Raw genomic sequence first — 72,089 nt, forward strand, 5'->3', positions numbered from 1 at the left:
ATGTCAATTGCCAATTTTTACCTTTTAAAGAGAATTGGTGGATCCTTTACTCTCTTCTTAGATGATCAGTCTTGGTTTTACCCACTGAGATTGAAAATTATTTTAGTTGTCCTATACATGCCATTCTCTAATTGCAATACGATTTTTAAAATCCTCTTGACACACTTGGAAAATAGGGAGAGCAGATATTAGGACTACTTGATACAGAAGAAGAATGAGGACAAATTGAATAAATTGAATCATTATTCCAAAGATTAAAGTGTCATCATCAGAAAAACTTCACATTATTCTAAATGCTAATCCATACAAAATGATTAGAAAGTGTTTTCCATTTTATTTTTAATCAGTACATTCTGTTGTCCATTTTGGACACAGAAACAAACTGGGCTTCCTTCCACAGAAAACCACAGTGGTGATTAACATCCTGTGTTGGAAAGTAATTATAGCACACAGAGACTTTCCATACTTACAAGTCTAAACTTTCAATGCCAATAATTAACTAATTGATAACTGCAATAGATCTTTTCCCCCATTCTTTTACTTGACTTCTCTCTCAACTTGAAGCCTTTGACATTTCCTCTCTAAAACTATTTCTTTGACTTTTATGACACAATTCTCCCTTGGTTTTCTCACCATTTTTTCTCAGTATTTTATTTCACTGTTTTCACCTAAAAGTTATTGTTCATAGATTCTGTCTTTCCCTTCTCATTCCCAGATATTCACATTCTCTCTCACTGTTCTATCATGTTGATGACTCCAGAACCAATGCTTATGATTTGATATCTATCTTGAATTTCAAATCTGCCTTGGATGATCTAGCATAAAATCACCATTTCTGAATGTGAACTCATTTTATTTTTCCCTTCCAAACATGTATGTTCTCCAATGTTTGTTATTGTCTATAGTAGAGTCACTATCAATTCAATCTTCAGACCAGAAACCTGTAGTCTTCTGGTTTCTATTGTTAGCCTTTTCAGTTATTCTTTCTCCCTCGAGATATGTGCCTTTCTCACAGAGCACTTCCTTCCTTCAATTTCCAGTGAATGACAACTAGCAATGCTTAAAAATGTCTGCCAAGTTGTACTGAATGACTGAAACTCTTAATATTAGTGTTTTATGTAATATTTCCTCATGCTACTCTAACGTTTCAATGGTCTATAAAACATTCTCCTGTTTCACAGATTTTTTTTCATTTTTTTAAAATGTAATTTTCCAGACTGCTTTTTTAGCTTTTTACCTTTATAATAAATGAAGCTTCCAGTTATAGCACAACACTAAACTAAATTCACAGCTGGAACATTGCTTACCAAAATGTATAACCTACTTTGGACAATTCACCTAAATTCTACATAAATATCTTCATTAAAATATAACCAGATAATTGGAAGACCTTTTGAAATAAAGAAAAGATAGAACTTAATTAGAAAGAAAAATATTTATATTGTACCATAATAACAATAATAAATTACATGATTACAGCTCATTTCCGTGTTCTCAACCTAATAGTTCTTGTATTAAAATGTGGGTGAAGTTTCAAACAAATATTTCAAACTTAGTAAGTTTGTCAAAATTTAGACAATAAATAAGTTTAGAATTATTTGTACTTACGCTAAATACTTATTCTTTCTCTTTTCTGAATAATTAGATGGAGGGTAATTTAGTTTTCATTAATCTGTGTATACTTAAAAAGTTCAACCTGATATCTACCCATTTGTCCCTATCCAGAGAACTAATTTAACAAAATTTGATCACATCTCTATTACCATAGCAAACTCAACCACATGTGAGATAATATTGCACCAACTCTTTTCTACTCTATTTACTGAGTGTAAGCTTTGTAGTCTTTAGGGAAGGGCTGTCTTTTTCCTTGTTCCATTTTTTTCCCAAGTAGAAGCATGTGATTTTTTGATGACATTGAATTAGGTGGAGTTAAACTATTAAAACGGACCCACCTCTTGGAAATTTACTATTTTTTTTTCTTTCCTCTACTTTGAGTTGTAATGAGAAAGTGATTCTGGCTATGTGTTTCAGCTCAGCTGATATAAAGTTTTGTTTGGGGGAGCTCTCTCTATGTCTAGCATGAGGTGAGGCATGAGAATCAGTAGAGCTAGCCAGCCCATTTGGCCACCACATAAAGCTTTATTCTCCAAGGAGGTTATCAAAAATGATGATTGACAGTTTATCATCATTTGTCGGTCCCTCATGGCTTATTTAACACTTGGCTAAAAACATAGAAAGGGGAAAACTATACCATGTATAGAATTTCTATGATTCTAACAATATCTCATTGATACGATGGAATACTGAGAAGGAGAAAAAAAAGAAATGGAGAGCGTTCTCCTTGGCTTTTTCCCAATGCCCAGGTGGTCATTAAAAAGGATTCACAATAGCTTTGATGATGGCAGTTTACTTTCAAAAAAATATTCTTTGTACAAGTTAGAGAGTCATTTATATAAGCATAAAATATAAGCTTTTCCCTACCTAATATTTTATACAGCAATTTTTTTGTCCATTTATAAACTCTAAGTAAACCTTGTTTTCCTTCTCTTTCTACAAGCTCAAATCTAATGGGAGTAAAAGGTTATAATGACATTTAGCATTTCTAAAATCTCTCTCCAACATTCCTCCATAAACAATTATCATTGATGTTTCTATGGATAACTGTATATTAAAAGGAACAGTCCATGATTACAGTGAAATACCAGTATTTTATACAATACCAGCCTCTCTTATGAAACTTTATTTTTGTAAATGCTTTTTCAAGGAAACTTTATTATTACATGACCCATGTAGTTCATTCAATATGATAATTATATTGACTATACAATAAAACTAAGCACCCAAAGAGAGAACAGAAAGCTTTATTGTTAAACTTATTATATCATCATTAATCATTCTCATATCTTGGAATGTACTTGATTACATGCAGCCATATAATAAAATGGTTAAGAGAGAGGATTTTGAAGTTAGCCTGCCTGCATAGCAATCCAAGTTCTAAACATTTCTAGCTGTGTGACATTGATTGATCTGTTTAACTTCCTTAATTCTCAGATGTTTAATCTATAAATTGGAAAGAATTGCATTACTTATGGAGTTATTGTTAAAAAAAAGCAACTAGACAATACAAGTTGAAATCAGACACAAAATAAGTACTTAGCAAACATTTGCTATTATTTTAAATATCAGGTTGGAGGATAAGGGATCATAAATTATTAATTTTTACTAGGTTAAAAGTGATTCCACAGAAATGCATCTTAAGCTAGAAACAAAAACAATAACAACAAAATTAGAGCACTTGCAAATTAATGTCCACACATTATTTTGACAAGCCACAAACTAAATTATCATTCAGTGCTGCCAAGTTAAGCCAAGTAACTACATCATTTGGATTCTAGGCAGGCAGACAGGTATACAGGTACACCAGGGACATCAGTTGCTAATTATCCAACTATAGTAGAATTTTAAATATCAAACCGGTTTAAAAAATAATATTCTAATTTATGGAACAGTCATCGATGTTTAAGATAGGAGAAAATTGAAATAGTATTTTGGTGTCCTAAAGGGACTGAGGAACAAGGTTTCATAAAAAGTGGTATGGAGTAGTAGCAAAGAAAACTTGATAAGAGTCACAACATGATGGCTCCTGAGAAGTGAAAGTGAGGTTGCACTTCACAGAAAAAATCAGAATAAAACTTATGTGACTGCTGTGCTAGAAACCAATCTGAACCTCCATTCATAAGGTTTTCACATCCATAGAAATGTGTCAATGCATGTTTTATAACACCTAAATAATTGAATTGAAATGTGCTTGGCACTATTTTTCAATTTTTTAAAATTATATTTACATTAAAACTGTACATTTGCTAGATAATCCATACCCGATATAAGTGTACTTTACTTAAAAAGTGATTGACATTTCTACAGCGGGGTTCAAGGTTATGTAACTATTGCATATGTAACAAATCTATTGCAGTTTTGATATGGAGCAGCTGGTAGAGTTCACTGGAAGGAATTTTCTTTATTTGGATGAAATGGGAAAATAGACAAGAATTGTTTCAACACACCATTATATCTACCTATAACAACCATTTTCATTACTCTATTTGAACAAAAAAAATTAAACTGATTATTGGAAATACAATCACCTGTTTTTGCATGTAATAATTCTAGAGATTAAAAATTTTTTAAGTTTCCCCCAAATATTAAAATTAATTATACCAAGTAGAGCTATGGTGTCAGTTGGACTATTTAGGGAAGAATCATGCATATAGGACTTGAGTGATCTAGATTGACATTGACCAAATTAATCAAATTATTTCTAGACTACCATTTACATAATTTGTGGATAAACCATATATAATATATAAAAACAGAAGTCCAGGCTGATATAAGTTTGGAACCCATTTATATTCACTCTTGAATGTGACTATATGTGAATTAGTTTAAAGTACCTGAACTTGGAAGAATCTGAGCTGAATTTGACTCTTTTCTGTCAACTTCCAGCTTCATCCTTGAAGGAGCTGTTTTCCTTTCTGAATCATTATTTTCAAAGAAATAATGATATGTATAATAGCAATGTTTGCTGAGAACTCACTATCTGCCAGACTCTGTTAAAAGCACATTTTTAGTACATGTTCTGTCATTTATATAGTGCCCCCAAACTCCCATAAACAGTGGGAGAACTACAGAAATGTCCATATCTGGCCCATTAAAGGAATCAGAAAACTGAACAGCAGACCAATTACATATTTAGATAGAAAGAAAATGGGAGCTGAAATCAGACAATTAAGTATTCAATGGAATCTGAATAGTTTTCTTTAATGCCTGTGAGGCCCATGGAAAAATACTGAATTCTCAGAATTAATAAGATAAAAGCAATAAAATGAAGGAAGGAAACACCATTACAAAATAGATTTTGTTCAGTTATTCTTTTTTTCCCCATGTTATTTATTTTTTATTTATTTTTATTAACATCTTTATTGGAATATAATTGCTTTATGATGGTGTGTTAGTTTCTGCTGTATAACAAAGTGAATCAGCTGTACATATACATATATCCCCATATCTCCTCCCTCTTGGGTCTCCCTCCCATCCTCCCTATCCCACTCCTCTAGGTGGTCAAAAGCACCGAGCTGATCTCCCTGTGCTATGTGGGAGCTATTATTCCCATTAGCTATCATTCTTATATTTAGTAGTGTCTATATGTCCATGCCACTCTCTCACTTTGTCCCAACTTCCCCTTCCCCTTCCCTGTGTCCTCAAGTCCATTCTCTACAAGGTCTGCATCTTTATTCTCGTCCTGCCCCTAGGTTCTTCATAACTACTTTTTTTTTTTTTTAGATTCCATATATGTGTTAACATACAGTATTTGTTTTTCTCTTTCTCACTTACTTCACTGTATGACAGACTCTAGGTCCATCCACCTCACTACAAATAATTCAATTTCATTTCCATTTATGGCTGAGTAATATTCCATTGTATTTATGTGCCACATCTTCTTTGTCCATTCATCTGTCAATGGACACTTAGGTTGCTTCCATGTCCTGGCTATTGTAAACAGAGCTGCAATGAACATTGTACTGCATTACCCTTTTTGAATTATGTTTTTTTCAGGGGATATGCTCAGTAGTGGGATTGCTGGGTCGTATGGTAGTTCTATTTTTATTTTTTTTAAGGAACGTCCATACTGTTCTCCATAGTGGCTGTATCAATTTACATTCCCACCAACAGTACAAGAGGGTTCCTTTTTCTCCACACCCTGTCCAGCATTTACTGTTTGTAGATTTTTTTATGATGGACATTCTGACTGGTGTGAGGTGATATCTTATTGTAGTTTTGATTTGCATTTCTCTAATGATTACTCACTTATTCTTATTAGTTTTAATTATTTATGATAATATTTCATAATATACCAATTAATGTCCTATAGTATAATGTATAAAATTGACAGAATATAAGACTTCTAAGTTACACAAGACTACTGTCTTTTAAGAAAAGAGTGGGATTTTTTACTTTCTTGAGAGAGAGAATTTTTGGCTTGGAGATTAGTGAAATTAAAATAACTGAGTTCAAGAACATTTTAATTAAAATATTACATGCATTCATTAATTTACTTAAATATTTTTTATGTAAAGAACTAACCAGATATAATATAAACATAGTGATATGGGAGTTAATTTACAGTAGATAAAAAGGAAAGTCATCAGAAAATAGTACATCAGGAATTATTACAGAGAAACTGTATAGGCAAACAGATCCAAGAAAATTAAGATTATAAGATTTTTTGTCTTTATATATTGCCTTTTATTTTCAGCTAGCTTGAGAGAATAAAAACTAAAATTTTACACAAATTTACCTGAAACAGAAGGTGTACTCCTAGCCAATGTAATACATACAATGCCAAATGTAAACATTTATTTTTTTTCCCTCCTTGGTTCTCTTTAAATTGCATTATGAATGGTATCAAGTCTTATATCTCTGTTAAAAATATCTTTATCGTAAAATATTTATGAGATTGAATATGGAAAATCAGCCAGTGAATGGGTGATTTAAATAGACAATTTTTGGAAGATACAGGTTAAGTAGGTTAGAAGTGAAAGAGAATTCTTGAATGGAGGGTAGGTGATGGAGAATAATGATCACAAACATAGTGTATCAAACTACTCAATGTGCTAAGTAACAAAATATATAGATAATATAAACTAGGAAAGAATGTCAGATAATCTGAATGCTAAAAAGGTAGCATGCTTTGTAGAAAGCTTTGCAGTAGAAATGTAAGCTAAGATAAAATAAAATAAAATAAAATGTTGCATTAGCTCCTAGCCCATTCTTTTGGGGCTTCTAGGAAAATAATTAGCCTTTCCAGAGCTGTAGGAAAAGTAATACTCTGGAGGGGAGTTACATGTATTACAAGTGTAAAAAAATGGTACTGTGAAGGTAAAGGAAAGGGATTTATTCAGAGAGCTAATTTCACAAATTCACAATGAATTGAAGGTTCCAGATGGCATAGTGCAACAGAATGAGAATTAGAGAAGTAGTGCAAGGAAAGCATAGGTAAAAGCAAATGCATAGCTTATAAGAGGATGCTAAACAAAGGACTTCCATTTTAAGTTGTAGCCTAAGATGGCAGGAGTGATGTGGCCTAAAATTGGAAGTGTACATTTTGAACAGAAGAAAGTTCAGGTCATCTTATAAAGGCCCCTTGAGTATAACAGTCATTGGTCTGATGAGCATTTGGCAGCATTTTCTCAGAAGGAGAAGCAGCACCAGAAGAAGAGGAAATATGAATGATTGCCTGTTAAAAGGTTCTCCGAGTGTTAAATGAAACAACAAAAATGTAAATGCTTTGTGGATTAGAACAAAAATGAGTTATTTCCAGAAGGAAGCATGGGTGGAAAGAGCAGGAATTCTGTAGTCAGACAGTGAGGGCTGTGGGTACTCAACCAACACACACCATTACAACACATGCAATCTCAGGAAGGTTACTTAATATCTCTGAAGTTCAGTTACTTTAGTCCTAAAATGTGAACAAAAATTCATGTGTTTCTGAGACAATAAATGAGCTAACAATGACAGAGCACAGTAGGTTCTCTCTGTGTGAATCCTGCACTTTGTGCTGTAGTACATTTTATGTTCCTTGTGGTACTCCCATATGTTCCTTCCCTCACCTTTTTACCTGGTTAGCATGATCAACTACTACTCTGTATCTTTTTTGTCTATAACAGTCTTAAAAAAAACACTTTAAAAATTCTTTTGAGGATAGTTTTATTTTATTCTATTTTATTTTATTTTTTACTGAAGTGTAGTTGAGTTACAATATTCAGGTGAATATCAGTTTGTGATTCAATATTTTTACAGATTATACTCCTTTAAAAGTTATTACAAAATAATGCCAATATTTCCCTGTGCTATGCAATATATTCTTTTTGCTTATCTATTTATACATCATAGTTTATATCTCTTGATACCATACCCCTATTTTCCTCCTTCCCCTCTACCTTCTCCACACTGGTAACCACAAGTTTGTTTTCTATATCTGTGCTTCTGTTTCTATTTTGCTATATACATTCATTTGTTTTATTTTTTAGATTCCACAGGTAAGTGATATATACAGTAGTTGTCTTCCTCTGCCTGACTTATTTTAGTAAGCATAATACTGTCTAGGTCCAACCACATTGTTGTAAATGGCAAAATTTCATTCTTTTTATGGCTGAGTAATATCCCATTATATATTTTTATGTGTCCATTCATCTGTTGGTGGACATTTGGGTTGCTTCCATATGCTGGCTATTGTAAATAGTGCCACTGTGAACATTTGGGTGCATGTATTTTTTCAAAATAGTGTTTTTGTTTTTCCAAATATATACCCAGGAGTGGAAGAGATGAATCATATGATTATTCTAATCTTTTTTTTTTTTCATTTTTTTAAGGAACCTCTACACAGTTTTCCATAGTGGCTGCACCAATTTACATTCCCACCAACAGTGTACTGGAGTTTCTTTAACTTCACATCCTCACCACATATGTTATGTGTGGCCTTTTTGATGATAGCCATTCTCACAGGTGTGAGGTTTTGTGGTTTTGCTTTGCATTTCCCTGATGATTAGCAATGTTGAGCATCTTTTCATGTTGTCCATCTATATGTCTTCTTTGGAAAAATGTCTATTCTAGTCTTCTGCCCATTTTTTAAACTGGGTTGTTTGTTCTTTTGTTATTGAGCTGTATGATCTATTTATATATTTTGGATATTAACCCCTTATCAGTCATTTCATTTGTAAATATTTTCTCCCTTTCAGTAGGCTGCCTTTTCATTTTGACAATGGTTTCCTTTGCAGGGCAAAAGCTTTTAAGTTTAATTAGGTCCTCTTTGTTTAGTTTTGTTTTTGTTCACTTTACCTTAGGAGACATATTCAAAAGAATTTTGCTGCAATTTATATCAAACAGCATTCTCCGTCTGCTTTCTTCTGGGAGTTTTATGGTTTCTGATTTCAGATTTAGGTCTTAATCCATTTTGAGTTTATTTTTATATATGGTGTGATAAAATGTTCAAATTTCATTCTTTTACATGCAGCTGTCCAGTTTTCCCAATATCACTTGTTGAAGAGACTATCTTTTATCCATTGTACATTTTTGCCTCCTTTGTCATAGATTAATTGATCGTAAGTGTGTGGGTTTACTTCTGGGCTCTCTATTCTTTTCCATTGATTGACGTGTCTGTTTTTGTGCCAGTACCACGCTTTTTTTTTTATTATTGTAGCTTTGCGGTATAGTCTGAAGTCTGAGAGGGTGATACCTCCAGCTTTGTTCTTTTTTTCTCAAGATTGTTTCAGCAATTTTGGTTTTTCTGTTGTTCTATATGAAGTTTAGAATTATTCTAGTTCTGTGAAAAATGTCATGGGTATTTTGATAGAGATTGCATTAAATCTGTAGATTGCTTTGGGTGGTATGGCCATTTTAACAATATTAATTCTTTCAATCCTACTCTGTATCCTTCAAAACAAAATTCAAGTGTGACCTCTTGGTGAACAGATTCTACATCCCCTCTTTGAACTATCATAAATCTTGTCCTGAAGGCTATTTTAGGATATATCACACTCTCTTGCAATTAGTTGTTTACAAGTATGTCTCACACTAAATGGTAAAATTTTTGAGGATTCTGAAATATGCCACACATATCTGAAATTTTCAGTTCCTAACAAAATGATCTCAGAAATTGTATATGCTTAAAATGTTTATTAAGTAAGTCAAGTGAATCATATATTCAACAAGTCTTTATCTAATTTTAACTAGAGGCACCTGGTAGACTTCTAGAGAATACAATAAATCTGACACAACTAATTCAGTACATGTTGAATGATCCGACAATTATGTTATGCCATGAGAAAAAGTCAAACTGAATAGTGTTAAAACTATTGTTACTTGTTCTAATAAACATTTTTAAACCATATCATGGCCAAATTAATTGGCTATAAACTTTCAAGGAAAGAAGACAACCAAAAACTCATTAGTTTTGTGATTAAGAGTAAACATTCACTATTACTTAGCCAATTATGGTACCCATTTAAACTGTCACTTTTAAGGCAAGAAAAATACATTTTTGTACAAAATCGTGTATATATTATTGTTAGAAGATTGGAAAATAACAAATTTGCATTGTTGTGACTAATTAAAATGAATAAATCAATTAACCTGGAAAAGAGTGAACATCACAATTGAGTGAAATAATAAGTATGTAACAATTGATCCAGCAACACAATTTATATTTAGAAAAATTTCTAGTTTCATCAAAAGAAAAGAATAAATTCACTAAGAGTTACATTTTATTTATTCAATGGTGTGTCAGAATCCTGATGATTTGGGATATTTAATTGCACTGGTACACTTACAAAAAGCATGTGCAACTGAGCAAATGACAAGAGGCCTTTGTTTATTTTAGGTTATTTTAGTACGATGCTTGTAGATGTTGTATGATGAGTTGTATTTAAGTATAAGATTTTGGATGAACTTTTTGTGCCTCCTGAGGCTCTATCTCTGCCCAACCTGTAATGAAAAGGGAACAGTTTCAAATATCTATATTTTAAGCCCACAATGTTTGACTCAGTGATAAATTAAAGAAAATTGATGAATGAATAACTCTGAAATTGGTTTGAGGAACAAAGCTTTCTCAGCAAGAAGCAAGAAATGTAGTGATCTTTTACCTTATAAAATCAGTCCCATTATATGAATGTGGTCTTGCTGTTCTAGCACTGTAATAAAATGTTTTCCTTGGAATTTCCAGACAATCATGAAATTTGTGTGAAGAAAAATTGTTCTAGATTTCTCTACAATATCCACAATCAAATTAATCATATTTAATAAAATGAGCCAACACATGATTTGTAGGTGAGGGAAAACAATCAACCATCATCATGATAATCATTCATGCTTTCTCCTGGAAAACATTTGTTTTTCATTATCATTGATAATATGATGTTGAACTTTCTTTCTGAGATGTCTTTCCCAGATAGCGTATCTTCTGCTGTTATTTTCTCTAGCTATAATAGTGCAGTGTAGTTGTTCAGGAAAACTTTCAAAAATCTCATACAATGTGATGTTTTATTTTAAATTATAGAAAATATAATTTTATAAAAATCAAAAGTTCAACACATAAAGGGATGTAATAATCTCTGGAGTTGCATTTGCAGTAGAAAACAGTAGATGCAATGTTACTGTTCAGCAAATATTCCATGTGATCCTCCATGTCATAACCTTCATTTTTGTTCAGCTGGAATCAGGTTTCTAATTTGGGACAAACAGACAGAGTGCAAATGTGTCACTGTCTGGCAGGGACAGGTTACAAAATGTGATATATTTTCCATTCTTCTTGTTTATTGCTTACACAAGGTATGTTGAGACTGGGCAGTAAAAAACAAAGAAAGCCTCAGCCGTCTAAATCACTGAATGGAGATCTCCCATCAGATCACATCTGACATTTTCTTCAGGGAGAAGAAATTCTTTATGTTTTAAGTCAATTTTTTTTTTTATTGTTGTCATTGTGGTATCTCAGTTTACCCTACCAATTCATCTAGGGATAGCCAAGGTGAATAGGAATAATGAAAGATGAGGTCATTTACCAAATAATTCGTGGAGTTGTTTCATGGAAGTTTGTCTTAGAATTTAAATCCCATGCTAGATTTCTCTGTTCTCAAAGATATCATAAAAGTAGGAGGAGACGTGTGGCTGTATTTGTGATCTTGGAGATACAAATGATGCAAGAGAGCTAATTGTTGAAAAGTGGTTACAGGGAATTTGACAAAGGATAAAAAAGGAGGAGCATTAAAGAGCTTGGATTTTAAAACAAAGAAACACCTTTTTAGTCTGTGCACAAATTAAAAGAAGGGATAGTTGAAGATATATACATACTGTAGTATTAGGCCCAAAATTTCAAGTGTTGTCTTGAAATCCTTGAGCCTCAACGGGCCCCCGAGGCCTAATCATGGGTTCCCATATTCTTTCCAGATGTATCCCCCATCCAGTGGGATGGGCTCCTCACCAGGCTAGCTCCCCTATCAACTTGAATAGATGCACCTCACCCAGTCCTCACTCTGATGGACTTTACCTCCTTGTTATTCCAACAAGACAATCACATCCCCTTTACAGAAATCAGGGGATACCCCACCACCTTGTTACTACAAAGCCTGCCTCCCAGATCCCCCACTGGTTCACTCTGATCCTGAGTGCAACCCCATTGTGGCAGTGTGTGCTGTTCAATGTTCTCCTCCCCCTGGGCTATGGATATGTCACCAATAAACTGTGATCAATCCCATTTGTCCAGTGGAAGGTGTTGTGTGTTTGGACATCTCCTACCACGTAGGGTGGGAAATTCCTCCTATACCAACATGATGCATAAAAAATGATCAGAACACACACACACACACAAACACACACATACATATTGGATCAAGCTTATATAGAATTTAACCAACATCTTTAGCAAGTGAAAGGTAAAAAAAACCCTAGGGATTCAACAGGAAAAAAAATTAACAGGAAAAAATAAAAAGGAAGAAATGTATGCTAGAGGAAACATGACCAAGTGTTAAATAAATATAAACAAACTGGGAAAAAAATGCCTAGCATCTTTCAGAAAGATGGGGAAATGGCTCACTTCAGTAAGTATAAAATTATTTTGGTAAAAATAAAGTTTCATGGTATTCTCAAGCAATAGTCAGCAGTAATCCAAAAATGAGAGACAAAATGAATGGTGAGATCTATTCATAATTGGATAGTATTGAAATAGTTATAATAGGAGGACATTCAAAAATAAAAACAAAAAACTCTTAAACTTACATTAAGCATGTGGTAACAAACATTCTGGAATATGACATCTATCAGGACCATAAGATAACAAACAGAAAAAATTATATTTTTGTTGTAGATTGAGAATACAGTGAGGGAGCCCTTATCATTTACTAGGTAGTCTACAACCTGCCTTGTATGTTTAAAAAGATAAACACTACCTCTCTATACATTTTGCATAGTTTTTATGCAATCCTAAACATATGTTTTTACATGATATCCAATGTAAGTTTTCTCAAACTAATTAGTTCCATGGACTTTCTGATAAATACAATTCCAAATGGTAATAGAGTTGAGTATACTTACACAAGTAAGACTAAATGATACTGAAGTTGGAAAAGATGCAAAGTTATGATGCTTATGATCCATAAATAATATAAGGAAGAAAAAATACTTATTTTTAAATGTGAGGGTAATGTTATAATGAATCATGACAGCTTTCATATGCGTTTCTACAGGAGATTAAATCAATACCAATCATTTTATCCAGTTGATTGTTTGAGGTTCTAAATACAACTCCCTGTCTAGGAAATAGATTAAATTAATCTTCAAGTAAATTCTGTAGTTGCTATATTTGTGTAAGCATACTCAAGTCATTGTAAGGTTATAAGTTAAATACTTATTCAACTCTTCTCTGTTCTATTAACAAAGGAATTATAAATAAACAATGTTGATTTATAAGCAATATTAAAAAGCAAGCTTATGTTATATCTCTGTATGACAATTAGTGAATTAATTAATTCAAACTTTTGGTTTATATGTATTTATATGGTGATAAAAGAATGGTAAAACCTAAAAAGTAGAATAAGTAGGAGGCATATTTAAATCAGATGATGGACTGGCGTGTTACCACTGATGTCTCTGTAATATTCCTATATTCAAATATCTAAAATATCTAACAATTAAACTCACTTCAGAATGGCAGGAGTCATCTTAAGTCAGAAAACTAGGAAGTAGAATTACACTAGGATGTAGATGTCCCATGGGAACTTATGATAATACTCTTAAGTGGTTGAGTATATAGACTCTTTCATAAATTTCAGGTATCCTGGTAATATTCTAAAATTGCATGGTACATTTTACAGCTCTATTTGGAACAGTTCCAGTGTCCATAAGATGCTTGTGAACAATGTTCAAGTGCTCGTATGGACAGGAAGGTATTATAATGGTGTGTTACCAGCTCTTACAGGAGTTTCTGGACGTATTTATAAAGAGCCTTCAGTTCCTGTGGTGTCATTTACCTAATAACCTTTGGTTTAAGTGAAGAAAAGTTAAAATAAATGCTAATACAAAGAAGGCTAGACTACTTATACAGAGCCCCTTGCTCCACTTCTGGGCAAGCTGATACAAAAGACCACAAACCCTTCCTTTGGTGTCAGCAAACCTACAAACCCAAGCCCGTGTACGAGACCCTCACCAGCCCCACCTCCCAAATGAAATGAAACCCAAGCCAGTCTTCCCTCTCTGCTCTCAAACTATTTTCAAACCCACTTGGAAGTCTGTCTGCTCTACTTTCTCCAGAAACCCTCATTTTGTGAGTAATATGCTTTTCCACACTCTCTTTGTATACATGTGATATCATTAGTCTTGACACTCAAGCAACATTTTTGGTGGTGGGGTCGATTCTAACTCTGTAGAATGACTACACAATGAATGAATAATAAATGAAGAAATTTCATACTAAGAAAATTGTACTAACCAATAAAATTCATTATGACACTACTCATTCTATGTTTTCAATACTGTTTTTGTCACTTATTTCTCCAAAACAAAGCCAGACAAACTTGTTTATAGATTTGATTCTGCTTAGGATATGGAAATTTCAAGAATATCATGCCCAGCCCAAAGATAAGAAAAAAACTGGATAGTCTGCCCCAAGGAACAGGGCAAAATTATCCATTGCTTCTGGGTGAAGGGTAAAAGTTAAAATATTTTTTCCCTGGAGGAAAGCTAAGAAAATCTCTTGAACCCAGGATACTGAATCAATACAAAGAGATAGACAACATAACTCTACAACTGGTAATTGTAACCATCAATTTTCCTGCATTGTCAAAGAATGCTCTATGCATAATTTCTAATTTTTGTTATTTATTGAAGGTTTTATCAATATTTATGATCCAATATAATGGTATATTTCTTTTCTCAAGATTCATATATCACTGTATTTTAATAATGTCAATGTTATTATGTATGTCCTTTAGATTTTATTCTTTTTAACCTCTTTATCAAGGATCATGATCAGTGTATTTAAATATATTAATAATGTGTTTCTCTTTCTCTTTGCACAAATGTCTTGTTTTTCCATGAAATCTAATGCTTTATAGTGTGTTGCATAGATATCCTTGACTATTTCACCTCATTGCAAATTCTTCCTCTGATATTTTTTAAAGTGCCATTTTAAAATGTATTTAATATTTTTGTCTAATCAACAAAATAATGATGTTTTTTTTGGTTTTCTGGTTTTCTCTTTTACATTTGCCTGCTATACTTTCCCCAATCTTTGTTTTCAATATTTTCTGAAGTACCTTAAGAGAGTCTTGTAATGAGAGATGATTTACATTTTGCTTTGAGATATAATATGAAACCTAACTTTAAATAGGTAAGATCCGACCACATATATTCTTTGATAGACATTGTTTTACTGTGTTGTATAGGCTTATTATAATTTCCCCTTTGAAATCTTTAAACATTTTCAGAAATTTATTTTCTTGTGTTTATGTTATGTTTACGTTTATTCTGGTTGCCTGTTGGGTTTGTACTATTTGTTGTTCTAGTAGTAAACTTCTAAAACCTAATTTTACATGTTACCTTTCAATCCTCTATTTCTTTAAACAGTATCCATCAACTCCCACATGAGCACAGGTGCAATTAGTATATTTCCTCTTTCCTTTCTATTCTTTTCCTATGCAAAAATAAAAATTTAGCTGGTTATAGCTACTCTCTTATCTTTTACTTTAATTTTCTTCAGCAGAGTTGATATACACTATAAGGAAATTACCTTTACTCCTACTAATTTAATTGCAGAAATCATCATACTTGTATTATCTCATACTTTCACTCTCTTTCTCCTCTAGATCCTTTATAGTGAGTAGTTTATCCTCTTATTTAAATTCTTACTCAATACTATAAATTGATTTAGGGTAACCTCCACTCTCTTTGCCATAGTGTTCCTCTTAACAAGTTAGTTGCTTGAAGTTTGAACTTTAGATATTTCTTCAAGAACTCATAAGAACACTAAAACCTCAACTATTGCATGTCAAAAATGAATATCTATTACCTTTTAAATGAATGATAGTTTGAATATGTACCCAGTTTTGGGATCACTTTCTTTCCTTAAGGGCTCTGTGGCTTTTATGGCATTGCTATGAAAAAAAATCTAGGGTTAGCATAAACTCGTTTCATTATATCCTGACTTCATCTTCATAGTAGTTCAAGGTATTTTTTCATAATCTTTAAATTCCAAGAGTTTTTAAGGCAGTGTATTTGTGACAATTATTTAGTTTCAAATTTTCACTCTCCCAAACCCTCATGCTTCCAATCTTTTCTGAAGCACTTTAAGAGGAGCCAGATAGAATCAGTTCCTAGTGACTAACAAAGCGACATTTGATCACCAATTAGCTTTGTAAATGCAATGGTTTGTACTGCATCAAATGTTAAACTTATAATGATGCTAAAAACAAGCAAAGTTACTCCTTGATCATTTTTGTAATATACAAGGAAACCAATTTATTATTTGAAAAACTGACAAATGATTGGAAAGAATGAGCCATTTCTATTGCCTCTCCTATAGGAACTTTACCTAAGAGTAGCACAGTAGTTGAAGAGAGAGAGTTCCTCTTCATAGAAATACCTCAACTCCTAAATGAAGAAAGAATTTTGTACCATATAATGAATTAATAAATCTAAGCAATGATCATCTAAGATTTCTAAGAACACACACACAAAAATAAAGCATTTTCATATCTTCTGATGGAAATATATAGCACCTTCTATGAAGTAGATATCCCGAAATTTTAAGCACAGTACTCATTCTTCTGATTTAAATGCTAATTTTTAAGAAATACATCAAAAGAAAAGTATATTAAACCATAGGGTAGCAAATCCAAATCGTGAGAAACATTATAAGAAAAAATTATTTGGTTTTTCAACAAAAACAACAAAAATTGCAAGGGAAAATAAAGGAAGGGAGTGCAAAGGATTAAAATAGACTTTGAGACATAACTAATTCTAACATACAGAACAAAAGTAAAACTTTTATAGAGCAATTTGAGTAATATGAATTTTGGTGATATTAAGATATTGTTTTATTGCTAATTTGGGATGTGGGCAACAATAGCATTTGAATCATGTTTAAAAAGTAGAGTCCTTGTCATTTATAAATATATTGCAGCCAATTTATTGATAAAATTTTATAGTTTTTGAAATTTGCTTCACAATAATAAAAGGGGCTTGGGCTAGTGGTAGAGGGAAAAGAGTATTGTTTATGAGTTTGAAATTTTTGAAGTTTTGTAAAGGGTAGATAGGTTTATTTTACTATTCCTTTTTTCCTTTGTACATGTGTTAAATTTTTTTTCTGAAAAAGGCAAAAAACAACATTTCTCATTAACAAATTTGTTCCTTTGTTTGAGAGTCAGAAGGCAAAACGAAGAAAAAATGTTCTATATATTTTCAAGCAAACAATTTTTGGATCCACATCTATAACTTTGATTATAATTATGTGTTACAGATTAGAACATGAAGTGAATTTAAATGAAAGAAATAAGCAAAGTCAATATCTAGCATAGCATATTAAATGACTGTTTTGTTACTGCTAAGTGCTCAAGTGTGCCTGATATTATTTAGACATCTTACTGAAAAAGCTTCAGGGTAATTGATGAGGGTAATCTATATATGTCATAAACATTTACTTATAATACCAATTATAAGAAAAGATAAAAGAAAAGATAAAAGAGTATTAAAATATTTTAAGAAAAAGAAAGGATTTTAACAAGAAATCATTCATGATACTAATCCTCACACATTGTATATTTTATTTTCTCACTTAATTTCCACCAGATAAAAAAAATTTGCCTTTCTAGGATGCCTTTCTGGTAAAAATAAGTGATTCAAAAAATTCTTCTGACTAATTCTTATAGTTTTTCTTATGATTTTTGAATACATTTAAATTTGTCTTTAATATATATGTATATACAATTATATCCTTTGATATATGCTTTCTGTGTCTTATAATAAATAACAAAATAAACAACTGCTTATTTATCAAACCATGTCATGGTATTGAAAGGACAAGAGATATTCCCAAAAGTCTGCTTTAGAGAACAGAAACAAAATATCAGAAATATTAACAAATAAGGGCCAAATTATTCCTGTATATAGCCAATAATTCTTTGCAGAGCATATAATTTAACAAAAATAACATGTATTTTCTAATTCCCGGTGGACACTATATTAATCTGAAAATTATTTTGCCCCTAGCTAGTCCACTAAAGTGTTTATGGAAGCTAAGATGATATTAAAATAATTTCATTGTGGACTTCTTATGTAAGAAAACTCATCATGATTAAATTGCATTAAAAGACCTTAGTAGTGGTGACACGCCTCTTAGATAGCCTCATCCACCAGAGGGCAGACAGCAGAAGCAAGAAGAATGACAATCCTGCAGCCTGTGGAACAAAAACCACATTCATGGAAAAATAGACAAGCTGAAAGGCAGAGGGCTATGTACCAGATGAAGGAACAAGATAAAACCACAGAAAAACAACTAAATTAAGTGAAGATAGGCAACCACCCAGAAAAAAAATTCAGAATAATGACAGTGAAGATGTTTCAGGACCTCGGAAAAAGAATAGAGGCAAAGATCGAGAAGATGCAAGAAATGTTTAACAAAGACCTAGAAGAATTAAAGAACAAACAAACAGAGATGAACAATAAAATAACTGAAATGAAAAATACACTAGAAGGAATCAATAGCAGAATAACTGAGGCAGAAGAATGGATAAGTGACCGGGAAGACAGAATGGTGGAATTCACTGCCATGGAACGGAATAAAGAAAAACGAATGAAAAGAAATGAAGACAGCATAAGAGAGCTCTGGGAAAACATTAAGTGCACCAACATTTCGATTACAGGGGTCCCAGAAGGAGAAGAGAGAGAGAAAGGATGAAAGATAATATTTGAAGAGATTACAGTTGAAAATTTCCCTAACATGGAAAAGGAAATAGCCACCCAAATCCAGGAAGCGCAGAAAGTCCCATACAGGATAAATGCAAGGAGAAACACACTGAGATGTATAGTAAACAAAATGGAAAAGGTTAAAGACAAAGAAAAATTATTGAAAGCAGCAAGGGAAAAATGACAAATAACATACAAGGGAACTCCCATATGGTTAACAGCTGATTTCTCAGCAGAAACTCTACAAGCCACAAGGGAGTGGCATGATATACTTAAAGTGATGAAGGGGAAGAACCTACAACCAAGATTACTCAACCCAGCAAGGATTTCATTCAGATTCGATGGAGAAATCAAAACCTATACAGACAAACAAGAGCTAAGATAATTCAGCACCACCAAACCAGCTCTACAACAAATGCTAAAGGAACTTCTCTAAGTGAGAAACATAAGAGAAGAAAAGGAACTACAAAAACAAACCCAAAACAATTAAGAAAATGGTAAGAGGAATATACATGTCTATAATTACCTTAAACATGAAAGGATTAAATACTCTGACCAAAGACACAGGCTCGCAGAAAGGATACAAAGATAAGACCCATATATATGCTGTCTACAAGAGATCCACTTCAGACCTAGGGACACATACAGACTGAAAGTGAAAGGATGGAAAAAGATATTCCATGAAAATGGAAGTCAAAAGAAAGCTGAAGTAGGAATATTCATATCAGATAAAATAGACTTTAAAATAAAGAACGTTACAAGACACAAGGAAGGACATTACATAATGATCAAGGGATCAATCCAAGAAGAAGATATAATAATTATACATATATATGCACCCAAAATAGAAACACCTCAAAACATAAGACAACTGTTAACAGATATAAAACAGGAACTTGTAAGTAACACAGTAACAGTGGGAGACTTTAACACCTCACTTACACCAATGGACAGATCATCCAAACAGAAAATTAATAAGGAAACACAAGCTTTAAATAAACCAGATAGAATTAATTGATATTTATTGGACATTCCATTCAAAAACAGCAGATAAACACTTTCTTCTCGAGTGCACTTGGAACATTCTCCAGGATATATCATATCTTGTGTCACATATCAAACCTCAGTAAATTAGAGAAAATTGAAATCATATCAAACATCTTTTCTGACCACAACACTATGAGAATAGAAATCAATTACAAGGAAAAAAATGTAAAATATACAAACACATGGAGGCTAAACAATATGTTACTAAGTAACCAAGAGATCACTGAAGAAATTAAAGAGGAAATAAAAAAAATACCTAGAGACAAATGACAATGAAAACACACCAATCCAAAACCTATGGGATGCAGCAAAAGCAGTTCTAAGAGGGAAGTTTAGAGTTATACAAGCCTACCTCAAGAAACAAGAAAAAACTCAAATAAACAATCTAATCTTACACCTAAAAGAACTATAGAAAGAAGAGCAAACAAAACCCAAAGTTAGCAGAAGGAAAGACATCATAAAGATCAGAACAGAAATAAATGAAATAGAAACAAAGAAAACAATAACAAAGATCAATAAAACCAATAGCTAGTTCTTTGAGAAGATCAACAAAATTGATAAACCATTAGCCAGACTCATCAAGAAAAACAGGGAGAGGACTCAAATCAATAAAATTAGAAATGAAAAAGAAGCTACAACAGACACCACAGAAATACAAAGCATCCTAAGAGACTACTACAAGCAACTGTATGCCAATAAAATGGACAACCTGGAAGAAATGGACAAATTCATAGAAAGTTATAACCTTCCAAGACTGAACCAGGAAGAAATAGAAAATATGAACAGACCAATCACAAGTAAAGAAATTGAAACTGTGATGAAAAATCTTCCAACAAACAAAAGTCCAGGACCAGAAGCCTTCACAGGTGAATTCTATCAAACATTTAAGGAAGACCTAACATCCATACTTCTCAAACTCTTCCAAAAATTGCAGAGTAAGGAAAACTCCCAAACTCATTCTACGTGGTCACCATCACCCTGATACCAAAACCAGACAAAGATACTACAAAAAAAGAAAATTACAGACCAATATCACTGATGAATATAGATGCAAAAATCCTCAACAAAATACTAGCAAACAGAATCCAACAGCACAATTAAAGAATCATACACCATGATCAAGTGGGATTTACCCCAAGGATGCAAGGATTCTTCAATATATGCAACTCAATCAATGTGATACACCATATTAACAAATTGAAGAAAAAAAGCCATATGATCATCTCAATACATGCAGGAAAAGCTTTTGACAAAATTTAAAACCCATTTATGATAAAAAAAACTCTCCAGAAAGTGGGCATAGAGGGAAGCTACTTCAACCTAATAAAGGCCATATACAAAAAACCCACAGCAAATATCATTCTCAATGGTGAAAAACTGAAAGCATTTCCTGTAATATCAGGAAAGAGACAAGGATATCCACTCTCACCACTATTACTCAACACAGTTTTGGAAGTCCTAGCCACAGCAATCAGAGAAGAAAAAGAAATAAAAGGAATAAAAATTGGAAAAGAAGAAGTAAAATTGTCACCATTTGCAGATGACATGATACTATACATAGAGAATCCTAAAGATGACACCAGAAAACTACAAGAGCTAATCAATGAATTTGGTAAAGTTGCAGGATACCAATTAACGCACAGAAATCTCTTTACTTTCCCAATATTTTTATCCTTTGGGAAGAACAGAAAACAAGCCTGCAGACCACAATCCTACAATAAGCAAGCCCTCAGGCACCATGTGAGAGAAATAAAAGACCACAAAGGACAGAGTAGGAGTGGCTGCACAGACCCTGGGTTATTGGTTTCCTTTTATGAAATATTCTGGGCCTACTGCCTTGACACACAGTTCCTACTCAAAATTACAGCTAATTTGGGGGAGGCATTGTCTCAGTTTAGAACTTATACCTGTCTTTATCTTAGATCTTAAACAGAGATATTTATAAATAAAGAAAAACATTTATATAAACTTCTACTGTATAACCTTCATTAGTACTTATGTAATTTGTGTTCCTCAAGAAGCAGAATTTATCTAGAACTTTTCCAGAAACAACACCTGAGGGATAAAAAAAGGAAGCAAAATTGGGCAGAGAGAAAAGTTGGGCTGCAATGGAGTCACAGTGTCTCTAGTGACCCTCTGGAATCTGTGAACCTAGGGTAGCCCTTCAGATTTATCCTCAGTTGGTAAAGGGGCCAAGTCTATATACACATATAGACCAGTATTTTAAGCAGGCTGACCTAAGAAGATAAAATGACCTTAGAAAGTGGATCTGTGTCGTCAAAGGAAACTTCCAGAGGACTGCTGCTGAAGGCTTATAGCCAGAACCATTCCTACTGGCTGGGGGGGGGGCGGATATTCCTTCAGTTCTGAGAGGGCATCTGAGTTTAGCAAAGTACCATTTTCTACAATGAAAATTAATATCCATAAACACATTGTTCACTTATGCCTAACTGAAGGTGAAATTGTTATAAGGTAGAATAGGTTACAAAGGAGTGTGCTGTACAATATATGTGGGTGGGCTGGGGAGTATAGAGTAAATGAGAAAAACATTGGATTGATTTAAATCCATTTCTTTTTTTTAACATCTTTATTGGAGTATAATTGCTTTACAATGCTGTGTTAGTTTCTGCTTTATAACAAAGTGAATCAGTTATACATATACATATGTTCCCATATCTCTTCCCTCTTGCGTCTCCCTCCCTCCCTCCCACCCTCCCTATCCCACTCATCTAGGTGGTCACAAATCCATTTCTAATCCACGAGACTTTGAAATTAACATCTAATTCTATCAGGAAATGAAGGTAATTCTCAAAAGGTTTGAAAATAAATGTAAAGATTTAAAGAGTCAAGAAACTTCCACATTCCTGATTCTATGAGCAGATGGAATGTTTAAGTATAAGATGTAATAAAGATAGCCATCAGTTATTTGGAGCACATAATTTAAGTTGTTTTGATGCAAGTGCAGTGGTAGGTATTTTATATATATTAATATTAATGTATTAAGGTAATTTACATATAATTATTTACATATATTAATGTTTTGCAGCTTTCTTAAAGCTACAAAACAATTTTTAATAAATAAACTTGAAAAGAAAACCTTTCATGCATAAAAGAGGTAGAAAAGCAGCTGCCTGTCCAAAGAAATAAAAAGAGACCCAGATCCTGGCAAATCAGTCTTCTCTCTCTTCAACCCATCTATGAAGGTATTTCTGGGTTTCCCCAGAGTTCCAAGAAAAGTCCTATTAAATCTCTCTAAAATATATTAAAAATTCATTAAACGTGGTTCTGTGAAGAACACCATTGTCCCCCTTAACATATTAAAAAAAAAAAATCTTCCACTGCCTCCCTTTTAAATCCTTCACATCCTGAAATCCATTTTCTATAACTCAGGTAAGGGAGTCTTTTTAAAAACATAAATTATATATTATGATTTTTTCACCTGGTTTGACTAATTAATATATCCATGACTTATAGAACAAGGTTTAGCATATAATAAATCCTCAATAAATATTTGTTGATGCTAATGACCCAAGCAAAATATCTTAAAAAACTAAAAGAGGTACCATATTATTCTGCTATCCTACTCCTGGACATATATCCAGAAAAAACTATAATTCAAAAAGATACATGCACCCCAATATTCATGGCAGCGGTATTTACAATAGCCAAAACATGGAAACAACCTAAGTGTCCATGAACAGATGAATAGAAAAAGAAGATGTGGTACATGTATACAATGGAATATTACTCAGTCATAAAAAAGAATAAAATTATTCCATTTGCAGCAACATGGATGAACCTAGAGATTATCATACTAAGTGAAGTAAGCCCAACAGAGAAAGACAAATATCATATGATATTGCTTATATATAAAATCTAAAAAAACAGATACAAATGAACTTACATAAAGAAGAAATAGGAAATAGACCAACAGACATAGAAAACAAACTTGTGGTTACCAAAGGGGAAAGGGGGGATAAATTAGGAGGTTGGGAGATAAATTAGGGGATTAAAATTTACACAATACTATATATAAAATAGCTAACCAAAAAGGACCTACTGTATAGCACAGGGAACTATACTCAATATTTTGTAACAACCTATAAGGGAAAAGAATCTGAATTACTGTGGTGTACACTTGAAACTAACATGACATTATAAATCAACTGTACTTCAATAAAATAAACTTTTAAAACATAAATTTAAAACATTTTTGAATAAGTAGATATTATTCTATGACAAAAACTCCTAAATGGTTTTCTATCATACTTAGGCTAAAATATAATTTGCTGTCACCCTCAAGGGGGTACATTATATGGTTCATGCCTATCTCTTCAGCCTTATACCACACCTAACCTTACTCACTTTATTCATTCTAATATTAAGGCATAAACTTCACAGAACATTCCTTCTTCATAGAACACAAGGTTCCTTTTTCATAGGACATCATGTTCCACTTTTCCCACCCCACCGTCCAGACCTCTGTATGACTGATTTCTTTAATCATTGTGTCTCATGTTAAAAGTAACCTCCTCACAAAAATTTTCCCTTGCCACTCAATGTAAACTAGACCTCAAATAACTTCATACCACTCCATTTTTTTACATGATGGCACTTGCAATGTCCTTATTGTACATATAGCACTCATTGTTATAATGTAAACCCTAAAAGAGCAGAATATACGTCCATCTTTCTTTCTACTGTACAGCCAGTTTCACACGAATGTGCATATGTGTGTCACATATGTGTGAGGAAGCATTCACATGAACACAAACACACATCATGTGATTTCATGGCATCATGATTTAGTTGAAAGTCAGGACCAAGTCTGATACAGTGATTGTGAGAGGTGTGTGAATGTCTTCCTTTTTATTTAGCTTCCCAAAATATGAATGAATAGAATAATGTATTTGTCTAACTCATATGAATGCTGTTGAAAATCAGTTAAATTATATCAATGAAAACAATCTCATGATGTACAAGGAAAGTGTCTTAGTTCAGGCTGCTCTAACAAATTACCATAGACTGAGTGGCTTAAACAGTAACCATTTATTTCTCACAGTTCTTGAGACTGTAAGAGATCAGGGTGCCAGCATGGTCAGGTTATCGGGAGGGACCTCTTTCAGTTTTCCTTATATGGTGAAGAAAGAGAGGGAGAGGAAGCAGGCTGTAGTGTCTTCTTTTGTAAGGGCACTATTCTCATTCATGAGGGCTTTACCCTCATCACCTAGTTACCTCCCAAATGCCTCAGCTCCTAAATCAATAATATTGGGGGGGGTTAAGATTCCAATATATGAATTTTAGGGGGATACAAACATGTAGTTCATAACAGAAAGAATAGTAAGATACCAACAACACCATCTCCCTTAGAGACCTGGATTAAGTAGGTATCATTGCAGAGAACATGAATATTACATTCTATCCTAATAGATCATGTTCTGAGAATCTGATCTCCATTTTGTTTGCATAATTATAAGAGCATGAATTTTTTTAAAAAGAGGAACATAATAGAAGGACAGATACTCAAGATGATTTTTAATCTTACACATGAAAAGATTCTCACCATCACTAATAATTAGTGAAATGCAAATCAAAACCAGAAGATATCACCTCACACCTGTCAGAATGTCATTCATCAAAAAGTCAACAAAAAGCAAATGCTAGAGAGGGTATGGAGAAAAGGGAACCCTCCCACACTGTTGGTGGGAATGTAAATTAGTGCAGCCACAATGGAAAACAGTATGGAGGTTCCTTGAAAAATTAAAAATAGAACTACCATATGATCTAGCAATTCTACTTCTGGTTATATACCCAAAACAAACAAAAAATACTAAGTTGAAAAAATATGTGCATCCCAATGTTCATAGCAACATTATTTACAATACCCAATATACGGAAGCAATATAAGTGTCCATCAACAGATGAGTGGATAAAGAAGATGTGGGGTGTGTGTGTGTGTGTGTATAAAATGGAATATTACTAAACCATAAAAATAATGAAATTTGACATTTGCAACAACATGGATAGACCTTGATGATATTATGCTTAATGAAGTAAGTCAGGCAGAGAAATACAAATACTGTCTGTTTTCACTTATATGTGGAATCTAAAAAAGAAACCAATGAATGATTTAAATATACAGAAACAGACTCCCAGATACAGAGAACAGTTAGTGGTTCCTAGTGAGGAGAGAAGAAAGGGAGGAAGGGAAAGATATGGGAAGGGGATTAAGAGGTACAAAATACTAGTATAAAATAAGTAAGAGGGACTTCCCTGGTGGCACAGTGGTTAAGAATCCACCTGCCAATGCAGGGAACATGGGTTCGAGCCCTGGTCTGGGAAGATCCCACATGCTGTGGAGCAACTAAGCCCACGCACCACAACTACTGAAGCCCACGCACCTAGAGTGTGGGTCCTCAACAAGAGAAGCCACTACAATGAGAAGCCCACACACTGAAACCAAGAGTAGCCCCAGCTTGTCGAAAATAGAGAAAGCCCGTGTGCAGCAAAGAAGACCCCATGCAGCCAAATAAATAAATAAATAAATAAATAAATAAATAAATAAATAAGATACAAGGGTGTTGTACATCTGCAACTAACATTGTTGCAGATGTGTAAATCAACACACGTCAATAAAAAATTAATGTGAAGTAATTTATCTAAATTTCAAAATGTTTTGAAATAATTTCAAACTTACAGAAATTTGCAAGTGTAATTCAAAATATAATATCTGTTATAATTATATAACAACACGATTATTATATAATTATATAATTATAATTATTTTATAATTATATAATAATAAATAGATCTAGGAATCTATTTCTAGATTCCTGAATTCTTCAACTTTATACACACATAATTTTACATATATATAAATCATAAATCACAAATATATGTATATATGTATGTGTGTGTGTGTGCATACCTACACATTTTTATATATTCATGTACCTTTTTTCTGGACTATTTGTGAGTAGAGTACATATAGTATTATGCCTCTTTATTCCATAACATTTCAGCGGCTATTTTGGGTTATTGTGTTAGTCAGGATTCTCCAGATAAACAGAATCAATAGGAGAGTTCTATAATATTAGATATTTATTATAAAGAAGTGGGACACAGGATTATGGAGGCTGAGAATTCCACAATCTGTCCTCTGAAAGCTGGAGACCCAGGAAAGCTGGTGATGTAGTTCTGAGAACCATGGGGCTGATGGTGTAAATCTCTGTAGAGAGCAGACTAATGTCTTCAAGCAGACAGAGCAAATTCTCACTTCCTCTGCCTTTGTTCTATTCAGGTCCTCAAAGAACTGAATGCTGCTCACCAATGTTGGGGAGAGCAATCTGCTTTGCACAGTCCACCAAATCAAATGATAATTTCTTCTAGAAACACCTTCCCAGACACACCCAGAAATAATGGGCACCTCATGTCCCAGTCAAGTTGACGTACAAAATTAACCATTAAAAGTCTACTCCTTGTCAATTTGACACTCATACACATCTCCCTACACTATACTTAACTCCAAATAAAGACAATACCAAGGTCATAATTCTGCCTAATATGATACATCTCTCCTGCCTACATCCAAAAACTAACCCTTCCCCTGGAAGAGTAAATAAAGTCACCTTGATATCCTATAATTTAAATACTATTATGTAAAATCAATAAAACATAAATACTATTCTGTTAAAGTCAATACATCTTATATTACATGACAGGATAATAAGAGGAAAGAATACATGTATAAATAAATACATGTATATATAAATGTATATAGATGAAATATACACACATAAAAATGTATTAATAAGAACAAAATATGAAGGAAATATTCATGATAAGTACAGTTCTTATTGTGGTAACTGATCATGTGGTTGTAGCTGGTATTTGTAACTTTCTTTCACTAACCATTTTGTATTCCCTTTGCCTTCAGCAAGCACCTCAGTTTGTCATGGTTCTTTTCCTGGTTGGGTGACCCAAACCTTCATTCCTGAAGGGTCTGTGCAATTAATAGTCCTGCCTGTATTGTAATGCTGTAGTTTTCCACGGGCATGGTACTGCTAAAAATGTCCTAAGGGATCTCCTGTATTCCAGACATACTCTTTCTTATCTCCATTGTGGAGCAGGACTTCAGTTTCCCCTTGGTTGTCAGGATCCACCACTCTACCTAGCACAATAACTCCCTTCACTGCCTGTTGATTATTTTGAGGAGCTCACAGTGGCCAGGTGGCAGTCTTTACTTCCAGTTCAATGGAATTATTGTTGTGTCTCCTAATAGAAGTAATCCTCCCTTTGGAACAAAGACCTCTAGGCCAGCAGAGCATAAGATCATGGCAACAGGAAGCAAAAATATTTCTTGTGGCTTATTAGGGGTAATAGTAAGTGGTGCCACTGTCACTTCTACCCTTAGACTCCTGGACCTGTGAACCCTGGCTATAGGAGAAACAGTGCCACGTACTGGATGCTGATCCAAAACGTACACAATCTACTAAAGAACCTTACCTAGCTCTGAAATGTATTGTTACCTAATGAGCATTGTAATTAAATTTTGAAAAGGCCATTTCACTAGTCTATCAAACCAGCTGCTTCAGAATGGTAGGCAACATGGTAAGACCAGTGAATTCCATGAGCATGGGCCCATTGTTGTACCCCTTTCGCCATGAATTTAGTTCCTTGATCAGAAGCAATTCCATGTGGAATACCATGATGGTAGATAAGGCATTCTTTAAGGACACAAATGGTAGTTTTGGTTAAACCATTTTGTGCTAATAAGGCAAATCCATATCCAGAGTATGTGCCTACTCCAGTAAGAATAAAATGCTGCCCTTTCCATGATGGAAGCTGTCCAGTATAATCAACTGCCACCAGGCAGCTGACTGATCGCCTCAGGGACTGGTGCCATACTAGGGATCAGCATTGGTCTCTGCTGCTGGCAGATTGGGCACTCAGCAGTGGTCATAACCAGGTCAACCTTAGTGAGTGGAAATCCTTGTTGCAGAGTCCATGTATAACTTTTTTCCTTGCCACTATTGCCACTTTGTATGTGAGCCCACTAGGCAATCATGGGGGTAGCTGGGACAAGAGGTTGACTGATATTCATAGAACAAGTCATCACATTCTCTTGATTAACAAAATTCTCCTATGCTGAGGTCACTCTTTGGTGAACATTTCACATGACAGAATTATCTTCATGCTTATTGCCATCTTCTTTGATGAGGTGTCTATTCATATCTTCTGACCATTTTTAATTGGATTGTTTTCCTATTGCTGAAATGTTAAACTTTCTTATGTATTTTGGATAAAATTCCTTTAACATATAAGTTTTTGAAAATATTTTCTCCTAGTCGGTGACTTGCTTGTGTTCTCTTAACAGCATTTTCCACAGAGCAGTCATTTTTAATTTTAATACAATTCAACTCATCAATTTTTTCTCTCATGGATCATGCTATTGGTGTTATATCTAAAAACTCACTGTAGAACCCAAGGTCACATAGATTTTTCTCTCACAAGGTTATAATTTTGTTTTTCACATTTAATTCTATATCCGTTTTGACTTAATTTTTGCATATGAACTTTCCACTGTTCCAGCATTTGTTGAAAAGTTATCCTTTCTCTTTTGGATTGTCTTTTTTTCCTTTGTCAAAGACCAGTTAACTATGTTTGTGTGGTTCTATGTATGGGCTTTCTATTCTGTTTTATTAATCTGTGTGCTCACCAATACCATACTGTCTTTTTCACTGTGCTTCATAGTAATTCTTGAAGTTGGGTAGTGTAATGCCTCAAATTTTTTCTTCTTCTTCAGTATTTTGTTGGCTATTCTGGAACTTGTGCTTTTCCATGTAAATGTGATGATCAGTTTTTCCATATCATGAAATAGCTTGCTGAAATTTTTATAGTTATTGTGTTGAATTTATAGATCAAGTTTGCAATAATTAACATCTTAAAAATATTTGAGTCTTTTAGTTCATAAACATGGAATATCTTCCCATGTATATAGCTCTTCATTGACTTCCTTCATCAGAGTTTTGTAGTTTTTTTGTATATATCCTGTACATATTTTGCTAGATTTATTCATAGTATTTCACTTTTGGGGGCTATCATAAATGGTAATTTTAAAAATTTCAAATTCTATTTTTTCTTGCCAGTATATAAGGAAGTAACAGAATTTTGTATATTAATTTTGTATCCTATGAATTTGCCCTACTCACTTATTAGTTCTAAAATTGTTTTTTGTTTTTTAAAAAGTATTTGGGATATTTTACATAGACAATCATGTTATCTCTAAATAAAGAGAGTTATATATTTTTTTCTTCCCAATCTGTATACTTTTTATATTCTCTTCTAGTCTAACTACACTAACTAGGACTTCCAGTACAATGTTGAATAGGAGTAGTCAGAGAGGACATCCTTGACTTGTTTCCAATCTTAGAGGAAAGCATCCAGTTTCTCACCATTAAGTGTGATGTTAACTATAGATATTTTACATATGTTCTTTATCAAGTTGAGAAAATTACCTTCATTCCTAGTTTTCTATGTTATTGGATTTTGTCAATTTTTTTTTCTGAATCAATTGTTGATTGCATGATTTTTCTTCTTTAGTTGGTTAATGTGGTAACATTAACAAGACTTGAATACCTGGAATGAATCCCATTTTCTGGTGGTGTATAATTATTTTTATGCATCATTGGAATTACTTCCTAATATTTTCTTGAAGGTTTTTACATCTATTTTCATGAGAAATATTGGTCTTTAGTTAGTCTTTCTTACAATGTCTTTACCTGTGTTTAGTATTAGAGTAATGCTGATCTCATAGAAAGTGTTCATAGAAAGTTAGAAAGTGTTCCTCTTATGTCTATCTTCTAGAAGAGAGAGTTGAAAACTAGTATAATTTCTTTCCTAAAGTTTTGGCAGAATTCAGCACTGAATTATTCTGAGCCTAGCACTTTCTTTTTGGGAGGTTATTATTCAGTTTCTTTAACAGATATGAGCCTATTGAGACTAAATATATCTCATGGTATGCATTTTTATAATTTGTGTCCTTTAAAAAGTGACTCATTTTCCCTAAGTTATCAGAAAGTAATTCATAGTATGCCTTTTTTAACCTTTCTTTTTGCATAAGATCAGTAGTAAAGACCCCTGTATTATTTCTGATATTGGTATTGTGTGTTTTCTTTCCTTTTTAGTTTGTTATCCTGGTAGAGGTTTCTCAATTTTATTAATCTTTTTAAAAACTAGTTTGGGTTTTATTGATTTTCTATATAGTTTTATTTTTGTTTTCAAATTCTTTCTTTCTGTCTTAATATTCATGATTTATTTTCTTGTGCTTCTTTAACCTTAAATTTCTCTCCTTTCTATAGTGTCCTAAGATAGGAGTTTAGACTGTTTAGGTTAGTGCTTTAAGATTTTTTTTCTAATGTATGCATTTAATGCTATAAAGTTTCTGTCTTTCAGTGCTTTCATTGCATCTGATAAATTGTGATAAATTGTATTCTCATTTTCATTCAATTCAGTATGTATTTCAATTTCTCTTGAGATTTCTTCTCTGACCCATGTATTTTGGATTTGTGTGGTTTAAACTCCAAATTTGGGGGTATTCTTCAGCTATCTTTCTGTTAATTGTTTTCTAGTTTAATTTCATGTCTTAAGAATATGCTTTGTATAATTTCTATTCTTTTAAATTTGTTATGATGTGATTTATGGCTCAGAATTTGGTGTATATTTTTGAATGTAATACGTGAGCTTGAAAAGAATGTGTATTTTATAAGCGTCAATTAGAACAAGTTGGTCGATGGTGCCATTTAGGACAGCCATATTCTTACTGATTTTCTGCTTACATTATCTATCAATTACTGAAAGAGTATTGTTGAATTCTCACAATGTAATAATAGATTTGTCTATTTCTACTTGCAGTTCTATGAGCTTTTGCTTCATGTATTTTGATTTTCTGTCCTTAGGTACATCCATGTTAATGATTGTTATATTCTCATGGAAAATTGACCACTTTATCATTCTGAAATGCCCCTTTTCATCCCTGATAATATTCACTGTTTGAAATATGCATTGTCTGAAATTAATATAGCTACTCCAACTTTCCTTTGATTAGTATTGGTATAGTATATCTTTCACTGTCTCTTTACTTTTAGCTTGTGTGAATGTTTATAGAACACAGATAGTTGGGTCTTCTTTCTTTTTTTTTTTTTTAAATCCACTCAGACAATCTATATTTCTTATGTGATGTATTTAGACTCTTCACATATAAATTTATTATTGATATAGTTGGATTAATGTCTACTATGTTTGTAACTGTTTTCTACTTGTTGCACTTCCTCTTTTTTTCTTTCCTCCTTTTTTCTGCCTTCTCTAGTTTTAACCAAATATTTTCTGTGATTCATTTCCTTTCCTCTTTGGCAAACCAATTATACTTTTTGAATAAATATTTTAGTGGTTGCCCTACAGTTTTCAGGATGCACTTTCAGTTAATCTAAGTCAACCTTCAAATAACACTATACCACTTCAAGAGAAGTGAAGGTCACTTATAACAGAATATCCCCGACCTCTATCTCACATCCTTATGCCACTGCTACCATTCATTTAATTTATACATATGCTAAAATCACTCAACACAGTGCTGATATTATTTCTTGAAAAAAAATCTTATCTTTTGATCAATTAACAATAAAAATAAAGCATTTTATTTTACCTTCATGTATTTCCTCCTCTGGTGATCTTCCTTTCTTTATACAGATCAAAGTTCCTGGCTTATATCATTTTCCTTTTTCATAAAGTACTTATTTTTTGTTTTTTTGCAGATCACATCTGAGGGTGTTGAATTTTTTCAGGTTTTTTTGTCTGAGAAAGTCTTTATTTCTTTTTCCAGTTTGAAAGATAACTTCCCTGAGTATAGTATTCTAGGTTTTGTTCCTCTTTCTCTCACCACTTTAAATATTTTAGTACACTCAATTATTGCTTACACAGTTTCTGATAGGAAGTCACTCTAATTCTTTTCCTTGCTTCTCAATACATAAATGTTTTCCCTCCTCTAGTTTTTTTCAAGGCCTTCTCTTTGTCTTTGATATTCCACAATTTGAATGTGATATGCCTAGGTGTATGTGTGTGTGTGTGTGTGTGTGTGTGTGTGTGTATTCATTTTGTTTGGAGGTTTCTGAATTTCCTAGGTCTGTGGTTTTGTGTCTGTTAGTCAATCATTACTTCAAATATTTCTTCTGTTCCTTCCCCTTTTTGTTCTACTTCTAGTATTTACATTATGATTATGTTATAACTTTTTCACTTGTCTCACATTTTTGAATATTCTGTTCCCCTCCATTCTTGTTTTCCTTAGCACTTCAGTTTGGGAAGTTTTTATTGAAATATTTTCAAGCTCACTGATTCTTTCCTGGGATAAGTTCCATCTACTAATAAATCTATCAAAGGCATTTTTCATTTCTCTTACAGTGTTTTTGACTTCTAACATTTCTTTTTGACCTTTCTTTGAGTTTCCATCTCTCTTCTTACATTATTCATTTGTTCTTGCATGTTGTCTACTTTTTCTATTAGAGCTATTAAAATATTAATAACAGTTATTTTACCATTCCTTTTGGGTAATTCCAACATCTGTCTCATACCTGAGTGTGATTCTGGTGTTGCCTTTTCTCTTCGGACTCTGTTTTTTCTTTTCTTTTCATTATGCCTCATCATTTTTTTGGAAACTGATCATTCTGTAATAAAGGAACATAGGTAACAGGCCTTTGCGTGAGGTTTTATGTTAATCTAGCTAGGGTTAACTTAGCTGTATCTAATGTTTGTTGTAGCTGTAGGTGCCAGAGCCTTCAAGTTCCCCTTGTGACTTTGTTTTGTCTCCTCTGCTGAATTCATGTTTCTCTAAATACTCTTTGTAGGAGTAAGAAATCCATTGTTATTTTACTAGATCCCTGTTAGTGTGGTGGTAAAGTTTGGGGAAAGGGAAGCATACTATAATTCTAGAGTGTTCTAAAAAACACTCATGATTGAATATCAGTTTTTCAGTGGGCCTGTGTCACTAGGCTGTGACTATGACAAATGTTTCTTAGCTTATTGCCTAGCCCTAACTTAGGGGAGACAGGTAGGATAGACCTATCTAGACTGAAGAAATGCCCTTCCTGAACATGGGAAAGAGCTCTGGTAAAACTTTTTCTCTTTGTTATAAAGACACCTTATGGTTATTTCACAATATTTACTTCACCCCCATACCGTCAGCATTGCCAGAGCCAGGAGGTTATCTGTCTTGGTTCTCAATCTTGTGACCCTTATAGGATCATTGGAATAAAGTTCATGAAAGTATGAAGGCCCACAAAGACTGCAGCTCCAGGAGTTTCTCTCTTTCACTCTTGTCTGCACTCAGCCCTCAGCAATTCATCAAAATTACCACTAAAGTGTTGCTGCCAGCTTATGGTTTCATCATCTTCTGCTCCAAATAAGCAATTTTTGGCTATAATCTCTAGACTCACCTGTCTCTCAATATTTCCCAATGGTGGTTTGCCCTGTAACCTCAATTCTCAGATGAGTTCAAGAAAACTTATTAGTTTTTAATTTGTTCAGCTTTTTATTATTACAAGTATAGCTATGATCATTCCTAGCTCTTTACATGGCATAGTCATACTCAATTACCTTCGAATTTTTCTCATCTGCTAAAGGTTATTATAACATACAATTTACAATATTACTGTGAGGGAAAGTTTTAATTGCTAATATTTATCAATCACTTACTATGTGTCAACCAAGTATGGCTCTAAGCACTTGACACAAATTAATTCATTTAGTTTTCACAGCAGTCTATAGGACAGTGACTACTTGTATTACCTCTGTATTACAGATATAAAAGTTGTGACCAGAAAGTTTAAATAACATCAAGTATTGTAAGAACATAAGTGATGTGCAACTGAGATTTAAACCTAGAAAGAACATGTGAAATTAGTGTGCTATAGAAATATATACTAGCTATTTGTAATGTTTAATTTTATATTTAATTTTGTGAAGTGCCAAGACATTTGAAAAAAACATTCTGGGTATCCTGAAGGTATTTCTGGATGAGATTAACATGTTGAATCTGTACAGTGAGTAAAGCAGATTGACCTCCTGAATACAGATGGGCCTCATCTAATCAGTTGAAGACAGGAAAAGAACAAAAAGCTGAGTAAAACAGAACTCTTCCTGCCTGACTGCTTTGAGCTGTCATCAGTCTTTTCTAGCCTTTGGACTCGAACAGAAACATGGGTTAACCTTAGCAAGCCTATCAGCTTATAGACTAGAACTTACATCAATTTTTTATAATTGATTTCTCTGCCTTTGTAACTCTCTGTCTCTCTGTCTCTGCTTCTCTCTCTCCCTCTCTCTCTTTCTCTCTCTCTCTCATATATACACAAACCTACATACACATCTATCTCTTATTGTATTTTTTCTTTACTACAAACTTTTAATATGTTAATATGTATTGTGAATGATCATAAGATACATTTAACATACAGCATTTTCCATACTTAGTTTTCCCCATGACTCTTCCTTTGGGAAGCATCTCCTGGAAGTATAGTTGCTCACAACACACTTTTGAAAAGAGAAATTAATCTCACTGTCAGGGCAGGTGTTTCAATTGATTGTTTTTACCCAAATGAAGGCTGTACGTTTTCCCCTGATGAAATTATTTAGGTAGACTTTAACATCCTGTCATAATGAGTATTTTATGTATATATGTATGTCACTCCCAACCTCCCAATTCATCCCACCACCACCACCACCCACCCACTTTCCCCCCTTGGTGTCCATACGTTTGTTCTCTACATCTGTCTCTCAATTTCTGCCTTGCAAACCAGTTAATCTGTACCATTTTTCTAGATTCCGCATATATGCATTAATATACCATATTTGTTTTTCTCTTTCTGACTGACTTCACTCTGTATGACACTCTTTAGGTCCGTCCACATCTCTACAAATTACCCAATTTCATTCCTTTTTATGGCTGAGTAATATTCCTTTGTATATATGTACCACATCTTCTTTATTCATTTGTCTGTCAAGGTGCATTTAGGTTGCTTCCATGACCTGGCTATTGTAAATACTGCTGCAGTGAACATTGGGGTGCATGGGTCTTTTTGAATTAGGTTTTTCTCTGGGTATATGCCCAGTAGTGTGATTGTTGGGTCTTATGGTAATTCTATTTTTAGTTTTTTAAGGAAGCTCCATACTGTTCTCCATAGTGGCTGTATCAATTTTCACTTCCACCAACAGTGCAAAAGGTTCCCTTTTCTCAACACCCTTTCCAGCATTTGTTGTTTGTAGATTTTCTGATGATGCCCATTCTAATTGGTGTGATGTGATACCTCACTGTAGTTTTGATTTGTATTTCTCTAATAATTAGTGATGTTGAGCAGCTTTACATGTGCCTCTTGGCCATATGTATGTCTTCTTTGGAGAGATGTCTATTTAAGTGTTCTGCCCATTTTTTTATTGGGTTTTTTTTTTAATATTGAGCTACATATTTGTTTATATATTTTGCAAATTAATCGTTTGTCCATTGATTTGTTTGCAAATATTTTCTCCCTTTCTGAGGGTTGTTTTTTCATCTTGTTTATAGTTTCCTTTGCTCTGCAAAAGTTTTTAAGTTTAATTAGGTCTCATTTGTTTATTTTGTTTTTATTTCCATTACTCTAGGAGGTAGATAAAAAAAGATCTTGCTGTGAATTATGTCAAAGAGTGTTCTGCCTATGTTTTCCTCTAAGAATTTTATAGTGTCTAGTCTTACATTTAGATATTTTATCCATTAAGTTTATTTTTTGTATGGTGTTAGGGAGTGTCCTAATTTCATTCTTTTACATGTAGCTGTCTAGTTTTCCCAGCACCACTTATTGAAGAGACTGTCTTTTCTCCATTTATATCTTTGCCTCCTTTGTCATAGAGTACTGGATCATAGGTGTGTGGGTTTATCTCTTGGCTTTCTGTCCCATTCCAATGATCTATATTTCTGTTTTTGTGCCAGTACCATATTGTCTTGATTACTGCAGCTTTGTATTATAGTCTGAAGTCAGCAAGTCTGAATCCACGAGCTCCACCTTGAATTTATAGCATCAGCAGAACAGAAAATGTAATGTATTTTATGCATGTCAATAAAGGAATGACCTGTTGTTATTCTACAGAGAATGGAAATTAGAAGTCAAACACACTTTGTATCCCAAATAGGGTCACAAACACTTTGTATTTTTCATTTAAATTGTTAGGAGGCTTGAATGTAAGAAATTTCTGGGCATTAATCGTGTATCCTGCAACTTTATCAAATTCATTGATTAGCTCTAGTAGTTTTCTGATGGCATCTTTAGGATTCTCTATGTATAGTGTCATGTCATCTGCAAACAGTGAGTTTTACTTCTTCTTTTCCAATTTGATTCCTTTTATTTATTTTTCTTTGATTGCTGTGGCTAGAACTTCCAAAACTATGTTGAATAACAGTGGTGAGAGTGGACATCCTTCTCTTGTTCCTGACCTTAGAGGAAATGTCTTCAGTTTTTTACCATTGAGAATAATGTTTGCTGTGTGTTTGTCATACATGGCCTTTATTATGTTGAGGTAGGTTCCCTCTATGCCCACTTTCTGGAGAGTTTTTTTCATAAATCAGTGTTGAATTTTGTCAAAAGCTTTTTCTGTATCTATTGAGATGATCATATGATTTTTATTCTTTAATCTGTTAAAATGGTGTATCACATTGGCTTATTTGCATATATTGAAGAATCCCTGCATCCCTGGGATAAACCCCACTTGATCATGGAGTATGATCCTTTTAATGTGCTGTTGGATTCTGTTTGCTAGTATTTTGTTGAGGATTTCTGCATCTATATTCATTAGTGATATTGGTCTGTAATTTTCTTTTTTTTGTAGTATCTGTGTCTGGTTTTGGTATCAGGGTGATGGTGGCTTCATAGAATGAGTTGGGAGGGTTCCTTTCTCTGCAATTTTTGGAAGAGTTTGAGAAGGATAGGTGTTATCTGTTCTCTAAATGTTTGATAGAATTCAGCTGTGAAGCCATGTGGTCCTGGACTTTTGCTTGTTGGAAGATTTTTAACCACAGTTTCAATTTCCTTACTTGTGATTGGTCTGTTCATATTTTCTATTTCTTCCTGGTTGAGTCTTGGAAGGTTATAGCTTCCTAAGAATTTGTCCATTTGTTCCAGGTTGTCCATTTTATTGGCAGAGAGTTGCTTATAGTAGTCTCTTATGATGATTTGTATTTCTGTGGTGTCTGTTGTAACTTCTCCTTTTTCAACTCTAATTTTATTGATTTGAGTCCTCTCCCTCTTTTTCTTGATGTGTCTGGTTAACGGTTTACCAATTTTGTTTATCTTCTCAAAGAAACAGCTTTTAGTTTTATTGATCTTTGCTACTGTTTTCTTTGTTTCTATTTCATTTATATTTGCTCTGATGTTTATGATTTCTTTCCTTCTACTAACTTTGGGTTTTATTTATTCTTCTTTCTCTAATTCCTTTAGGTGTAAGATTACATTGTTTGAGATTTTTCCTGTTTGTGAGGTAACATTGTATTGCTAAAAACTTCCCTGTTAGAGCTGCATTTGCTGTATCCCATAGGTTTTAGATCATTGTGTTTTCATTGTCACTTGTCTCTAGGTATTTTTTAATTTCCTCTTTGATTTCTTCAGTGATCTCTTGGTTATTTAGTAATGTATTGTTTAGACTCCATGTGTTTGTGTTTTTAAGTTTTTTTCCCTGTAATTGATTTATAATCTCATAACATTGTTTTTGGCAAAGATGCTTGATATGATTTCAATTTCCTTAAATTTACTGAGACTTGATTTGTGACCCAAGACGTGAACTATCCTGAAGAATGTTCCATGTGCACCTGAGAAGAAAGTGTAATCTGCTGTTTTCAGATGGAATGTACTATAAATATGAAATCTGTCTGGTCTATTGTGTCATTTAAAAGTTGTGTTTCCTTGTTAATTTTCTGTCTGGATGATCTGTCCATTGGTGTAAGTGATGTGTTAAAATCCCCCACTACCATTGTGTTACTTTCAATTTCCTCTTTTATAGCTGTTAGCATTTGCCTTATGTATTGAGGTGCTCCTATGTTGAGTGCATATATATTTATAATTGTTATAACTTCTTCTTGGATTGATCCCTTGATCATTATGTGGTATCTTTCCTTGTCTCCTGTAACATTCTCATTTTAAAGTCAATTTTGTCTGATATGAGTATTGCTACTCCATTTTTCTTTTGATTTGCATTTGCATGGAATATCTTTTTCCATCCCCTCACTTTCAGGCTGTATGTGTCCCTAAGTCTGAACTGAGTCTCTTGTTGACAGCATGTATATAGCTCTTGTTTTTGTATCCGTACATCAAGTCTGTGTTTTTTGGTTGGAGCATTTAATCCATCCACATTTAAGGTGATTATCAATATGTATCTTCCTATTATCATTTTCTTAATTGTTTGGGTTTATTTTTTTAGGTCCTTTTCTTCTCCATTGTTTCCCACTAGAAAAGTTCCTTTAGCATTTGTTGTAAGCCTGGGTTTTTGGTGCTGAATTATCTTAGCTTTTGCTTGTCTGTAAATCATTTTATTTCTCCATTGAGTCTGAATGAGATCCTTGCTAGGTAGAGTAGTCTTGGTTGTATGTTTTTCCCTCACATCACTTTAAATATATTTTGCCACTCCCTTTTGGCTTGTAGAGTTTCTGCTTAGAAATCAGCTGTTAACCTTATGGGAGTTCCCTTGTATGTTATTTGTTCTTTCTCCCTTGTTGCTTTTAATAATTTTTCTTTGCCTTTAATTTTTGTCAGTTTGATTACTATGTGTCTCAGCATGTTTCTCCCTGGGTTTATCCTGCCTGGGACTCTCTGCACTTCCTGGACTTCCGTGGTTATTTTCTTTCCCATGTTGTGGATATTTTCGACTATAATCTCTTTAAATATTTTCTTGGGTCCTTTCTCTCTCTCTTCTCCTTCTGGGACCCCTATAATGTGAATGTTGGTGCATTGAATGCTGTCCAGAGGTCTCTTAGGCTGTCTTCATTTCTTTTCATTCTTTTTTCTTTATTCTGTTCTGTGACAGTGAATTCCACCATTCTGTCTTCTAGGTCACTTATCTGTTCTTCTACCTCAGTTATTCTGCTATTAATTCCTTCTAGTGTATTTTTCATTTCAGTTATTGTATTTTTTATCTCTGTTTGTTTGTTCTTTAATTCTTCTAGCTCTTTGTTAAACATTTTTTTTGCATCTTCTCAATCTTTGCTTCCATTCTTTTTCCAAGGTCCTGGATCATCCTCACTATCATTATTCTGAATTATCTTTCTGGAAAGTTGCCTATTTCCACTTCATTTCATTGTTTTTCTTGGGTTTTATCTTGTTCCTTCATCTGGGACATATTTCTCTGCCTTTTCATTTTGTCTGTCTTTCTGTGAATGTGGTTTTCCTTCCAGAGGCTACAGGATTGTAGTTCTTCTTGCTTTTGCTGTCCTTCGTCTGGTGGATGAGACTGTCTAAGAGGCTTGTACAAGTTTCCTCATGGGAGGGAATGGTGGTGGGTAGAACTGGGTGTTGTTCTGGTGGGCAGAGGTCAGTAAAACTTTAATCTGCTTCTCTGCTGATGGATGGGGCTGGGTTCCCTCCCTGTTGTTTGTTTGGCCTGAGGTGACCCAATACTGGAGGCTTCCTGGCTCTTTGGTGGGGCTAATGGCAGACTCCAGGTGCACTCATGCCATGGAGTACTTTCCAGAACTTCTGTTGCCAGTGTCCTTGTCCCTGCAGTGAGCCATAGCCACCCCAGTCTCTGCAGGTGACCCTCCAACACTAGCAGGTAGGTCTGGTTCAGTCTCCTGTGGGGTCACTGCTCCTTTCCCTGGGTTCTGATGCACAAACTACTTTGTGTGTGTCCTCCAAGAGTGGAGTCTCTGTTTCCCCCAGTCCTGTTGAATTCTAGCAATCAAATCCTGCTAGCCTTCAAAGTCTGATTCTCTGGGAATTCCTCCTCCCATTCCCAGACCCCCAGGTTGGGAAGCCTGACGTGGAGCTCAGAACCTTCACTGCAATGGGTGGGCTTCTGTGGTATAATTGTTCTCCAGTTTGTGAGTTACCCACCCAGAGGTTATGGGATTTGATTTTATTGTGATTGCACCCCTTCTACCATCTCATTGTGGATTCTCCTTTGTCTTTGGATGTGGGTACCTTTTCTGGTGAGTTCCACTGTCTTCCTGTGGATGATTGTTCAGCAGTTAGTTGTGATTCTGGCGCTCTTGCAAGGGGGAGTGAACACACATCCTTCTACTCCACCATCTTTCCCATTATATCTTTTTCTCTGAAGTACCCTAATACACTATTCTTATCCAATCTGTAATTATTTAATTAATTCACTTATTTAGTTATCTATTCATTTGTATGATAATCCTTAATTAGAATTCATCTCAAAAACTTTAAAAGACAATATTGATAAACCTGAGAATACCACAATTAACTTTCCATATGGCAAAAATATCATAATCAAGGTCAGAAGATAATTTATTAACTGTGTGAAAAAATTATTTGCAATATAAAAGTTCTGAATTCCACAACTCACAAAAAGTTTTTACAAACCAAAAAATAAATATAATACAAGAGAATACTGAAGAGTAAAAATAGTATGTTTTCAATAAGGAAATATCCATTTTGAATAAACATAAGAAACGTTACTATCAGATTATCACACCTAATAATTGCAAGATTTTCTATTTTAAAGAGAAATTGTGGTTAGGAATATATATTGGTGCAAACTATTTGGTAGAGAGAAATTTGCTAATATACATAAACATGCAGACACACACTCTCACACAGCAATTTTACTGCTGTAACTTTAACATATAAGTATACTGCTATAAATTTGCTATAAACTGTATATAAATATGACAAAATAATTTTGCCAGCAATTTAATTTGTAAAAAGGAATGAGGAGTTAAAGTTCATTTTGTGAATACCACTTACATCGTGTGCATTAGCTTCAATTGAATATAGTGTGTGTGTGTGTGTTGTTTCTGTGTGCTTTAAATGTACTATATGGCCAACACTAAGCAAGACAGTAGCTTAAAAAAAAGAGCATATTTCTTATCATTGAGAGTCTCAGATTCTAATGAGGTCCAAATGGAAATCATAGATAGAAAATTTAAAGAAATGAAAGTTCTCTATTGAATAGAATTAAGTTGTTATACAGCTTTGTCTTCAGCTGTGAAACATAGTGTAACAAGTATTGAGCATGGGGAAATGTAAGGGGGTCTTGAGAAATGCAGCTGAAATAACAGACATGGTTCAGATCACAAAGCATTTTCTTTGGTGTGGTACTTGGTTTGTACTCTTTAGAGTATAGAGAAATCCTTGAAGGATTTTAAGCAAGAAAGTGAAACTATTAAATATAATTTTTAAAAAAGACTGGAAGTTATGTACAAAAGACTAGAAGGTGTAGATACTGTAATACATTCAGATATAATCTAATGATATAAATAATGGTTTAAATTAAGGCAATAACCATGGCCAAGAAAGTATACAGAGAAGGAGTTTCAAGGAAGGAATGGTCAACTCTTTCACATATTACTAAAAGCACAAGAAGGGTAGTAGTTATAAGTTTCCTTCTGTTTCAACAACAGAGATTTATTGAAGATGTTGGTTAGAAGAATTTTATTAGTGGAATAGGACCATCCATCAGATTCAGACTGAGTAGGAAGTTATGGAAGGTGAAAAAGTATAATCCATAGGTCTAGATTCCTTTTTCAAGAGGTATATCTGAAAAGAGGAAAAAATATTGTGGTATCTAGAGGGGACAAAGTGACAAATAAATATTCTTATATTTGTAGAGGCTTATGAAGTTTATTCATGGAGAGGATGGCATCAGGGGGTCAATGAGAGCCTGAGAAAGTAAGGGACAAATATTTTCCCCTGAGATGAGGAAAAAGTGAGAACATCTTGTGTATACATTGAACATTAGCAGTCAATGTTTGGCAATTAAAGATTTTATGCCCTACATCCTTTCTTTTTCTCTGAGGTAAAAAACAGTTTTATTTTTTAAATGGGAGTTAGAAGGAAAGCAGAGTAAACTTGGTGTTCTTTGAAAATAGAGATCCAAGCACATTATTCATGTCCTTCTACTTAAAGCATAAACTCTATGAAGGAAGTGACATGATTCTTTGTATCACTCATATTTGGCCTTATAAGCACAAAAAGGCATTGAGAAAGGTAGCCGATATATTTCCTTAATCATTTCAATCATTTAGAATTTAAAAACACTGCATCAATTCTGTCCATTCATATACAACAGAAGCTCCTTATATCCCAACAAAAAAAATATATAAAGACATTAAAAATATTACAACATAGAAAATCATAGAAATGATGGTAGAAATATCCTTGAGGAGTATCTACACTCTCCAAATATCCTGACAGTCCAACATCCATTTGATATGCAGAGAAAAATCTATCACAGCAAGAGATACTGCCAAGCATTAGGCTCAATTTTTCCAATTTAAAAATCAATTAAAACAATTCACATTGCAGGAAATGTGATAAATATATTTGGGAAAGAATAAAACTTTTCATATTGAAATAGCATAGGTCATCCAAAATCTATAGCTATATTGATAAATAAATGAATCCATTGTAAATGTGAAATATTATCTGTTAATGGCTATAATTAGTTTACTAAGGCTGTATTAGCTTTTCTTATTTTGATTAGTTTTGTCTTTTATGTTTCACCAGTAAAGCAAGAATATCTTGTCTGCTATTGTGGTTCATATAGAAAAATGTTATTTTCATCTTCCCTGAAGGAAATAGAGTACAATAATAGCAGAATAGAAAAGAAAAAGAACAAAAAGAGCAACCATAGTATACATTGGCCTCTGATCAAAAGGGAATGAAGAATAAAGTTATTTTTTACCAAAGATATCTTTAAGTTCCTTTTCCTGTGCAAAGTCTTCCTAAAACTCTCAACTGTGTGTGGATGTATTTTTGTTTAATTTTCTGAGTTACTAGAATATATACCCTGGTACAGTGTCTTCTTACAGCCTTTTATTTTGTGCATATTTCATTTTTATAGACTAAAAGAAAGGCCAGAATTTACTTTTACTCCTTGTAAGATTTTAGTTATATCAGTTACACCTATTGAATGTTTTGTTGAGAGCTTCCAGGCACAGCAGAATACAGAGATTTTTGTTTATTTGTTTTTGGATTTCAAGCAAAGACATAGTAATATAAATAGTTTAGATTCATCATTATTATTCTCTGCTGTACGGGTCAGGGTTTTCCAGAGAAACAAAACCAATAGGATATATGTAAAGAGATATGTAAGAGATTTACTATAAGAACTGGCTCACACAATTATGAAGGCCAAGAAGCCCCCAAATCAGCTGTCTGTAAGCTAGAGGTTTAAGAAAGCCAGTGGTGTGATTTAATCTGAGTCCCAAAACCACAAAACCAGGGGAGTCAATGTGGGGTCAGGAAAAGTTGGAAGGAAAGAGGGCAAATTCTCCCTCCCACCACCATTTTGTTATACTCAGACCCCAACAGACTGGATGATGCTCACCCTCATTGATCTTCTTTACTTGGACTACAGATACAAATGCTAATCACTTCTAGAAACACCCTCTTGGACACAATAGGAATGATTATCTATTTTAGGCCAGTGGTTCTTTTTGTTCTGTGTTGACAAAGCTAGTAACTTTAACTATCCAAGACTGATAGGAACTGGTTCATCACAGTATTCTGAACTTTAATTGCCCTTAAACACACACACACACACTATATTGTAGTCCCTGGGCCAGACATTTCATATAATATCTTCACTTCTCACAAATTATAACAAACATATAAGGAAGTAGTCGTCATCCCAATCTACCAAAGAAAAATCCCAGACTTAAAGATATAAATGCTAAGTAACTTGTCCAAGGTTACACCATTATTAAGTGGCTGAGCTCAGGTTTATGTTCATATTTGCCCAACTTTATAGGTCTAAACTAAATTTATTACAAAAACAATGGGTGTACGTGTTGCTTTGGATAAAAGAGTTAATTCCAGTCCTGACAAGAATTTTGTCATTAAACATAGTTCTGACTCATATGAAGAAGATAAGATAGACTGATCACTGTTCTCACACAGAGAACAAGATGGCTGAGGAGCAGTTACCACATGGTGAATCAATAAAAGTTTTAAAGCTATTTAACCTTAAAATTTCCTCTTTAAAATCCACTTAACAACACTGAATTACATTTAGGTAATAATGAACAATTTAGCTGCCAATATTTCAATTTAAAAAGTTAGAGGGTAAGAATATACAATTGGAGTAAAAAAATTAAACAAGATCCAAAATGAATTTCAGGTCCATAAATAAAATGTAAGAAGAACCTGCCAAAAGCTTGTAGAGAGACTGAGGGATTGAGAGAGAGAGGGAGAGAGGGGGAGAGAGAGAGAGAGAATGAGAAAGAGACTGATTCCTCCAATTGTTGTCAAGATACCAACACACACAAAGGAAGAGCTTCAAGGTGGTGGAAGAGTAAGACTCGGACATCACCTTCCTCCCCACAAACACATCAGAAATACATCTACATGTGGAACAACTCCTACAGAACCCCCTCAGAACGCTGGCAGAACAACTCAGACCTCCCAAAAGGCAAGAAACTCCTCATGTACCTGGGTACGGCAAAAGAAAAAAAAAGAATAAACAGAGACAAAAGAATAGGGACGGAATCTGAACCAGTGGGAGGGAGCTGTGAAGGAGGAAAGGTTTCTACAAACTAGAAACCCCTTCATGGGCGGAGACGGCTGGTGGCGGATGGGGGGAGTTTCAGAGCCACAGAGGACAGTGCAGCAACAGGGGTGTGGAGGGCAAAGCACAGAGATTCCTGCACAGAGGGTCAGTGCCGACCAACACTCACCAGCCCAAGAGGCTTCTCTGCTTACCTACCAGGACGGGTTGGGGCTGGGAGCTGAGGCTCCAGCTTCGGAGGTCAGACCCCAGGGAGAGGACTAGGGTGGGCTGCATGAACACAGCCTGAAGGGGGTTAGTGCGCCACACTTAGCCAAGAGGGAGTCTGGGAAACCGTCTGGAGCTGCTGGAAAGACAAGAGACTTTTTCTTGCCTCTTTGTTTCCAGGTGTACGAAGAGAGGGTATTAAGAGAGTCACTTAAAGGAGTTCCAGAGATGGGCGCAAGCTGCAGCTATCAGCGTGGACCACAGAGATGGGCATGAGATGCTAAGACTGCTGGTGCAGCCACCAAGAAGCCTGTGAGCAAGCACAGGTCACTGACCACATCTCCCCTCCTGGAAGCCTGTGCAGCCCACCACTGCCAGGGTCCCATGATCCAGGGACAACTTCCCCGGCAGAACGCACGGGACGCCTCAGGCTGGTGCAACATCATGCCAGCTTCTGTCACCTCAGGCTCACCCCATATCTGTACCCCTTGCTTCCCCCAACCTGTGTGAGCCAGAGCCCCCAAATCAGCTGCTCCTTTAACCCCGTCCCATCTGAGCGAAGAACAGATGCCCTCAGGCAACCTACACACAAAGGCATGTCCAAATCCAAAGCTGAACACTGGGAGCTGTGCAAAAAAAGAAGAGAAAGGGAAATCTCTCCCAGCAGCCTCAGGAGCAGTGGATTAAATTTCCACAGTCAACTTGATGTACCCTGCATCTGTGGAATACCTGAATAGAAAAAGAATCATCCCAAATTGAGAAGGTGGACTTTGGGAACAATGATGTATATTGTTTTTTGCCTTTTTCTCTTTTTGTGATGTGTATGTGTATGCTTCTGTGTGTGATTTTGTCTGTATAGATTTGCTTTTACCATTTGTGTTAGGGTTCTGTCTGTACAGTATTTTGTGTTTGTTTTTTTTTGTTGTTGTTGTTTTATTACTTAAAAAAAGTTATTTTCTTAATAATTATTTTTTATTTTAATAAATTTATTTTACATTATCTTCTTCTTTCTTTCATTCTTTCATTCCTTATTTCTTTTTTTCCTCCTTTTTATTCTGAGCCGTGTGGAGGAGAGGATCTTGGTGCTCCAGCCAGGCATCAAGGCTGTGCCACTGAGGTGGGAGAGCCACGTTCAGGACACTGAACGACAAGAGACCTCCCAGTTCCACATAATATCAAATGGCAAAAATCTTCTAGAGATCTCCATTCCAATGCCAAGACCCAACTCCACCCAACGACCAGCAAGCTACAGTGCTGGACACCCTATGCCAAACAACTAGCAAGACAGAACACAAACCCACCCATTAGCACACAGGCTGCCTAAAATAATAATAAGGCCACAGATACCCCAAAATACATCACCAGACGTGGATCTGCCCACCAGAAAGACAAGGTCCAGCCTCATCCAGCAGAACACAGGCACTAGTCCCCTCCACCAGGAAGCACACAGCCAACTGAACCAACCTTAGCTACTGAGGACAGACACCAAAAACAACTGAAACTACAAACCTACAGCCTGCAAAAAGGAGACCTCAAACACAGTAAGTTAAGCCAAATGAGAAGACAGAGAAATATGCAGCAGATGAAGGAGCATGGCAAAAACCCACCAGACCTAACAAATGAAGAGGAAATAGGTAATATTCCTGAAAAAACTTCAGAATAATGATAGTAAAGATGATCCAAAATCTTGGAAATAGAATGGAGAAAATACAAGAAACGTTTAACAAGGACCTAGAAGAACAAAAGAGCAAACAAACAGATGATTAACACAATAAATGAAATTTAAATGTCTCTAGACGGTATCAGTAGCAGAATAACTGAGGCAGAAGAATGGATAACTGACCTGGAAGATAAAAGAGTAGAAATAACTACTGCAAAGCAGAATAAAGAAAAGAGAATGAAAAGAAAAGAGGACAGTCTCAGAGACTTCTGGGACAACATTAAACGCACCAACATTCGAATGATAGGGGCCCCAGAAGAAGAAGAGAAAAAGAGAGGGACTGGGAAAATATTTGAAGAGATTATAGTTGAAAACTTCCCTAATATGGGAAAGGAAATAGTTAATCAAGTCCAGGAAGCACTGAGAGTTCCATACAGGATAAAATGAAAGAGAAATATGCCAAAACACATATTAATCAAACTATCAAAAATTAAACACAAAGAACAAATATTAAAAGCAGCAAGGGAAATACAAAATGTAACACATAAGGGAATCCCCATAAGGTTGACAGCTGAAATTTTAGCAGAAACTCTGCAAGCCAGAAGGGAGTGGCAGGACATTTTTAAAGTGATGAAAGAGAAAAACCTACAACCAAGATTACTCTACCCAGCAGGATCTCATTCAGATTTGACAGAGAAATTGAAACCTTTACACACAAGCAAAAGGGAAGAGAATTCAACACCACCAAACCAGCTTTACAAAAATGCTAAAGGAACATCCCTAGGCAGGAAACACAAGAGAAGGAAAAGACCTACAATAATAAACCCAAAGCAAATAAGAAAATGGTAATAGGGACATACATATCGATAATTACCTTAAATGTAAATGGATAAATGGTCAAACCAAAAGACATAGACTAGCTGATTGGACACAAAAACAAGACCCATATATATGCTGTCTACAAGAGACCCACATCTGACTGATGGGTACATACAGACTGAAAGTGAGTGGATGGAAAAAGATATTCCATGCAAATGGAAATCAAAACAAAGCTGGAGTAGAAATCCCCATATAAGATAAAAGAGACTTTAAAACAAAGACTATTACAAGAGACAAAGAAGGATACTACAGAATGATCAAGGGATCAATCCAAGAAGAAGATATAACAATTGTAAATATTCATGAACCCAACATAGGAGCATCTCAATAAATAAGGCAAATACTAACAGCCATAAAAGGGGAAATTAGCAGTAACACAATTATAGTAGGGGACATTAACACCCTACTTTCACCAATGCACAGATCATCCAAAATGAAAATTAATAAGGAAACACAAGCTTTAAATGATACATTAAACAAGATGGACTTAATTGATATTTATAGGACATTCCATCCAAAAACAACAGAATACACATTCTTCTCAAGTGCTCATGGAACATTCTCCAGGATAGATCATATCTTAGGTCACAAATCAAGCCTTGGTAAATTTAGGAAAATTGAAATTGTTTCAAGTACCTTTTATGACCAGAACACTTTGAGATTACATATCAATTACAAGAAAAAATCTGTAAGATATACAAACACATGGAGGCTAAACAACACACTACTTAATAACCAAGAGATCACTGAAGAAATCAAGGAGGAAATCAAAAAAATACCTAGAAACAAATGACAATGAAAACACAATGACCCAAAACCTACGGGATGCAGCAAAAGCAGTTTTAAGAGGGAATTTATAGCTATACAAGCCTACCTTAAGAAACAAGAAACATCTCAAATAAACAACTTAACCTTACACCTAAAGCAATTACAGAAAGAAGAATTAAAAAACACCAAAGTTAGCAGAAAGAAAGAAACCATAAAGATCAGAGCAGAAATAAATGAAAAAGGAATGAAGGAAATGATAACAAAGATCAATAAACCTAAAAGCTGGTTCTTTGAGAAGATAAACAAAATTGATAAACCATTAGCCAGACTCATCAAGAAAAAAAGGGAGAAGACTCAAATCAATAGAATTAGAAATGAAAAATGAGAATTAACAACTGACACTGCAGAAATGCAAAGGATCATGAGAGATTACAACAAGCAACTCTATGCCAATGAAATGGACAACCTGGAAAAAATGGACAAATTCTTAGAAATGCACAACCTGCCAAGACTGAATCAGGAAGAAATAGAAAATATGAACAGACCAATCACAAGCACTGAAATTGAAACTGTGATAAAAAAATCTTCCAACAAACAGAAGCCCAGGACCAGATGGCTTCACAGGCGAATTCTATCAAACATTTAGAGAAGAGCTAACACCTATCCTTCTCAAACTCTTCCAAAATTTATCAGAGGGAGGAGTACTCCCAAACTCATTCTATGAGGCCACCATCACCCTGATACCAAAACCAAACAAAGATGTCACAGAGAAAGAAAACTACAGGCCAATATCACTGATGAACATAGATGCAAAAATTCTCAACAAAACACTAACAAACAGAATCCAACAGCACATTAAAAGGATCAGACACCATGATCAAGTGGGGTTTATCCCAGGAATGCAAGGATTCTTCAATATATGCAAATCGGTCAATGTGATACACCATATTAAAAAACTGTAGGAGAAAAACCATATGATCATCTCAATAGATGCAGAGAAAGCTTTGGACAAAATTCAACACCTATTTATGACATAAACCGTTCAGAAAGTAGGCATAGAGGGATCTTTTCTCAACATAATGAAGGGCATATATGACAAACCCACAGACAACATCGTCCTCAATGGTGAAAAACTGAAACCATTTCCACTAAGATCAGGAACAACGCAAGGCTTCCCACTCTCACCACTATTATTCTACATAGTTTTGGAAGTTTTAGCCACAGCAATCAAAGAAGAAAAGATATAATACCAATCCAAATTGGAAAAGAAGTAAACCTGTCACTGTTTGCAGATGACACGATACTATACATAGATACTCCTAAAGATGTTACCAGAAAACTACTAGAACTAATCAATGAATTTAGTAAAGTTGCAGGATACAAAATTAATGCACGGAAATCTCTTGCATTCCTATACAGTAATGATGAAAAATCTGAAAGTGAAATTAAGAAAGCAGTCCCATTTACCAGTGCAACAAAAAGAATAAAATATCTAAGAATAAATCTACCTAAGGAGACCAAAGACCTGTATGCAGAAAATTATAAGACACTGATGAAAGAAATTAAAGATGATACAAATAGATGGAGAGATATACCATGCTCCTGGATTGGAAGAATCAATATTGTGAAAATGACTCTACTACAGAAAGCAATCTACAGAATCAATGCAATCCCTATCAAACTACCACTGGCATTTTTCTCAGAACTAGGACAAAAAATTTCACAGTTTGTATGGAAACACAAAAGACCCGGAATAGCTAAAGCAATCTTGAGAAAGAAAAATGGACCTAGAGGTATCAGGCTCCCTGACTTCAGAATATACTACAAAGCTATATTAACCAAGATAGTATGGTACTAGCACAAAAGCAGAAATATAGATCAATGGAACAGGGTAGAAAGCTCAGAGATAAACTCATTCACATATGGTAACCTTATCTTTGATAAAGGAGGCAATAATATGCAATGGAGAAAAGACAGCCTCTTTAATAAGTGGTGCTGGGAAAACTACACAACTACATGTAAAAGAATGAAATTAGAACATTCCCTAACACCATACACAAAATAAACTCAAAATGGATTAGAGACCTAAATGTAAGGCCAGATACTATCAAACTCTTAGAGGAAAACATAGACAGAACACACTATGACATAAATCACAGCAAGATCCTTTTTGATCCACCTCCTAGAGAAATGGAAATAAAAACAAAAATAAACAAATAGGACCTAATGAAACTTAAAAACTTTTGCACAGCAAAGGAAACCATAAATAAGATGAAAAGACAACCTGAAGAATGTGAGAAAATGTTTACAAATGAAGCAACTGACAAAGTATTAATCTGCAAAACATACAAGCAACTCATGCAGCTCAATATCAAAAAAACAAAAAACCCAATCCAAAAATGGGAAGAACACGTAAATAGAAATTTCTCCAAGGAAGATATACAGATTGCCAACAAACACATGAATGAATGTTCAACATGATTATTAATTAGAGAAATGCAAATTAAAACTACAATGAGATATCATCTCACAACGGTCAGAATGGCCATCATCAAAAAGTCTACAAAGAATAAAAGCTGGAGAGGGTGTGGAGAAAAGGGAACCCTCTTGCACTGTTGGTGGGAATGTAAATTGATGCAGCCACTATGGAGAACAGTATGGAGTTTCCTTAAAAACCTAAAAATAGAACTACCATACGACCCAGCAATCCCAGTACTGGGCATATACCCTGAGAAAACCATAATTCAAAAAGTGTCATGTCCCAAATAGTTCACTGCAGCTCTATTTACAATAACCAGGACATGGAAGCAACCTTAGTGTCCATCAACAGATGAATGGATAAAGAAGATGTGGCACATATATACAATGGATTATTACTCAGCCATTAAAAGGAACGAAACTGAGTTATTTGTAGTGAGGTGGATGGACCTAGAGACTGTTATACAGACTGAAGTAAGTCAGAAAGAGAAAAACAAATACTGTATGCTAACACATATATATGGAATCTAAAAAAAGAAAAAATGAAAGAAAGAAAATGGTCAGAAGAACCTAGGGGCAAGACAGGAATAAAGATGCAGACTTACTAGAGAATGGACTTGAGGATATGGGGAGGGGGAAGGGTAAGCTGGGACAAAGTGAGAGAGTGGCATGTACATATATACGCTACCAAACGTAAAATAGATAGCTAGTGGGAAGCAGCCGCATAGCACAGGGAGATCAGCTCGGTGCTTTGTGACCACCTAGAGGGGTGGGATAGGGAGTGTTGGAGGGAGGGAGATGCAAGAGGGAAGACATATGGGGACATATGTATATGTATAACTGATTCACTTTTTTATAAAGCAGAAACTGACACACCATTGTAAAGCAATTATACTCTAATAAAGATGTAAAAAAAAAAGATAACAACACACAGAAAGAAGTTATGCTTTAAATGTTATATTTGTGGGAATCAACATGGCTCTGCTTCTTTTCAAATTAGCCTAAAATAGACTTTGGAGGGAAAGTTGGTAAATCTTCATATAGGTAAACGCTGGAATTTTATCTTCATTTGCTTGATTTTTAGAACTTAATTTAGCTTTTAATTCCAGGGGAAAAAATCTTATTTATGACTTTCTTTATATAATAGCATTTTAAATAACCCAAAGCACTTATACCTTAAAAAAATTAACCTCCGTGCCTTAATAGCAAATTAATCAATGTTAAATTTTTGCCAATTTCTCACATAATTTTATTTCTTTTCTTTTTTTTTTCCAATTAGTTTTAGTCAGGTTCAAAAGGTCAAAGTTTTACCTCTGGTGGATATTATCTTAGGTCTCTCTCCCTCTTTTTTTAAGTTTCATTTAGAAATAATTATGGATTCACAGGAGGTTACAAATAAATGTACAGGGAGGTCCCATGTACCCTTTACCCAGCTTTTCCCAATGACAGGTACTTGCAGAATTATAGTATAATGTCAAAACCAGGAAACTGACATTGGTATAATCCACAGAGCTCATTCAGTTTCCATGTGCATATATTTCATGCACTTCTGTGTGTGTGTGTGTGTGTATCACTATAAGAACTGTGAATCTTTATTACACATTTACAAAGAGAAAGTATATACTGTAATTCTTTGCTAAATAGCTATATTCTTTATGATAATGCAAGTATATTGCTTCCTGGCATTGATTTCAATATAACTATAAGTAACTCCTTGTGTATTTCCAAACCCATTTTATACCTCACCTAGTTCCTCGTCACTTAATTATGTCAATATCATGTATTGTATTATGATTGTATTTGTGAAATAAGCAAAAACATAATAGAGGAAATTGCATCATTGAGATAAAGAGAGCTAATTTTTTAAAAAATGGTAGCCAAATTGCAAAGGACTGGTTATTTTATAGTCATGTGTTCTAGGCTTTTTTCTTTTTTTTCACTTTCATGGTATTTTACATCATGCATTTCTTTGTGTAGTCACCAAAAGGAGTTAGAAAAAATTATCTTATAAAGGTTATGTTTTGATAATTTCATCCCAAGTTAAAATGCTTTCCACTACACTATGCAAATACTTAAGAGATGTGACTTCAATGAATGCTGCTATTTATCAGATTTGAAGCTCCTTTGAATCCAACCGAATCCTTGACTGGACCCTAACACTTTGTTTTCTCTATCCTAAAACCTCAGTGCTTCTAAAGAGCATTTTACCATTGTATATTTCATTTCTTTTAAATAAATTTCAAATGCATGATTGTAAAAGGACCATATGTATTTTTACTGTGGGCAATTCTGTATTAGACCTTTTTCAGACACTCTTCCCAGAGACTAAAATAAATAAAATTAATTCCCCAAACTGTTAGAAAATATAAAACTATGATGTTCAAACAGATATAAATCTTCAGGTTATGTTAAATATATTCAACTGACTTGTCAGGATCTAGGATATCAGAAATCAGTTCAATCAATATTTAACGGAAGGAGATTACATTCCATTTCATACTCTCAAATTTGTGGAGTTTTTTTTTCCAAATGGAATTTACTCATAGATTTGTTAAAGATATAAAACATAGAGACATTTAGTCAATTTCCTTTTCTTTTGTAATTTCCAGTAAAATGAGGCAAAATGCTGATTTTTGAATGATAAAGGAAATTTAGCTGTTCTGCTATTGAGTAGTCTTCTATTTCCAGAAAGTGGGGCTTAGCATGCTCACAAAGGCACACTCATACAATAACCTAAGAACTTCTGAGTTTAAATATCTGAATAATAATTATGTATTTTTATGACTTTCAGCTAGCTAGCTCAATGGTGTGATTGAATCTAGCCTTCTTTACTATCAGTCATACTAACAGCTTCCCTTAAGTACTTTCAGTTTTATTATTAATATCACACATATATAAAAGTACTTTCATCTCCTTCTGCAGATTTAGATAACATGTCAAATGGTGTCATAGCTTTCTGAGGAAAATATAATATCCCACATTTTCTATCACTGATTCAAATTATTTTTTCCTAATCCTTGGCTTTCTCATATTTTGACTTCTTTCCTTTCCCACTCAGTCTACCCTGCCTTTTTCTTCCTTTGATTAAGATACTCTCCCCTAAATCATTTGGCTTAACACCTTATTGCTTCTTGCCTTATCAAGCTTTCAGTATGTCATTAAACCCTGACTCCAGTTCTAAGAAAACTCTCCTTGTCACTAATAAAATTTTACCAATCCTCTTTTTAGTCATTTTACCCTAACTTCTCTTTAGTCTCTCCCACATAATGGTTAATTCCAAATGCTAAAGGGGAAAAAATGGGATTACAACATTACAGGTATTTATTAAGATTCCACTTAGTCTTCAGGCCTTGCTAAGCTCTGTGGACAAAAAAGAGAAACATAAGTGTGTTTTTTTCTGTTGCTGATCTATGCTACTGTAAATAGGACTGGAACCCCCAAGTATTCAGTGTCCATCAATCCTTTCACATAATTGCCACCTGCTTTGTACACAACACTATACTAAATATTTTGAAGTGATGATGTAAATACATGGATTTATAATGACAATATAGTCAAAAGTATCCATGTAACATCATCAAGTGAACAATCTAAAATACAAATAAAATCAGAAAGTAATTAATATGAGGCAGACTATACCAATAACTTATTCTGTGCCTGAGACTTTAAAAATATAATCTCACAAAGTCCTTAAGAAAGATTCCTACTGTTATAATCCACATTTACAGATGAAAAGAACCACATTACAGATTGCACATCTTTCTGTGGTTTACCAGGCTTGGAACTATCTTTACCTCATGCTAACATCTATGCTCATAATCAATATATTTTTCCTATTTCAATGTGCAGGGGACCAAAATATGCCAACCTCCCACTTAACGGAAATATTTCTGTAACATAATATACTATACAATAATAAGATGGGTTTTAGATGGATTTTAGATGCCACAAATTAAAACTAGGGATATTTTATAATCCAAACTTGCATTTCATTCCAATTTGATAGCCATTTAGCCTTTGCTTCAATACTGTCAATAGTAGAAAGCTCACTTCCTTACACTGCTGATTATTTCATTATTGGTCATTGGTGTCTGTTAATTTGTTCACTGATTCAACATTAATTTTTGAAGAACTTTTATGTGAAGGGCAATCTGCCATGTACTAAAGGGGAAGTAATGATGTGTTCAGACATGGATCTGCATTCAAGGAGTTAAAATCTATTATAGGTTTTTAATTTTTTTTCCTATTTTTGAGTAAAAATTTGCTTTGTAATTATTTTCATATGCCAATCCTTATAATGATTTTGAGAACAATGGAAAAGGAGTCACCACAGACTTCTATATGGTAGCCCTTCAAATAAATGAAAAAGCCATTTCTCCTTAGTCTTACTCTTCTAAAAGCTGATCATTCTTGAATCCTTCAAATGCATTAGCCCACTATCATCCATACTGCTCTCATTTTTATACAGTATAAAGTCTGAAGATGTGGAATTTCAAATTAAATACAGTATTCTAGATGTATGCTGATTGGTACTAAATATAATAGGAACTATATTTCTCATAATTTTAATATTATACTTCTATTAATGTAACTTAATTGTATAATTCATTTGTAACATATCACCCTCATGTCTCATATTAATCTTACAGCCAGCTATAAACACAAATCTTCTTCACCTGGATTATTGCTAAGTGACCACCTGAAATTTATGCAAAATCTAGAAATTTCTCTTTATAATTGTATATTATCAGTTGGCTTAAAATTTTTGTATAATATAATTAGTATATTAGATAATTTTGAATATTAATTGTCTTTATTAGATATGCCTCAGTGATTTTCAGATTTCTTATGAACCTTTTCAAAAACCTCATTAATATGGATATTTACATGTGTGAGCAAATGTAAAATAATTTAGAATTCTCTCTCTTCCATTTTATAATAACATTAGAGAAATATGAAATAAAGAAATAATGAGAAAGGGTTGAAGTTTTTTGGTCTTGCTTTGTTTTTTTCTCTAAGAAAATCTTCTTGAAGTGTATGTTCTTTATTTTTTATGGAAATAATAAATTTGTTTGTCTGACTAAGGTAGTATTTTGATAAAATAAATGGCATAAAAAATTGGGGCTAGAGAATTAAACTGAGCTTGGTTTACATACATCTTTTTACTTTTATGAATCTCAAAGTATTACAACAACTTTGAGGATAAAAATATCAACAACTCAGGATAAAAATAATGCAAAACATAAAACCACTTTTTTCCTTCTCCTTCGTCTCCACTACATTTTGTGACCAAGTTTCATGCACAGACAGATCCCCAATATGTAAATATAGACTTATTTTTATACATTTTTATGTATGACTTTTTAATGATTTCAGTATAGTCATATTTTCCCAGTGATACCTCTGCTGTTCAGTGTTCTCAAATCCAACTCAGTGCATCAATCTCAAAGCCCTTCTGAGAAACCATGTGCACTAATAAAAGTAAGAGAATGTAAAAACCCATGAAAAGAAACAGCTTCACATTTCCTTTTCTTTTAGTATAGGAGATTCCCACACCATGTTTTATTTCACCCTCTCCCAAGACAGCTCTTCATTAAACAGTGTAGTAAAACTAACAAATATAATTAATTTTAAATTATTTTTTTCTTCAACATGTGGTATTTATTTTGGAGTTTTAGAGGAGGATGCTGAAGGTGGAGGACCAAACCTGTGTCCTCCAACTGTCTCTGCCTCAGCTAGAATAGGATATTTTAATAAGGGAAAAGTTTGATATCACTCAAAAAGCTCAAACCTGCTTGAAGCAAATTTTTTTAAGAGGGTCAATCTTCATAAGAAAGTCAGGCCCAATTATTAACAGTTACCTCCCTTTTATTTAGAGATAAGTCTCTTGAAGCCCAGCCTGCTAGTTAAATGGTGAATTTGAGGACTGGGTGAGTCCAGGACTACTGCAATTACATCCTTTACCTTCTCATAGTCTCTTAGTTTACACTGACGAAGAATATGAAGATATTCTTACCATTCAAATATATTTTTTCTGAAACTCTACAGATGATTTTGATTACTGTATCATCTCTGTAAAAATAATTTATTCATATGTTAAATAAACATTTACATTGATGGAGGACCAAGCTGGCAAGCACTCTGCTAGGCATTAGGTAAACCCACCAAACAAAAAGATATGAACCTGTCCTTACACAGCTAACAATCTAGTGAAAGCAAATATAAGTAAAATAAGTATATAGTTATGTATTTTGATAAGTGCTTTGAGGGGAAATAAAAGAGTGCTGAGTGATAATTATGTTGAGGGAAGTTTTTACTGAAGAGGTGATATTTAAGCATACACATGAAGGATGAATAGGAATTAACCAGGTGAAGGGTAGAGAAGAAGAATACTGTAGATACAAAGAATAATGAGTCCAAAACACATGAGACAAGAAATGGTTTTGGAACATTAGAGTGACTGAATTATTATTGCTATAATTTTAAATTAGTTCAATGGTTTATATGTTTGAAATTATTAAAGTTCTTTATTTGGAAATTAAAAATGAGCTACAACACTATTTAAATAATGATTTGTTTCCTTCATATGTCATCTCTTTGGTACACCTGGCTATCTAATTCTTTAGCAAGGATTTCACAGACACAATTAATTAGATTGAACAAGGACAAAATAGGAGAATCTTCCTAAAATGGACAGTAATTTTGATAAAGCAATTCTTATACGTAACTCACAGTTTTCTATCTTTTCCTAGGTTTCATGCTTCAGAAGGAATTAAGTGACTTTATTTTGTTTATGATCCCCACAAGAGTTTCTAGCCTCATACCCATCAGATTCTATGAAGTATTTAACCAAAATTGTCCCTTAAGCAGTTGATTACCTAAGTTTCTTCTTTCAGTGATGGCAGTTTTCATCAGATCCTTTATTCACTTCTAGCAAATATGTTACTTGTTCTCTGTGACTATTCTCTAAGTCTCTCACTGGTTCTTTCTGTTACTCTTGACAGTTCCCAGCAGCTGTCAGTGGCATTGTTCCCTGGGGGTCACAGATCTCAGAAGCTCTTACCAGAAGTTCTTCAGCAGCTGCCCCTGAGAGTCTCAACAGGGTCTCTGAAACAGCCTTTAACAGCAGCTATCTGTAGCACGGTTCTTTAAAAACGTACATCTGAAGGAGCTTCTTCAAGTTGCTTTACACTTGCATTAGGGAAACAGATCTCTGGGTCCCCAGCAGTTTCTCTTCTCTTGGAGCTTTTAGGAAAAATTTTCCATTCTGAAAATTCTTGAAATGTGTAATAGAATATGGCATATCTAGAAACTACCTGCTGGTCAGACATTCAGTAAATTTGCCAACCTTCCTTATGAAGAGAGTGTCTAACTAGAAAGCCAGCCAACTTACCAGCTGAATCTGATAACCAGAACAGGTGGGCCTATAGAATAAGTGGAAAAACAATACTATGTTCTCTAACTTCTTATATAATGCCACTGAAAGATCCATAATCTGCTTAACTGCTTCAAGTTAAAATCAAGATTCACCAGTGTATATGAAACATGCTGCATAAAATAAAATAACCCCCTAAAGCCATTTGCAGTTAATATTGGCAGAAACAAAGGAAGAACTGACTTTGTGGTTTGCCTTTTGTGAACTTTCAGGGCTAACTAGTCAAACAGAATAAAATATAAAGTGATGATATGACATCTCTAGTATACACCAAGGGAATCTACAATTTCACTCATATGATTCCGTTTTCTAGGGTCTGAGGGTTTTTCAGACAGAGTGATGATAAGCCAGACTTTATCAGTGCCTAACTACCCAAAATATTCCTTTTAAGCAAGTTTGAAAGCTGTATTAACTCTTTCAGTGGAGTAATTTCCCCAGCAGTACCCTGGTGGTCTGAAAGGCAAGGTAGCTTTCCTACATATCTCACCTTCCTCAACTTCAAGGCACAAGCCCAATCAGCCTTTTAGCTGCTGGAGAATTTGCTTAGTAAAATTTTTCCAGATGTTTCCAGTTATTGCAACTTTGTAAAAAGTCTAAGATCTATATGTACATATTATCCAGCATAATTAGTACTCAAGAATAGACAAGATACTCTTTAAATATCTGATTCCCAGTTAACATTTTGGGAAGATTTCACGTTAGCATAAAGCTTAAACTTCTTAACAGGCTGTATGGTTATCTGTCTAGTTTGCTAAAGACTGTCTTGACTTCAGCTCATTATGCCAGCATTATCATTAATGGTGTCCCTGTTTACTCTTAAGATGTGTCCTTGTTTGGATGAAAATTTATATGGCCACCATTATTATTGTGTCATAAAAGACCTGTGATGTGCTGGCCTTGTCTAATGTTGCAGACCCACCTTCTATCATTCCCCCTTGTCTTTCAGTAATCCAGCTACACTGAACTTCTTGTGATTGCCTGAATGTGAGATGCTCTCTCAACTTTGTGCTTTTGCTCATAGATGGATCACCCTACTCAGCACTCTCCTTTTTTTTTTATTAGTTTCTGCTTTATAACAAAGTGAATCAGTCATACATATACATCTGTTCCCACATCCCTTCCCTCATGCATCTCCCTCCCTCCAACCCACCCCATTCCACTCCTCCAGGCGGTCACAAAGCACCGAACTGATCTCCCTGTGCTATGTGGCTGCTTCCCACTATCTATCTACCTTACGTTTGGTACTGTATATATGTCCATGCCTCTCTTTAGCTTTGTCACAGCTTACCCTTCCCCCTCCCCATATCCTCAAGTCCATTCTCAAGTAGGTCTGTGTCTTTATTCCTGTTTTACCGCTAGGTTCTTCATGACATTTTTTTTTTCTTAAATTCCATATATATGTGTTAGTATACAGTATTTGTCTTTCTCTTTCTGACTTACTTCACTCTGTATGACAGACTCTAGGTCTATCCACCTCATTACAAATAGCTCAGTTTCGTTTCTTTTTATGGCTGAGTAATATTCCATTGTATATATGTGCCACAAGCACTCTCCTTTTTACATGATTCTTACCAGTTCTTCAAAGAGAAGCTTCCCTGCCATGTCTCCCTAAACTTCTGTCTATTCCCTTGGTCAGTGCCAACGTCTCTGACAGACCTTCCTTTTTACCTTATGCATGTCCCAGCTCTCTCTCACAACATGTACATTGCTTCTATATGTCTGTCTACTGGCCTGTCTCTCCAGGACATAGCAAAGTTTCTGAGGGCAGGGACACTTTGCATCATTTTACCCTATGGCTCTAAGGCCTGACATATATTTAAAGATTTTCAAATGTTATACATGAATAAGAAATGAATAAATAGAATGGACAACTGTTTATTTTTAAATTCATAACTATATTGTGCCATAATAGTAAAAAAGAATAATCTAGCTAATATCTAACTCTATCTAATCTCCTGAAAATAAAAGCTTTTCATCAGAATATAACGGATCCTTGTTTGTATCACTTTATATGAACTCAATATAATGTGTTATACATGGATTCTTTAAGACATTATTACTGATTTTAAACAAAGGATTTTTTTTTCAAAACAAGCTCCTTTGTTGGAATTTAAAGTGTAAGCTAATTTTCAAAATATTGACTAATAAGCTACCTATTAATAAAATACATACACCTTAAAATGTGGCATATATCTTCAGAGATAAGTACATACTAAAATAAACGTCAAAGTATTTTTAATCAATAGAATCCACAACTCTGACCATTCATTTCTGTACAAATCAAAATTATTTTTAGAGGATGTCCACATGGCTAGCAGCATGAAAATTCTGAGAGTCATTCCAACTATCAATTTCCGACAAGCTGATCAACACAGTCCATCTATCCCCAGGAAAACATGATGGGCAACCTGCCTGCCTGCAGTATTCATCATGCCATCCATGTCTTCCTGTACACAGGTATCAGGGATTTGTTTAAACAATTGTTATATTTTTATAATATCTCAAAATTGTCTGCTACTCTGCATGTAGTCTCATTCAGTATTTTTAGGAATTTAAGGCTTTAAAAATAGCAACAATTAAATATGAGCTATGGAAGCCTGTATGTGATGTGCCAGGGGATGGATGGGTCTGTCCATCTGTCTGTCTGTCTCTCTCTTTCCCTCTCCCTCTAAATAGATATAGATATAAATATAGATAGATATGAATATATAGAGATATAGATGTTTATATATACTATATCCATCTATCTACCTGTCTATCTATGTCCATGCTCTGGCATACCACATCATATTTTCTTCATTCACATATATCCATTCCTGCCCTGACGACTCACATTTACTGACCCCATGACACCCTCCCCAGCTTACTAGGGTTCTGACCCTCTGCACTGGACTGTCCGACTGTGTGAATGCCCTTATTACACATCTCAGTCTCTGACCTCTAACACCTGAAACTGATACCCCCTTATGCCATTTGTTTTTGCCCGTTTCTGGTCCCCTCCAACTCTCCAAGCTGATTTGGCTCACTGCACAGGTCTAATACCCCCAATTGATGTCCTTTAAAATCTTTAATGGGTCTGCCATCTGACACCTGACTGTCCCTTATGTGAAATCCCTACTCACTGTGCTTGGATCCCACAATGCCCTATGGGGCTCACTTGCTACCATGTTGACACCCTTCCCACCTCTCTTGGGTCCTAAAGGCCCATTCTGAGCTATCTGGCCACTCAGATACTCTCTCTGCTTCCCATAAGCCAAGCCAGCTGCCCATCTCATGCAATGCACCCCTCTCCCTTGACACATTTAAGTTCCAACTTCCTGCATGGTTTACTTCCCAGTATTGTCACTCTCATTACATCTCTCAGGCTCCTACACCCCGTGTCAGCCCTTCCCACACCCCCCACCCCAGGGGACCCTTTTCTCATCCCACTCAGGATCTGACTGCTTGTGCTAGGCAGGCATCCTGTGGGAATGTCCTTTTATGATGTATAGGCTCTGATACTGCCCACTGGGCTGCCTTCCATGTGGAAGACTTGCACACTTAACTTATGCCCTAACATCCCAGGCCAAGCTGTGCTCTAATTCCCCAGTGTAGATACCTTCTCACCTTGCCTGAACTCTGACACCCAGCTCTGGACCACCACTGCTCCGCATTCCCTCACGTGCTAATTCGTACTTTACTTGATTGCATCCAATGCTTTTGGACTGAATTGAAGGGAAGGGAAGGGAAGGGAAAGAATAAAGGGATGTGTACTCACTTCTAATTTATGCTGTATTTTATTTTAATGTGTAAGATACCTTAAATCTTATTTTTAAATTACTCTTGAATAAATAAAGAAAATAAACAACTTTGATTTAAGTGAGCTATATATAGACTCAAATGCATTATCATGATGTTCAACAATTTGTGTCAGAAAAACGTATTTATCAGAATAATGCTTTACAAATTCATAGTTTCAAAGATGATTCAAATTTAAGCAAGGTTCTCTTGGATAAAAACCAGTTTTCCCTTTAAATCTCTTAAACTTTACATCAAATTTCTTAAGAAAGACACAAGCTGAACTTCCACTTCATAGTATTTATTCATGTGATACTGACAAGAACTACTCTGATTTAAGAGCAAAGGGCAGTGATAAGCAGAATGAAATAAATAGTAGTGAGCAGAATAAAATAATTATCCTGAACATTTTAAATATCATCTCTTTCAAGAGCTACTGGATCAAATGCTAATTTTTTTTAAAAATTAAGTTTGCATTTAATCCACTTGCAGAAAGAATATTAAGGCCCGTTAAGTGTCATTCTATAATGGAAAAGTCATAACTAATTTGGAGAAAGGCTTTTATCCATTAATGTACAGATAGCAGTACCTGCTCCACCACTGCTATGAATCAGCATGAGAAGTTCCCATTAGACTGAAATGACAGCAGATTTCAATTCAACGTGTTGAGACCTATCCATAAGTTTTATGTATTTTTGTACAGATATCCAGTGAATTTTCAGGAAAATAACTGAGATAGCAACTCTAAGAATTCTACTTGTGAGGTCACAACTGTCCCCTCTGAGCTCTGTACTGATGAGGATAGTCCCTCCCCACTTTCTCTCCCCGCCCCCCTCTCAGCTCTTTCCTCCCCTTATTCTATAAACAAGCACCAATATACTTTCCTTAGAAACAAACTTGAGTTTATACATTGCTGCAAAACAAAGCACTCTAAAACAGTGGCTAAAAGTAACAACAATCCTGGGCTTCCTAAGTTCATTCCTTACTCTTCTATGCATACTATTATACTGTGTGTTCTCATTCTAATTTTCAATATTAATTCTGAAGATGATCTCAAATTTTGCCACAATCACTATAGGCTCTCTTCCAAATTTGAATTCATATTACAATGCCACACTGAGATCATCATTATCCTCCTACCCCCATTTTTTTTTTTGTTCAACAATTTTTTTTTATTACCAACAAAATAATTCTGTGGGGTTGTTAGAAATAAAATCAACTAATATAATTTTATAGTATCTCTTTATACCATAAATAACAAGTAGAAAATGTTTTTTTTATAATATCAGCTCTAGGGATGTTAAAAGACCTTAAAACTCTAAAAGGACATGAAAGATCATGAAAAAAATACAAAGAGGTCCAAGTACCCAAGATATGCCTTTCATTGAAAGCAATCCCATTCAATATTGCAGTTTGATATTTTTAAGGATTTAAAGAAATCTTATTACAAAATTTATTTAAAAAAATAAAGATCCACAAAGAGCTAACTTAATCTTAAGAAAATTTAAAAAGAAGAGTAACAGGAGGAATTGCTTTATCACACATTAAAACATACTACAAAGCCATAATAATAAACATAGTATAGTATTGGTGCACAAACAGAAAGTTATCTAATTAGACAAATAGAGACCTGGAAGAATGAACCTTAATATATAATTAAAATGAACCAACAATCCAATGATGAATGTATAGACTGCTCAAGGTATTGCATTTGGAAAGCCGACTCATTACATGGAGATAAAATGAAACCCCTATCTAATACCACATTCCAGAGTGAACTGTAGATTGACCGAAGACATAATGTGAAAGATAAAATTATAGTGCTTATAGAAAAATGCAAGAAATATCTAGAATCTGGATTTTTTTAGTGTCTTTTTTTATTATTATTAGCTTCTGCTTTATAACAAAGTGAATCAGTCGTACATATACATCTCTTCCCACATCCCCTCCCTCTTGCATCTCCCTCTCTCCCACCCTCCCTATCCCACCCCTCCAGGCGTTCACAAATCACCGAACTGATCTCCCTGTGCTATGCGGCTGCTTCCCACTATCTATCTACCTTACGTTTGGTACTGTATATATGTCCATGCCTCTCTTTCACTTTGTCACAGCTTACCCTTCCCCCTCCCCATATCATCAAGTCCATTCTCAAGTAGGTCTGTGTCTTTATTCCTGTCTTACCACTAGGTTCTTCATGACATTTTTTTTCCTTAAATTCCATATATATGTGTTAGCATACGGTATTTGTCTTTCACTTTCTGACTTACTTCACTCTGTATGACAGACTCTAGGTCTATCCACCTCATTACAAATAGCTCAGTTTCGTTTCTTTTTATGGCTGAGTAATATTCCATTGTATATATGTGCCACATCTTCTTTATCCATTCATCCAATGATGGACACTTAGGTTGTTTCCATCTCTGGGCTACTGTGAATAGAGCTGCAATGAACATTTTGGTACATGTCTCTTTTTGAATTATGGTTTTCTCAGGGTATATGCCTAGTAGTGGGATTGCTGGGTCATATGGTAGTTCTATTTGTAGTTTTTTAAGGAACCTCCATACTGTTCTCCATAGCGGCTGTACCAATTCACATTCCCACCAGCAGTGCAAGAGTGTTCCCTTTTCTCCACACCCTCTCCAGCATTTATTGTTTCTAGATTTCTTGATGATGGCCATTCTGACTGGTGTGAGATGATACCTCATTGTAGTTTTGATTTGCATTTCTCTAATGATTAATGATGTTGAGCATTCTTTCATGTGTTTGTTGGCAGTCTGTATATCTTCTTTGGAGAAATGCCTATTTAAGTCTTCTGTCCATTTTTGGATTGGGTTGTTTGTTTTTTTGCTATTGAGCTGCATGAGCTGCTTATAAATTTTGGAGATTAATCCTTTGTCAGTTGCTTCATTTGCAAATATTTTCTCCCATTCTGAGGGTTGTCTTTTTCCTACCCCCATTTTTCTGTGTTTCTGCATTCCCCTTACTTCTGTGATCTCTTGTTGATGACATTACATCTACCCATTGCTGAAGTCAGAAATTCTGCCACTCTCATTCTGAAAACTGGTCAGTTAGCAAGTTCTCTGGGACTTAAAATGTTTCTAAAAATCTCGCTGCCCTTCTGCATTCTATTTCTGTGGCTTGGTCAATTGACTCCTTCTTGTCAGTTGGAAAACCTCCTTTCTGATCACCCTGTTTCTACTAACTGCCCTTAGAAGTCTACCACCCCCTATAATACCCCTAAAACATACATGTCAGTATTTTTACTGCTAGAAGTTTTCAAAGACATCTTGCAAAATTTTAAGTCTAGAAGACTTGGCATCATACTGATACTCTGCTATCAGTGATATTCATTCCCAGTGGCTCTTCCACCTCCTGCAATGGACAGCTCGTTTCATGTCTTTGCCCCAGTCTCATATATCAATGACTATCAAAATGACTTTTTTTCTCCATCTATTAGAAATAACTGCAGTGCTTTTTTAGCACTTCTGTAATGATTATGTTATAGCATTTATCAATCTGTTTCGTGTTAAAGTTACTTCCTAAAATGACTTTCTCCTCATTAGGGTTATTATTCCATATTTATAACTTTCCCCTCAAGAATCTGAAATGAATTGGTCATCTCAGATGTTAAATATATATTGAGTTAAAATGTGACTATGGGATTTATGACAAAGGCGACTGACTTATGAATTGGAATGTGAAATGGATTGACTTTTTGGTATGTGGCAAAAGCCAATTAGATGTTCATGTAAAGAAAAATGAATCTTCACCCCTACTTATAATATAAACACAAAATAATTCCAGATAGATTGCAGATCTCAGTGTAAAAGTAAAATAATAAGGCTTAGAAAAGAAAGCACAGGAAAAAGTATTTTATAGGATACAGTAAACACTACTGACAAAGACTATAAAATTATAAATTGAACTGTGAAAAGACACCATTAAGAAAATGAAAAGGCAAGCGACAGACATGGAGATGATATCTGCAATCCTGTGTCTGGTTAATGATTTTATTTTGAATATATAATGAATACTATAAATTCAGCTGAAAACAAAATATATAACCCAATAGAAGAATGGACAAAATACTTGGACAGGCCTTTCACAAAACCAAATATCCTAAGGTGGGGTGGTGGCTAAGTTTTATTACCCATCCTGGAAATCCTACTAAAACAGTATAGTCCCAAATCCAAGATCAGATTATGTGGAGTAAATAGCACTCACATCTACTGCTAAAGGCAGTGTAACATTGTCAACTATTTTGGGGGAAAAATGGTGCTATTTAAAAACTTGACCATATGTAAACCCTATAGCCCAGAAATTTTACTCCTAGTTATATACAAACAAAAATGTCACCAAAAGACAGGCACAAGAATCTTCACAAACTCAGTATTCATAACAGCCCCAACCTGAGGCTACCCAAATATTCATCAGTGTTAGATGAGATAATACACTGTGGTACCATCATACAGTTGAATGCTGTATACCAAAAACAGTGAAAAACCACAGCTACCTATAACAATATAGCTGAATTTTAAATACAAAATGAAAATTTTAAAAACCACAGAGAAAATTGTGTGATTCAATCTTTGTAAAATTCAGAAACAAGGAAACTATTATTTTATAATATGTCCAGAGGATAGTTATCTTTGGCAGAAGTTTGTGACTAGAAGATGGCATAGGGAATCTTCTGGGAAGCTAGTAACATTCTGTATTGTTTTTATTGTTAGATGTTTTGTTTTGTTATTTTCATTGTTTTTTTATCTGGGTACCGGTTACACAGATGTGTTCAATTTGCAGAAATTCATAGATCTGTATACTTATGATTTCTGTGCTTTTTAACATGTACATAATAGCTGAATAAAAGTTTAAAACTGCTATATAGAAAAATACTTACCTATGTGGACATGATTATCTAAAATATATAAATAGACATCAATCTACCAGCTGTCCTATTACTATAATTACAAAATTTAGCTGTATGCTTGCATTAGCACTAGGGAAGCAGAAATTATGAGGAGTCCCAAGAGAACTGGAATGTCATTCTAAATATTTGGGATGTATGATGACCCTGTGGCATGTTGCACCTTCAGAGAGAAAGAGGCTGTGTGTGTCCCTCGCCTATAATTAATTGTAACTGTACTCCAGGCCTAAAAAAGAAATTATTTGGGATCTTAATATCAATGTCAATGACCCAAAGAATATATAATATGCCTCATTTACTTTATGTTTTGCTTTTATGATTAATTTTATAACTATCTTAGATTTTAAAAAATACTCTCTGTTGACTGTGAGTGTAGGGTGATGGGAAGTTGACTATATAATAATCAGGAAAAATTCTACATACTTTTCTTGAGGAAATAAACAACAAAAAATGTTCATTGACCTATTTCTTTTCTATACTTGGTTTTAAAGATTTCTTGGATTGGAAGCCATTCAACTTTTCCATTTAAATATTAGTTAAATTTTCTAACTTTAAAGTGAATTTGTATAAATGTAATGACACCTAAGTTAGTAAGATAAACACTGTGATGAGTTAAGGTAAATATACCTCAGGCTTTAAGCTTCATATTATCTATTGGTATATATAATAAAACATAAGAAAATGGTATTCACAGTCAACAAATGACAGCTATTATCAGTAATAATAAAATATAAGAATAATTATTAATATATTTCCTTAAAATAAGAAAGGAATTGAGTTTTATTCATACTTAATAAGTGGATTGACAGTATACAGCAAAATCAAAATTTTAGCAAAGTACTCTGTATTGTAATCCTTGAATCTAATTTACTCAAAACTTTGACCCAAAAAATTTATTTCTTAATTTCTACTATCTGATCATCCTTCTTCTATTTTTTTCTATTAGTTTCAAAGCCTCTGATAAAGCATATTTAATGTCCCTTGTAAAAGAAAAAGCTGAATAAATTCAAGCTTCTTTTATACCTAGATGGCTACTGGGTAATTAATACATTTATTTTATTATATAATTTGGATATAAGAATTTGTATAATCCAAAAGATTGGGTTTTGGGGGAAGATATATCTAAGTTTAATTCATGTTAACTGCTCCAGATGGACCTATAATATTTAGAATCTCGGGATGCCTTAGAGACCTGTGTGTTCTCCTACACATGTGTGCATATATGGGGGTGTAGGGGTGTGTGTGTACACATATACTGTACTACATGCATTTATCCAAATACCTATATAATTATTAGCACATATCTTTTAGAAATGGAAAGAATCTTCCCTTTATCATTTTTTTGTGATGCAGTCTGGAGAATATTCCTTAGTGCATGTCTAAAGCAGAAATGTAAAAAGTGGACCACATATTAAGAAGTATACAATCATTTTTTTATTATTAAACTTTTCAATTTCAGCCCCAAATTAACCGATATTATATTAATGTTAAGTGTGACTAACTTAGAACTCTGCTTATAATTTTTTTCTCATTTTCCTTCCAAACAGATTTCATTCACTGTATTTTCTAAATTTTACATTAGACTATAGATTCAAGTTTAATGAAAGCACATTCTATTCCAGTTGAAACACAAACTAATTGTATGATATGGGAAAATAGTTTAATCCCTCTGAATAGGTGGTATGGTCAGTGCTATGCTGAGCATTTAACATCACTACACCTCATTTCATTAATCTGTAGAATCTAAATAAAGATACTTTGGGTGTATAGAGAAAAAAAGTTTATAATCAACACGAGGTAGCTACTATCATTAATAATTATAGACTTTAAATATTATTTCTTGTTTACTCTTCATAGGTAAGTGAAATATATAACAGAACGACTAAGAAGATGAATGGATATATCTAAGGTACATAGTTAAGAAACTATTAGATGCCCTATTTTCTTCTCTTCATCCTTTTACTCAAAATACTTACCGAGTACTTATCAATTTCTAGATATTGTTCCAGTCACTAGTAATATAAAGATGAAAATTTGGACTTCCTGGTGGTGCAGTGGTTAAGAATCTGTCTGCCAATGCAGGGGACACGGGTTCGAGCCCTGGTCCAAGAAGATCCCAGATGCCACGAAGCAACTAAGCCCATGCACCACAACTACTGAGTCTGCACTCTAGAGCCCACGAGCCACAACTACTGAGCCCTCGTGCCACAACTACAGAAGCCCGTGCAGCTAGAGCCTGTGATCCACAACAAGAGAAGTCATTACGAGGAGAAGCCCATGCACCACAACAAAGGGTAACCCCCGCTAACCACAACTAGAGAAAGCCCTCATGCAGCAACAAAGACCCAATGCAACCAAAAAAAAAGAAAAGATGAAAATTAAAATTTCATCTCTAATAGGGGAAGCAGAAAAGTAAACTAAATGTTACAACACAGTATGATAATTGTTATGATAGAAATATAGATAGAGTTGCATGGCTGTGGGGTAGAAGGGCATCTGAAAAAAAGGAAGGGAAATGAGCCATCATGGAAAGCTTTTCAGGTGATGAAATTCCTCAAAGAACAAGTAAGAGACAGGCACTACAGGAATGTGAAACAATAATGGCAAACTCACAATGGCTCAATAGTAGGGAAAACTTTGTGTAAGGGGCATTGGACTTGGTGTACTTCTCTACAGATATTGGTGAGAAATGCCACTGGGAAGGTAAACAGAGGTCAGATCATGTAGAGCACCCTTTGTATTACACCAGAGTCTGGGAATGCTTCTATAGGTAGCAGGAAGCATCAGAAAACATTAAATAATTGGATGATATGATCATATATACATTTTAAAATAAGACACATTACAGGCAAAGAAAAAATTCTAGAGTTTATTGTTGGAGGGAATCCTTTCACAATGTATGTGACTATTAAATCATCATGCTGTACACTTTAAATACCTTGCAATTTTATTTGTCAATTATGCCTCAATAAAGCTGAAAAATACTAGATTAAATGAATTCTATTTTAATGGAAATTGCTGCATATGATTGACAGGTTTTGTTAAGAAACTGGAGGTCAAAATTAAGCAAAAAGGATTAAGAAAACTATTAAAGGAGATTATACAAGTTACCTATCAATTTCCCATAGCTGAAGGAGATTAAAAAGGAAGAGAAACAGAAATAGATAATAAATACAACACTAAAAATAGTTGATTTTTGCCCTGATGAATACCTATAATATCAGTACCACTGGATTAACAGACTAAACTATGGATGGCATCATGGACTTAGTGTACCACTCTTCTGAATATTCTGTTGTGTTAAAAATTTAAATATATAAGTAAAAATACAGATACTTGTAGGCCATATGTTCCATATACTAAGAATTTTAAAAAAGAGAAAGCATTCCACTGATCTCTACAGAACTACTTTTGTCAACATGATAGCTGAAAAATAGTTGCCTCTAGAGTAGTTCATCTTAAATTAGTTCATCCTAACTTGAACTAATTGAACTCACTGTAAAATTATGACTTTGGGTCAAAATAATATTAGTGAAATGAAATGGATACATTTTTGCCCCACTTACTTTTAAGAGAAGAAATCAATATCTTCCCAGATAGCTAGCTAGCTAGCTAGGTAATGTAAAAGTAGTGATGAAACATAGCAGTTATACTGAGAGATTTTCCTGATTTGCATGTTCAGAAAGGACCATTTAAACATTCTCTTGTTTTCTAGTACTAATTTCTTATTTAAAAAAATTATAAATTGCTGACGGGTAAAAATATTTGTAACACACTAGCAAATATTAGTGTATGGAAGAACAAGCGCTGAATATAATCATCTAGTATGCTGAACACTGATGTGAAACAAGTTATTTTTCTCTCCTCTCTATGAAATGAGATCAGGAAATGTTGTGAAAATCCATGGAAATATCAAAGTACAAGTTATAAGATCAGGGACATGACAACTAAGAGACAGATTAAATGATACTTCTGAAAGGACCAGTCCTTTTAACCTGATCAGACCATTCAGTCACCTGCTTCCATATAGATATCTGAATAAGAAGTCCAAATAACTAGAATATTCAGGCTTTTAATTTTTTGTTTGTTGAATACAAATTATATCTTTGCTACTTCAATTGGTATTTCTCTAACAATAACTGTAAATTTGAATGTGC

Source organism: Mesoplodon mirus (assembly GCF_964341445.2).
Source record: "Mesoplodon mirus genome assembly, chromosome: 2".
In the NCBI taxonomy this organism is placed as follows: Eukaryota; Metazoa; Chordata; class Mammalia; order Artiodactyla; family Ziphiidae; genus Mesoplodon; species Mesoplodon mirus.